This window comes from Triticum urartu, chromosome 6A, assembly GCF_056163025.1.
Source record: "Triticum urartu cultivar PI428250 chromosome 6A, HENAU_Tu73, whole genome shotgun sequence".
Lineage (NCBI taxonomy): Eukaryota > Viridiplantae > Streptophyta > Magnoliopsida > Poales > Poaceae > Triticum > Triticum urartu.
Genome location: NC_141878.1, coordinates 563,395,067 through 563,467,155, shown reverse-complemented (window position 1 = coordinate 563,467,155; position 72,089 = coordinate 563,395,067). Strand labels below are relative to the sequence as shown.

Genomic DNA, 72,089 nt, shown 5'->3' with positions numbered 1-72,089 from the left:
ACTTCAAGAAAAAATCTCAAGGTTTGGTCGGTTTCGAGAAGGAACTTCTCACACCAAAGCAAAGTGAGGCAGCGAGAGGAGGGGAAGCAACATATGTAGGGGAAGAAGAGAAATGAGGGAAAGGTTTAATCAATGTTGTTGCAAAGGTCTTTCCTGATGATCGTCTGGCCACGAGGAGTAAAGTTAGCTCAACTATATATCATCATGTTAGCCTGAAATGTAGTCATAAGTCAGTGGTAGCAGTTAAATTAGTTAAGTTGTGGCATTAGTTAAGTTTGTTAAGTTGTGGCATCAATTGTCTAGGTATCAGTCAGTTGGTTAGGTTCGTTCAACATTAGTGGCTTTAGTTCAGGCTAGTGTTTATATTTCAGGTTAAGTTGTTGCGTCAGTGAGTTGTGTCACCCTTTTCAACGAAATGAAGCATTGCACCGAACTAAGTGTGAACATTGGACAATTAAATAACACTGCAAATGTTTTCACATAATCTTGATCACATAAACTAATCTGCATATCCAAAAGTACGTACCCATAAGTTACATTCGGATGTTAAATTGAATCAGACCAAACTCATAAGCTAATTTGCATACCGAGAAGCTAAACTGAATCACACCAACCTGATGCTAAACTGAATCATACCCAAAGGCTAATTTGCATATCACAAGCTAATACTTAGAAGCTACATTCTCACTATCTTGACCACACCAAACTCATACAAAACCTGTTATCATCAAAGCGACAACACCATATATAACTGCAGAACAACAGACCACAAGGACTAAACTGATTTCCCTTCTCTCCATTGACTTCTTATGTTTTTTCTTGTGGTTCGTGATCATGGGTTCTCTCTTCCTTCATCCTTATAGTTGCAGCATCCTTCTCAAACATAGAGTTCGGCAACAAACAAAGTTCTTCAACAAGTTTGCCAATCACGGTCCTAGCCCTCTCCTGCCACTCTTGGTCCACCCATTCGAGATAACCACATGCCTCATACCCCCACACAAATATAGCACACATTTCATAATTTTGCAACAAAACAGTTCATGACAAAGTAATGTACACATTTGCATCTCAATTATTGTTTGTTTTACTCACCAAAGGGGGGCCGATAAGAAATCTACGACCAAAACCATAGCCTTCATAACAAACTCTACAGACTCGATTCATATAGTGGGAACATGAGACGCTCTTACCCACGTCAATGAACCACATCGAACTTAGACCGAGGTACACTCAAGTCAAACTGAGGGAGGGTTTCTGTCCCCTACATATCCAAAATGCTACATTTCATCATTTTTGCCTCACCATTGAACTACTACACCAAATCCATGACAAATGGGTCATAAGATGACAAGTGCACACACCTTATAGGAATCACCATCCATGTAGCGCACCTTGCCGGTGATCTCTGTCCACTGCTCTTCGTCCTTCGCCTTGTCGGCGCCGGCGAGGCCACACCCGACGAGCGGAGGAGGCTGTCTTGACAACGACGCCGCCCCTTCACGACAGTCTCTGGCAAGCTCGTTGCCCGCCGCCGTGGAGCCCTTCATGTCTTCGATGACGATGAGGGCAGTGGCGCCTCCACTCAATGAGGGCTAGGGATTTAGAAATTGGGGAATCTGGCGTCGCGAGCTACGAATTTGTAGTTTTACGTCTTGCTGCCTGGGAACCTTACGTAATTTTTTCATACCATTGGGGGTGGCAAATACCACCTGTCGGAGTGTGGCAAATGTCGCGTTGTGAACATTTTGTATGAAAATGAATCCTCATTAGAGTTGAGGGGCTACTGTTCTGGGGGTTTGAAGTTCTTGTATGAATATGTTCAATCACCACAAGTTTATATGTACTAAAACATGTATCAATAATTATTATAATTAGGGAAATGCTCGGCCTGAGTCGGCGGATTGCACGCGGATGTCCGTCGCCTCATCCGTGCTACGTGTGACCTGCGTGGACTCGTCTAGCATTATCTCTTGCGCTTTTGCAACTGAGCCCTTCTTGCAGTTTAGCACCACAACAACTCGTACATTGCAGGATTCGGATCGCGGCGCGGCCGAGGTACCCCACAACCGCTTCTGCTCTTCCTCTCGCTCCACTCGCCGCGCTGCCTCATCTAACCGCGTCATCCCTGTGAGGTCACCGGTGCCAGCCTGAAGCTCCATGCAAGGGATCGGGTTCGCCCGTCGCGGGACTCCGCCGCCGCCCTCGAGCTGTGCACAGCCTCCACTGCCGGATCTACTCATCCCCATCCCTTCTCCGTACCTCGCCGTTCCTCCCGCGTCGCCGGCGTGCCGCCGCCGTGGACCAGTTCACCGCCTCTCACTCCTTGAGCCTCTACATCACCTACATCTAGGAGACGCCACCTCCCCGTGGGTTGCCTCCTCGCCCAGGGAAAAAAAATCTGCAACATCACCTTTGTTACAAAATTATTTCCGCAACAAGACTGTTGTTACAAACAAAAAATCCACAACAAGTCCTCCATTGCAAAAACAAAATCTTGTTGCAAAAAAATCTGCAACAAGATATTTGATGCAATGGAGACGTCAATCGTCTGCACAATCGGCCAGATTTGACTGCTCATAACCGAATCAATATTTTTTTAAAAATCAGCCGGCGGACACGTAGCATGCTTTTTATAATTAACTGTTTTGTATTCTAAAGAAAAAACAGTTTAGTTTCAAAAGAAAATCTTGGGGGCCGTGTTTCCTTTTGATGACGCGAAGAGGTTGAGGGTCCGGCCTCACGTTGTTGCTACCTTGGCTTTAGGGTACAGCTTAACGCCCCCTGCCGTGCCATCAACCAGAGTCTGTCCGGCGAATTCGCCCACCACGCCGTGTCGTGCCGGGCCTCTACAGCTAGTAGTAGATGCGACCCAAGCCACCGCGGGTCTCACTGTTGGCAACCGACGCCGTTCCTCCCGGCCGGCCCGTGCCTATCCCATCAGAGTCCATCACCGCACCTGCACCGCAGGCTTGCAGCTAGCTAGTGGAACGAACGACCCACCTGCACTGCAGTCGCGCCGCATGGCTGCTGCCTATGCCTTGCCAACAAATGATGGGATCCGAGGAGACGGATCACTTTCATGTGCCCACTTTAGTTTACGTACGTACCCGTCGTCGCATCGACTCTCGACTGGCTTTGCCGTTGGTTCGCTGCATTTGCCCGGCGCTGCGCCACCCTACCCTACCCATGTGCGGCAGTGGCCAGTATGGCTACCCCGACCCATGTGCCAAAGTTAGAGCCGCCGAGGCGCCGACGAGGTGACCCGATCACGCGCCGTCGAGCGTGATGGTGCTGTATGGTATGGATACAGACCAGCTTGCTGACATCTGTAGAATTTCAGGTCTATAGACTAGATCTGGTTGTGGTTTTGGTGCTGCAGACCGTCGCTGGATTATATTCTACAATTCCAAGTTTGCGGTAAAAGCATCCACCCAACGGTTCAAGTTTGTTCTTATCTAAAGCAGAGCACCCCGCATACACGTAAAAACCCTGAAAAAGGAGCAAATCCGGTGCGTGTGCAGAGATTTTAAAGGAGGTAATAGCACTAGGGGTCTTAGCTCTTGTGCTAGATATGATGGTTTAGTCCTAGAACTTGCAAAGTGAACTAGTTGGTCCTAGAACTTGCACCACGTGCAAGCTTACTCCACAACCAATCAGACTCAGCCAAATGGAGCTAGCTGGCCCGAGCCAGTCAGCGCCGGACAATTGCAGATACCCGCCCCGCCGTTTGTTGAAATCAACCTGCAGTTACTCCACGGCGGGCTTCCTCAACCTCAACTGGGACAGCTCCATGGATGTGGGGTCCACCCGACGGTGGCCTCCTCGTCGGCATCCAACTCCACCACGGCCACCTAGGGGCTCGCGCTCCACGAGATCTCGCCGTGGCCGCAGCCGCCGCACTACAGCGCCGGCACGCCGCTCGGCTCGCTCACCAAGCTCAACATGTCCATGATGGGCCAATACCGCCACCATCCTGGAGAACCGCGTAGTTTGGCCTCCCGGACAACGTCCCCGTCGGCACGCTCAAGGAGCTAGAGCTCGAGAGCGCCCGGGACGACTCATGGGTTTCTGATTTGGCGTCTTCCGGCTCCGGGATGGCGCTCAAGGGGGGCTCTGACGGCAATACGAGGAAGCGGAAGGCCGCTGGCGGCAAGGGGAAGAGCAAGGACGCTTCCGTGTATACCACCTCCACCAAGGATCTCCTCACCAAGATACGCAAGCAGAATTTTGCTTGGTTACGCGTGCGTGGCCCACGAGAGCGAGCATGAAAGGTTGATCTCGTCTTGACGAGCATCATTGTCATCGTGTAAGACTAGCCACAATGGATAATAACATACACTAATAACATACACATATACCTAGACTATGTTACTATCTTCATAGTGGGTAATAACTTAATGATGGTAACATGCAAAGATTCATTTATTAGGTTATACACTCATATTGCATTGGGACATGTGATGTTACAGTAACTACCTAAGTTACTACAACTATCTCTCTCCTCATTAACTCATTGCCACATAAGCAAATTTGCTGAGTTGGATTAACTATCTCTCTCCTCATTAAGAGGACTCGACATCGAAGGGCTTTAAGTTCTAGGACTGACCAGTGCACTTTTGTAAATGTAAAATTAAATCATCACATGTTCTAGGACCTCTGGTGTTATTACCCCATTTTAAAACTTGCATCAACCCCGGCCGGTTGGCGAGCTACCTGATCATCAAGCCGCGGGCTCCAAACCTGCCGCCAATTCGCCGCAGCGAGCTGGAAAGGTGTACGTCAGCCGTGCGACGAAAGCGAATGCCCCGGGATAAACCGCCAGATCGAGCTACCGATAATAATCCAACTAGTCACGTACTCCACCAACAAGAGCCGGAGACGATCATGCATGCAGATATGTTGGTGATCTTCTAATCTCATCATTCATTATCTTTTGAGAGTCCGACTCATCCGTACCCATAGGCCGTAGCATATGATCACTCTCAGATCCAGCGTTCAGTGAAGACAAAAAGGAAGATTAGGAGGACTACGGCCTACGGCCTGCCCAGTGGCTACGGCCTACGGCCTACGGCACCAACGTTTATCAAGTCACAACTTTTCCTCGCGACCAAATCTTTGTCCCGCCACGCTCCGCCGTATCGCGGTCGCGGAAAGCTCCACCGAGATAGCGAAACTTGGCATGTCGATCACAGAAAGTTCTACTACTTGTACTGACTTCTCCTTTAAGCAAATATGGTAGCTTCCTCGATCAATCTTCACTGTTACTGCTCGTGTGATTCCTCTGCATTGTTCTGGAAAGACTGCAACCTCTCGTGTCCACAGGCCACAGCTTCACGCGCAAGCATGCAGTGCAGAGGCATCCGGTCGACAGCGAGCGACCAGTGCGACGCAACAGTATGCAGCATCTTACGTGCGTCGAACGATTGCAGTGAACGATTCTGCTACTCCGATCGACCGATGAGGTCGGCCGTACCAACCACCTGCATGCACTCGCAACCGCCGAGCGAGCGAGCCGTGGAAGGGCCGCTTTCTCTCGAGGCATGCAGAAACGTCCACGGCGACGACATAGGGCCAACGGCGGGCGGCCATGTAGCGGACGGTGACATGCGGACATGCGCGGCCGAGCGGCAACCAATATCGACGACCGTTACCCACACATGTCCCGGCACGCAGCGGTTGCGGTCGCCGTCGGCCGATCGGTGGATGAAAGGCAAGGGGATGAAGACTTGACCGTGCGTGGGTGCGTCCGTGTGGAGGAGGTTCGAGGAAGAAATATAGTATGTATGGTCGTTGTCACCGGGATAAGAGCATCTACCGCTGGACGCTCCAAAGCCATCTCAAACGTCCGAACAAACCATCAGATCACCAACCAATCATAAAATTTTGATCCACACAGGTTTTTTAAACGGGTCTTAAATATTCGGGTTGACCAACACCCCCATATCCAATCCAAATATGAGATAGATATGGGTGCGTCCAGGCGCGTACGTCACGTCGGATCCGACAGCCTGACCTCACTATAAATTGCATCAAATTCACCAAACTCTTCCTTCTTTTTTCTGAGCCCCCCAAACTTTCCCGCGCCCGACCCCTTGTTGTCTGCCACCATTACTCCCCATCATCCCACCGGTCCCGACCCGCCACCGTAGATGTTGTCCAGCCCGTCCCCAACTGCCGCGACGGAGACGCAGTCCGCCTCGTTCGTCGGCGCCCCTTCCTCGGCTCCGTCGTGCAAGGCGGGGAATGTTGCCTGGAAGATGCGGCACGCTCAGACATGGATTTCATTTTGGCATTTCCGATTTGTTGAATTATGATTTGCTTTGCTTTGTTCCAACTGTTGAAATTCAGACAATTTGTATCGTATGATCTACATGCATGGATTGCATGGATTTGAGGATCGGCATTTGAGGTATGTGGATGTGCGGCGCAAGAGATCCTTGTCGTTGTTACCGTCCACCCACCCAAAAAGTAAAACGTTTTGTGCACCCCCACCCCTGCGCCATCCTCACCTCGTGTTGCGTCATCGCCGACGTTGCTGCCTCCGGCGACTACCGGCACCTCATTGTCTCTGCCGCTCTTCGGCCCCTTTCTGAGCCAGTCACCGGCCGTTCGTATCGCCAGAATCGAGCTCCATTGCCGCCTCCGCCGCATCAATCCCATCGCTGGAAGGACGAACCTGATCTTCTTCCTCCTAGTCACTCCGTCCACTTCCGGTCATCTCGAAGCCCAACCGATCACTAGCAGATGCTCAATGTCGCCGGCCATCTGACCCTTCAAGTGTTCGATGGTTTGCCTAGATGAGCATTTTTGTTTGCTTTTTTCATCCCGTTTTTTCTTTCGCAATTGGAATTGAACTGACTCATTTCTAATCAAGATGAAGAGGTTGAGAGAGATGATCTTCCAGGACTCTTCGTTGTTGGAAGAGGAAGAAGACGATGATGACTCCGAAATGGCCATTGGCATGATCTTCAATGAAGATTTTTGGTGACTGATTATGAGAGATTATTTCAACCTCGGTTCGAGTTGAGTTTTAGTAATTCGATTTGTAAATTTTGAATTTGTATATCCATGAATTGTGTGAATGCTAATTATTATGTTTGGATCTAATATGTGTGCAAATATGGAGTTGAAATTTTGTTTGTACACTAAGACTAGAACAAATTAACAATTTTTTTAGGGAGTTAAGTATTAGGGACCGGTTATAAACGACACTTTTTTCGACGAGCAAATGTATTTGTCTAAAGGATACTCGGCCGTATCCTCCTCTAAATTATAAAGGATCAGTTGGAGATCTCTGAAGTAAATCATATAACAAAGAATTGCAATTAAATGTCTCATATGCTTGGTGATATCGACTTTTGCAACACAAGATATTTGTAAAGGCTTTCAATAAAGTAACTGCATTCAGATGGAGTAGCGACACCACCATTCGTACACCTACACGGACTTCGAATCATCATCCAAAAGGGTGGGAAGCCATGAGCTTTTAATACACTTGGGCCGAGGACGATTGCTTGGAGGTATATGTTGTCAAACCTAAAGTTTTTCACAAAATCCGCAAAGAAGGCCTCGTTTCAAAATCACAATTGATCATCCCAACAAAAGTGAGATAAAGCACTAACATGACGCAGGACGAAACCGACCCCGGGGTCCTCATCCCGGCCCATTAGGCCTGGGCCGGGACACCGTCAATCATTATTTCTGATCTGCACCCAACGATTGTTCTTCTGCAAGTAGTCGCGAGTTCATTTTCGCCTGGAAAAGAAGCAAATAATTCGGTGCGTCTGACTTAAATATTTTTTCCCTCGTCGAGTGTCGTCCTAGATCATCAAAACGGCCCCTCCATGCTGTCACCGGTTCCCCACGGTTAGCTGGAAAGCAAGTCGTACCCCAGTCGTGCGACGAAAGACACGGCCCCGGAACAGATTACAATATCTAGCTACTAGACTCCAATTCATCACAGTTACTCTAACAAAGAGCTAGCTAGCGATGGCCGTATTGGTACGTGATCTTTATCGTACTCCACCTCATTTTTGGGACTCCAACCCTACCCCGTGGCTCCAGCGTTCAGTACAGAAAAGAATGGACGGGGGGCCGCGGTCCTGGATATCAACGCGGCATGCAGTGGACGCACTGAACGGTAGTACGTAGTACTTACACGGAGAACGAGTGAACGACCACGGCATCTACCAGACAAATCAGCTTTCCACGCGCCCAGAACTTTGCCATGGCACACTGAAGAGAGTTGTACTGGTGGACTGCGACACACTTGAGTTGTAGTCCCTCGATCGATCTTCGCTGTTGCTGCTTTGTGTGTTTCCTCTGCGTTATACTTCCTTCGTCTTTAGATATAAGTCTGTGTAAAAATTTCACTATGAACCACATACAAATATATAGATGCATTTAAAAAATAAATTCATTCATTCTGCTTTGTATGTAGTCCATGGTACAATCTCTACAAAGACTTGTAAGTATTCTTCCCGGAACCTCTCGTGTCCACATGCAGCCTCACGCGCAAGCATGCACCGTAGAGGCATCCATATGATCCACCCGGCCGATGGCGAGCGGCCGATGCATGTCGGCTGCTGCAGTGAACAATCCTGCTACGCACGTACCAGCTGCATGCACTTGCAACCGCCAACCAAACGCCGAGCCGTGGAAGTGGCACGCGGCAACAGGGCCATGTGGCGGACGCCGGACGGGGACATCCACAGCCGAGCTGAGAGGCAATGTCGACGACCGATCGATACATGGCCCGGCACGTACATACGTGGTAGCGGTTGGCTTCCATCTAGGCTCTAGCGGTCGCGCGAGTCGGGTCGCCGTCGATCACGCCGGAGGGGAAAGGTATATATAGTACTACAAGGCGAGAGGCGACGACGACTTACCGAGCCTGCGTGTGGATGAAACTCGACGAAGAAAATAGCGTAGCGTATATGCCTACTTCGGGAGTAAGAATATAAGATCGCTGTCGCGTGGATGATCGGGACGACATTTTCGTCCCTCGCCCTCGTACGTACATGGTCGACATATGCAATTCTTGAGTGCTTGATTTTGTAATAAGCATCGCCAGCGTTGAAACGAGTGACGACGCACATCATCTCCCGGGAGACATTGGCGAGTCGGAAGCTCCTAAATATATACCTATTTTTTTGCGATGGACCTACATATGTACTCTACATGAGTATATTCATAGCCAAAAGAAATTCCCTAAAGTATTCTGATTAAAAAATGGAAAAAGGTTTGAGTGATTAGCAAAATGTGGTGCACCGTACTCACCATGCATGTATGGCTGAGAAAATAATCTATGTATAAGCATATAGTCATGTGAAACATGATTCTAAGCATGCTTTACATGTGTGTGCGTGTGTGTGTGTGTGGAGGGGGGGAGGGGGGGGGGGGATATGGACTATGAAGTACCGCTGGCGCCACACAACACCGTACACCACGATAGATCGTACACGCGTACAATGGTGTGGCGAGAGCAACTAGTTGAGGAGCGCTCCTTCGGAAGCCTCCCAACGATCACTAGGGGTGGGCTGAGAGTGAAACACTTGGCGCGCTCTCAACCGCCGCCACGTGTCATGCGCTGAGCGCTTCCTCCTGATATTATTTTTATTTTATTTTTCGCATGCGTTTTCCACTTTTTAGCTGGTTATTTTCCGGGTTTTGGTTTTTCTTAGGTTTTGACAAAAACAAAATCTTTTTTTTGTAAAAAACGTGTTTTTTTCTTCCATGAGAGGCACAGATTTGCTTTTACGAGATGTACGGTTTTACTTTCGCAAGAGGCACGGCCGTGCCTCTCGGAAAAAATAAAAAACGTCTTTTTTTTCTTCTGTGAGAGACACGGTTTTGCTTCTATGAGAGGCACGGCCGTCTCTTTCATAAACGGAGAAAAATACGTTTTCTCTTTTTTTCAATGAGAGGCACGGTTTTCCTTTCACGAGAGGCATGGTTTTGTTTCCGCGAGAGCCACAACCGTGCCTCTCGGAAACGAAAAAAAAATGTTTTCATTTTTTCTTCTTCCGTGAGAGACACGGTTTTGCTTCCGTGAGAGCCACGACTGTGCCTCTCGGAAACGAAAAAAAATGTTTTCATTTTTTCTTCTTTCGTGAGAGACACGGTTTTGCTTCCGCGAGTGGCACGGGCGTGCCTCTGGGAAACGAAAAAAGGTGCTTCTTTTTTTTCTTCTTCCGTGAGAGGCACGGTTTTGCTTCCGCGAATGGTACGGGTGTGCCTCTGGGAAACGAAAAAATAGACGTGCTTTCTCTTTTTTCTTCCACGAGAGACACGCCGTGCCTCTCGGAAATAAGAAAAAAACGCTTTTTTTTGGCGAGATGCATGGTTGTGCCTCTCGAAAACAACTTTCGAAAAACGGGAAAAAAAACGTGCTCCTAGTTCGGTTTTTTCATGAAAAAAATCATCAAATCCTATCAACATGTGATCTAGTTTTGAAGATCTCGACGCGAGGAATCCAATGGTGATAACGGTTTGAGATCTGGATGCACATTTTAAATGATAAAAGTTTTGTATAAACGGAACTACGACAAAAGGGAAAATTCCCAGTTTGCGACAAATAACGCACGCCACTTATCACAACCTGAGAAGATGTGAGTGATCTTTGAAAGAAGTAGTACACTCCTCGATTATTTATTTCGGTCAATCGGCATCCCTCATCTGCACCCAACGATTCTTCTTATGCTAGCAGCCACGAGTTCATTTTCGCCTTGGAAATAAGCAAATAATGAGAAAATTGCTTCTATACCATCGACAACCTCTGCAATGGCTTATTTGCCATCCAACAAAGCTTCAGTGCTTATATACCAAACACAAACAAAATCTATTGCCTATATACCACTAGCAGTTAGTCTAGTGTTAACTCAATCCGTTAAGTGCCCAAAATGACCATCTTGCCCTCAATGGCAAATAAGCAAACAACTGTAGAACATGTCCAGAAAAAAATTTGACAACATTCCTCCTCTATTTTCAGCATTCCAGCAAAATTATAGTGATTATCTAACAATTCCAGGATATAAAAAAATCCAGCAACAGAGTAATATACTCAAGAAAATTCACATCATTTAGAAGACATTCATGAAACACCATATTAATTCTCACACAATCAGTACCAAGTTTGCATCGTCCAGAACCAAAATACCACAACCAAAATATGTTGTTCACACAAGCAAGTCTCTAAATAAAATAGCATACACATGAAGAGCTGCGATACAGAAATAATACGCAAGATTTTAGAGCATTTCACAGTTTCAACTTTTTTTTGCTTCGACTGGCCATTGCTTGGTTGTTAGGCGCAGCTCTCTTCTTGCTTCGAGTTCCCATTGCAGGGCTGTCAGGCGCAGCGGATATCACCTTTGATCTACATCAAAAAAGTTGATTACGTACAATGGTACACTCACAGAATATAAGTAAATTTGGTGCAGTTTTCATACCTTCTAGATTTAGAGGTAGTCTTCGATGATGTCGACTTGGCAACATCGCCTTCAATTGCATCACTTGGACATGAAAGTAGATCTAGTGCAGTTTCATTTTCACTTGGACACAGAAGTAGAGGTAGTGTACCATCAGTTGCTTGATCTGTTGTTGTACAAATAGCTTTTGTAATGGGTTTCTTCTTTCTTTTGTCCCTACATGAGTTTCACATATTATAGCTTAATTAAGACAAGAGTAAGGTGGAACAGAAATCTCATATTGAAATAGAAAGTACCTTTTCTGCTTTGCTACTTCTGCATAGGCTTCTAGTGCTTCAGGAGCAGCATCTTTGCAGCTTTGCCATCTATGTCCATAAGCTTTGCAAATTGGACATTGGTGCTGGCCTTTCTTTCCCTTTCCCTTGCTATTTTCAGCACCACTTTTGTGCCTCTGTACCTTTGGCCTCCCAGGGGCCCTCCTAAGGATTGGGGGGTTCAAGAAGAATTCTTTGTTCACACTTGGCCATTGAGACATGTCGGTTAGGCCAGGAAGAATAGGAGCATAAGCTGCAGCAAACTTGGCAACGCTGTAACAATCATCAACGAAGTCTTCTATTGTGACCCCCCTAATTCCAGTAATAAAGCTAATTGCATGTTTGCAAGGCTTCCCGGAGACTTGAAATGCCCTGCATGTGCATGTCCTGTTTGCTAGATCAGTGACGTGGCGCTTGCCACCTAGCGCAACACTCTCACTCACTTCTGCAACCATGTCATCTATTCTCTCATATTCAATGTCCAGCCCCCTGCTTATGTCATTCAACTCCTTCATGACACTTGGAAGTATACGCCGACCTTGAAATTTTCTAGCTACCCTTCTCCTCTTCTCAAACTTAACCGTAATCTTTCTCCTTATCTTGTCCATGAGCTGAAACAACATTAAACCTTTGTGCTTGCGGATCCAGTTGTTGAAACACTCGGCCAAATTATTTGTAACATAATCCACTTTTGAGGAGGTTGAATATTTGCTCCTTGACCATAGCCTGGTGTGGTACTTGTTTAAGTATGCTATTGCAGCAGCCTTTTTCTCCTCTATGGCTGCCATGTGATAGTCAAACCCTCGAGGAGTCCATGAATAAGCAGCTGGCCACAAATGATCATCAAAAACTTTACCATGGAATTTTTTCTTGAAGTTCACAACCAAGTGTCGCATGCATTCTCTATGTTCAGCATACCCAAATACCTGTTCGATTGCAGTGTCAATCCCTTTTCCTGCATCTAAACATATAGCTAGACCGGGGGGAGAGCCAATAGCATCACGAAGCTTCTCCATAAACCACACCCAACTTTTAGTAGTTTCCGAGTCGATAACTCCATAGACTACAGGGTACAACCAATTGTGCCCGTCAATAGCACAAGCAGTAGCTAATTGGCCTCTATACTTGCCTGTCAAATGAGTGCTATCTATCGCCAAGTAAGGTCTGCAGCCAGCCAAGAACCCATCGCACAAAGGCTTCAGCCCAACAAACATTCGTATGAAATATTTTTTCTGGTCATACTCCATGTGGTCAATCACAACTATACTTCTAGGAGACCTCTTTTCAACCTCAGCTTTCCAAGCATATAGCTTGTCAAAAGAATCATCCCAATTACCAAACAACTTAGCCATTGCTAGCCCTTTGCCACGGAATACTTTTGTATATTGGACCTTGATCTTGTACTTGTCATGTAGCCTCCTGCGTAATTCCATCGGCCGAACACTAGGATCCTCTTTTACCCAGTCCATGACTTTCTCACATACCCATGCCTTTGAAGCATTTTTCTGCTTCTTTTTCTTCTTTGTGCTAGAACATGTGTGCTCCTGCACATGAACTTTGACCTGCATTAAATAAACAATGGGAAAAACTAGTGTCATTCAACTGCATTTAATAACAAAACATCATTGAACAAAATTATGCAACTAAAATACCTCCATAGTTTCTCGGTCATCCAACCTCCCAACATGAATTCTCCATTTACAGCCCGTCTTGTTCGCCCGGCGACAATAAGCCCTGAATCGAGTAGGTTCACTTTTTTCAACCTTAAATTCGAACTCTTTCTCCACAGCGTATGTAGCAATTGCCAACCTAAGCTCTTCAATGTTGGGGTACTTTGCGCCAACATGCATTGGCGGGTTTTCTTTGTCATAGGCAATTTCTGGAATAGCATCCGATCTAGCATCTTCCGCAACCCATTCCTCATCATCGCTGCTATCCTCAACATAATCAGTATTTGGTATATCTTTTTCTCCGACCTCATCATCACTATCGGAACCAACACTGCTAATTGAGTATTGGTCCTCCTCATCTACACCAACATGTTCATATTCTTCATGGGGATTGTTAAGATATGTATCTGTTAGGCATACACTAGCTTCATCCATGACATTACTTGGTTGACTAGGTAGTGCTATAGATGGTGTCTGGTTCGAAGGAGTACATGGAACATCAACATTATCACTTCTCTCAGAATAGTTGATGATCAAATGGCCACCCCTATTCTTCTCAAAACAGTCAAACATTTTCATGCATTCTTCATCATTTGACACAGAGATATTTTTGCCACTAATGGAATCAATATACTCAAGAATTATATTATCCTCTGAGCATAAAGCAAAAGAAGAAGTTCCAGCAATACAAGCCAGCAAATCCTTCATACTTGTCCTAGTACCCTCAATAATCTGCCAACTAAAAGTTGAATCTCCATTGATTTTTGATTCACTGCCACAAACCTTGACCTCTATTGTGTAAGTACAAGACTGGATCATCCTGTGGATGATGCAAACCATGTCAATTGTGTATTCTCCTACCAAAAACTACATAAAAAGAGAGAGAGCCCGAGAAATTACCTAGCACAAATAGCAGAGAGAGAGGTTGAGCCGCATTCGTCTGCCATGCCTTCCTCCTCGTCGGGCATGGAAATCTGGGGCGGAGGGACTGCTGCGAGTGCGCCCACAGAAGAGTTGATCTTGGGAAGAGCATCGGCCGTAGGCGCCACTGCCCTACTCTCCACCTCGCCGGAACCCCCAATCCTAGGGTTCTGGGCGACATGGCCCCTGGGAGAGGTTGCCGCTGCTAGCCCGTTTGCGGAGGCCATCGAAGACGCGGTAGACGAGAGGGATAGAGGCGCGGCGGCGGCGGGACCATGCGGCAGGGGCTGGGGAAGCGCCGGCGGCGGTTCCGCCATTAAGCGTCGCCTGGATAGGGTCGAAGATGCGGTGGGCGAGTAGCCTTGAGGCGCAACGGCGTCGAGATTCTGCGGCAACAGCAGGGGTTGAGGGAGCGGCGGCAGGGGCGATGGTGGCGCCGGCGGCGGTTCCGCCATTGCCGCTGCGCTTGCGTGCGTGGGGATGGGGAGGGTCAGGTGTGCGTGCGTTGAGTCGTGGTCTTGGAGAGTCAGGTGCGGGGGCGAGTTGTCTTTTTTTTTTAATCTGCAGCGAGGGTAAAATTGGATTTTGCAAGAAAACTGACAAGAAAACAGAGACTTGGTAACGGGAGACTAACGGCGATGGCAAATAAGCAATAGATTTTGTTTGTGTTTGGTATATAAGCACTGAAGCTTTGTTGGATGGCAAATAAGCCATTGCAGAGGTTGTCGATGGTATAGAAGCAATTTTCTCGCAAATAATTTAGTGCGTCTGCAGAAACTTAAGGCCTCTTTTGGTTCATAGGATAGAAATAGTATAGGAATAGGAAAATCATAGATAGTGAAATGTCATGCATCTTAAATTCTATAGATAAAGAGATGTTATTTGATGCATAGGATAGGAATTTTTTCATTGAGTCTAGGCCAAGTTTTTTTTCTCTTTGAAATGCAAAGGATTGATTCTTATCTACATAGAAATAGAAATCCATTCCTGCAAACCAAAAGGCTTCAAAGGAATTTTTCTTACAAAGTTCCTATCCTTTGCAATTCATACAATATTCATATAAACCAAAGGAGGCCTAAACTAAACATGTTTTCCTTCGTCGAGTGTCCTCCTCGATCGTCAAGGCGGCCCCTCCATACTGTCACCAGTTCGCCACGGGCCCACGGCTAAAGCTGGAAAGCAAGTCGTACATTAGCAGGGTCGTGCGACGAAAGCCACGGCCCCATAATAACAGACTAGAATATTCCCAGTAACTAAAAAGAAAAATTAAGTTGTAAAACATGTATTAAATTCTACTTTGATAGTTGTAATTTGAGTTTGTGGCTTTGTATATAAAAATGAAGGGAGCATTTAGCTACCAGACTCCAATTCATCACACAATTATTAACAAGTGCACTGCCGATGATCGTATTGGCACGTGATCCTCATCGTACTCGACCTCCTTTTTTGGACTCCATCCCTACCCCAGTGGCATGATTAGCCCCGGTTCCAGCGTTCACTACAGACACACGAAGGACGAGTGGCCGCGGCCCTGGATAACAGCTCGGCATGCAGTGGACGCACTACTGTAGAACGGTACGTAGACGAAGAACGAGCACGACATACGGGCCACGGCCATTAAGAGACAAATCAATTTTCCACGAGCCCAGAACTTCGTCCTGGCACGCTCAAGAGAGTTGTTCACCGTTGCTGCTTGTGCGTTTCCACTGTCTTCTTCAGTAACCTCTCGTGTCCGCAGCTCCACGCGGGAGCATGCACTGCCAAGAGAGGCATCCCCGATCCATCCGGCCGACGGCGAGTGGCCGATGCGACGCAAGAGGCCACCGCAGCGTGCTGTTACGTGCGCCCAACGGCTACAGCGAACGACCCAGCTACGTATTCCGGTCAGGATGGGTCCATGAGGTCGGCCGTAGCAGCTGCATGCATGCGCTTGCAACCGCCAAGCAAACGCCGAGCCGTGGAAATGGCGCTTTCTCGCGGAGGCAGGCGGAGACGGCCACGGCATGCAACAGGGCCATGTGGCCGCCGACGGGGACACGCACAGCACAGAGCCAAACAATGTCGACGGCGGACCTGTGCCGGTACATGGCTCGGCACGTAGGAGCAGGCAGCGGTTGGCTGCCTCCGTGCGGTCGCGCGCATCGGGTCGCCGTCGATCGTTTCGGAGGGGAAAAGTATATACCGTGCGTGTCGGCGTGTGGATGAAATTGGACGACGAAAATAGCGTAGCATATATGCCTACTCCGGGAGTACAAGATCGATATCGTTGTCGCGTGGATGATATTTTGATTCGGAAAACTACCGGGCCGGCCGACAATTTTCCTCAATTTGCAAGTGGCGCCGGCGTTGACATAAATGACAGCACACATGCTCTCGTGGACCACATTGGTGATTCGGAAGCTCCTAAATATATACGGGTATATTCGTCGTCAAAAACAATTTGCAAAAGGTTTTTGTTAAAAAAATGCAAAGGGTCACTAATTAGAAAAAAATGTAAAAGGTTTTTTTATTGCAATAATATGCATGGTGATGTAATATTTTGGGTGACGGTAGCTTCTATTTTCTTTTGTTTGGCCGTTATAAAGGTGCACGCCGCAGCGGCTGGCTAGTGAGATTTTTTTCGTTCTAGCCTTTTTATTTGTATGTTGCGCTCGGATGCTAGTATGTTTTTGTTTTGTTATCTCTTCATAGTGGAGTCCGGTCCATTTTTTGGATTAGATGAAAAGAAAAATTAGAAAATTCGTTTTTTTAAACAATGAGCACAGAGCACTCCTGACGAATTTCATTATTAAAGACTCCACCCCAAACACATGGAAACAGATTATGTTGTTCTTAAACAACGGGCACTCCCGGCAGTTTTGAATAAAGACACCAACCTATAACTTTACAACGCAAGGAAACGAAAGCAAAAACAAAACTATACGCCCGATCCCGCATTACTATAATAACACGGCTCATGTTTGCACGAACACATGATGAAACCACAATGCCAACATAAAAAAATGCATCGCAACAAGACCACATACCAAAACGCAACATAAACGAAAAGGCGATCCCCACTATCATTTGAGTCATTCTTGTGCCCAAAAGCTTCACGGATGACCGTCTTGATCAACATCACCCCTTCTTGAAGTCTCCTTCGTCCTTGCCCCTTTTGTAGGATCGCCCATGAGTTAACAAAATGGCGCAAAATAGAAGATTGCAGATGCAGGATCAGCAAGGAGTTTATGGCCAAAGCATGCCAAATAGTGCAACAAAACAGCTGCAACCCCACTAGTGAGTAAATTTCTTTGTTATTCCATCTTCCAAACATGTCTTCACCATCAATTGAAGCCGTTCGAATATCCAGAGCACACAACACCATTTGCCATATGAATTTCGCAAGCGAGCAATCAAATATGACATGATTCATTGTGGTGCAGCTGCAGCGAGTTTCTAAGGGGAGCTCCCATTGGACGTATTAAGCGCCAAATTGCCATTGATTCACACAGGAGCGAGTGAACCAGGCCAGCCCATTATGCCACATGTGTTGTTTCCCATTTTCTTTGGTACACACAGGGAACACTGTAGCACCTAAACATCGCACCTTCCCTAAAAAAATGAAATATCGTACCAAACCAAGAATGCTATAGTGACCCGAAAGCACTGTAGCATAATGGTTTTACGGTTAGTTATATTTGCAAAATCTGAAGTTCTAAATAGTTTTTGAAAACATGAATATTTTGAAAATGTGATTTTTTAAAACTTGTTTTTAGTCAATTTTTTTTATAAAAGCAAATACATTTCCAAATTATTGATTTTGTGAATTTTTTTAAATTTGCAAACATTTTGTGAAAATGAGAACATTTTTCAAAACACACGATCATTTTTTGATTTTTTTTTAACTTGAAGATTTATTAAAATTTTCAAACAATCATTTTCAAACAGGAACACTTTTTGAAAAGGAGAGCATTTTCTGAATATTTTGTACAAATATTGAAAAATCGGACATTTTTAAATTGTTCTAAAAATTCAAAAAATGCAAAAATTTGAAGGAAAACCCCACTAAAAAACAAAAGGAAACCAAACAGAACCTTCTAGTGGGTTTACCATACCGGTAAATCAAGAACGGGCAACAAGCGAACAATCCAGAAGGTTCGCAAAACAGGATTGGTAGAGGCTATCTGGGCCGGCCACCTTGCTCACGTCCTAGACCGCACAGAAGCTAGAGCCCGTTTGATTGAGCTTTTTGGAGTGCCGGGCCTTCCTAGCGTGGCTCGGGCATGGTTTTTTGGAGCAACTAGTCAACAAGCCTCCTTCGATAGTCTTGCAACGATCAGCGCCATTTGACGCGCTCTTAGCCATTCGTCACGTGTCGCGCTCTGGACACTTCCTTCGGATTTGTTTATTTTATTTTTTCACACGCATTTTCGGCTTTTTAAATTGTTTTTTTTGGGGTTTTTTGACGTTTTGGTTTTCCTCCGGTCTTTTTTAGCTTTTCGATAAAAAAATTTGATTTTTTTTCGAAAAAATGTGTTTTCTTTTATTTTCCTTTCGCGAAAGTCACGGTTTTTCTTTCGCGAGAGGCACGGTTGTGCTTTAGCGAGAGTCACAGCCGTGCCTTTTGGAAACGAAAAAATACGCGTTTTCTATTTTTTTTCTTTCGCGAGAGTCACGGTTTTGCTTCCATGAGGGGCACGGTTGTGCTTTTGCGAGAGTCACGGCCATGCCTCTCGGACAAGGGAAAAACAAAACGCGTTTTTTCTTTTTTTTCTTTTGTGAGAGTCACGGTTTTGCTTTCGCGAGAGGCACGGTTGTGCTTTCGCGAAAGTCACGACCGTGCCTCTAGGAAAGGGAAAAACAAAACATGTTTTCTGTTTTTTTCATGAGAGTCATGGTTTTACTTCCGCGAGAGACAGGGTTGTGCTTTCGCGAAAATCGCGGCCGTGCCTCTAGAAAAGGGAAAAAAAATACATGTTTTCTGTTTTTTTCTTTCGCGAGAGTTACGGTTTTGCTTTCGCGAGAGTCACGGTCGTGCCTCTCGGAAACGAAAAAAAACGCATTTTTTGTTTTTTTCCTTTCACGAGAGTCACGGTTTTGCTTTCACGAGAGGCACGGTTGTGATTTCGCGAGAGGCACGGGCATGCCTCTTTCGGAAAGGGAAAAAAACCGTGCTCCTGGTTCGGTTTTTTCGTCCGGTTTTTTTCATGAAAAAAAGTTCGTCAAAACCTATCAACATGGTATCTAGTTTTGAAGATCTCAACGCAAGGAATTCAATGATGAAAACGGTTCAAGATTTGGACGCATGGTTTAAGAGATAAAATGTTTTGAATAAATGAATCTACGGAAAAAGAAAAAACTCCACGGTTGCGACAAGTGGCGCGCTGCATGTGCGCCACTTGTCGCGACCTGAAAAAGTAGAGTGTTCTTTGCAACAAGTATTTCTTAATTAATGATTTCGTGTTTTTTCTCTGTTATTTTAGTGGGTGGCTCGAGCATGCTGGAATGTGCGATCCAACAACAGCGAATCGCCACATGTGTGGCTCAAGAAGTTCTTTTTTTATTTTTTAAACGTGGAAGCTCATAGTTTAGCTGAGTTTTCATCTTCTTTAGCTGAGGGTCGTCGCATGTGGCTGGGAACTCCCCATGACTCGGTAATCATCTTCTATATCTAAATAGCTAGCCTTTACTCTGTCATGAATAGTTCTCGAATAGTTTTCTGTAGACTATTCACATCTGAGTTTCTCTTTTTTATTTCTTGATGTATGTTTCGAATTTTGATTTGATTTTTAGGGGTTATTTTAATATGTGCTGTGAACATGCATGATTTTTTTTTTCAGATTTTTTCGCAATGTTTAAATTTGAATTTAGGCCACATGTCACCGTGCATGTCACCGTAGCGCATGTCACATGATCCCAGTCCCACTACTACTCCCTTCGTCCGGGTTTATTAGGCGTAAAGACAACTTCTCTTAGACCAAAACACATAGTAACTTGCTCACATTAATTCTTCCATTCCACTCCCAATGCACTCTCTCACATGCATGCAGCCAATGAAAAAGCACACATGAAGTGTATTAACTTTTCATCCATGGCACCAACAACAATAACTTTCAATACAATCAATGAAATGGATTATTTACAGCCTTCCGATCAAAATCGTGTGGCATCGAGAAGTCATGCATGTGCTCATAAGTTACTCTTTTGCATTAATCTAAATCATGCCACCACATTAGTCATGCATGTCCTTTTTTTTCCAACGCATGCATGTAGTGACTTACATTTTTGTATCAATCTATCAACTAAAACAACCCCACTTCATCAATCATGTCTTCTTCTTTTTTAAGGGGGGGGGGGATTTCTTTTCTCTTTTTTTATACACCATTTTGTCACACACTTATTTTATGTTTTATCATTTTCATTATGTAAAACTCTTTACATTTTTTCCATTGGTTTTATTTGATTTTAAGCACCTATTTATGCATTGGTTTTAACACAAATCCTGCGGCAACGCACGGGGCATCGTCTAGTTCCTGTAAACCGAACGCCTGCTTAATAAAACATGGTTTTACCCCTAAAAAACAACGACAGCGGAATCAATTTTTCAGATGGAGCTGTAATCGCTGACTCTCCGTATCATTGTAATCGTCTTCTTCATATTTTTTCCCTCCTCCCTCTTGTTCGAGTAGTCAGCAACATCACAACCCATGATGCCTGCATGCCTGTGGACTTCCGTGCGGCTGCTGCTGCCTGCTACTCCCTCCTTTCCGATTTATAAGGCTCAATTCAAAAATCTCACCAACCAAGATAGATGGTGAGTGGTGGAATATTTTTTGTAGTTTGCAAAAGCACCCAATTAATGCTCTTGTTTTTCTCAAAAAATTATGTTTACGAATGCATTAATTGCAATGCATGCATGCATAAAGTGCATGCATTGGTCAGTTTTCTCTTAATACTTGCATACAATAATTTAATGCACCTTGAAGTCTGAACATGTGATGGGGAACAACCAAATTGAGGCCTCCTTTGGTTTAGAGGAATTTCATAGGAATTCTAGAGGATAGGATTTTTATAGGATTTTTTTCCTTTAAAGCCCTTTGGTTCATAGGAATGAATTCGTATTCCTATATAGGCCTCATTCGGTTTGGAGGATTTTCATAGGAAAAACATAGGAATAAGGATTCCAGAGGAAAATTTCCTATGTATGCATTCGGTTTGTAGGAAATGCATGCAGGAATTTCGTAGGAATACTACTCATTTCCTGTGTTTTTGGAGGAAACTACACATCCACTCAAAACTCATTTTACGCGTAGGAACGAGGCAAGTCAATTCCTTAGGATGGCAAGTGCCATCCTATCATATTCCTATACTACTCCTAATTCCTACGTTTTGATTTCCTCCAAACCGAATGAGCCCATAGGATTGGTTCCTATCCTCCACATTTCATAGGAAAATAAAAAAGAGCCTAGACTCAATTAAAAAATTCCTTTGATGTCAATCAAATGACATCTTATTTCCTATTCCTACTCATAGGATTTGAGATACATGTCATCTCATTTCCTATAAGATTCCTATTCCTATGATAATCCTATCCTATGAACCAAAAGAGGCCTGAGCCTTATAAAATAGAAAAAACTAAAATTTTAAGATAAGCCCTATAAACCGAAAAGGAGGGAGTATACATGATCCATCTGTGGTCACGTTCAGCTCGCTAGCTGGATGCTCGATCCCCTGTCCGCCATAAATGCACCCGTGTGCCCGTGTCGACCGGACTCTCCTCCTGGTCATGGCCAGTCAATGCAAAATTTGGACATGCCATCACACCAACTGTTGACCTAACAAAATCTAGCAATCAACACGGTCTAACCAACAAGTGCAGGACGGCCCAACCGTTCTGCGCGTCGGTACTGCGATTGGTTGCTAATTAAACAGGAATCAAGCTAGTTGTACAGTCCATGTGCATGCTCGTCTACCTTTTTTATACTCCTTGTAGCTAAACCTTAGAGTTGACTGTCAACTCAAAGCTCCTAACCATGTGGACAACCCTCACATGCCCGTACGTGACTCCATGTAAACAGCAACTAACACAGCGAACACTTCCGTATGTACGTTATGAAAAGGAAATAAAACTGTAAACTAATATAAGATTGTTTAGATTGCAGTGATAAACTCTCTTATACTCCCTTCGTCCGAAAAAGCTTGTCTCTCAAATAGATGTATCTAACACCAAATTGGTGTTAGATACGTTGGGACAAATTTTTTCAGACGAAAGGAGTATTAGTTTACAGAGGGAGTATAGAATAGTAACTCCCCAAACCATGTCGCTGTGACTAGTGAAAGCAAGAGTTGCATGTTCCAGGGTCAACTTGCCGGCCAACTGAAAATCAGGAGACTGGCGCATGTTACAATTGCTGTTTTGTCCATGTAGACACAACGGCTCCTTGTCCCCTCGTGGATATATTTCTTTAGATAACAGAACAAATATTTTTTTTACGGGTAGAAATTTGTATTACTCAAAGCATTGAGTCCTTACAATCCATCGCTGCCAACTCCAAAGCATATGGAGGTCCCGAACCAAGCCAAGTCATGGTTCTACCCTCGCTACGAGCAAAATATGCTAAACTATCACTAACTTTATTTTAACTACGATTAACATGAGTAATACAAAAATCACGAAGGGACAAAAGATATCTAATCTCCTTGATGATGGACGAGTAGACCGATCTATCAATATCTAGCTTGAATCAATTTTACTGCCATTAGGGAGTCCATCTTAACCTGCACAGGCAAGTCGCTTCTCTGGATAGAAAATGATAAACCTTCCATGCATGCACATAGCTCAGCTTCGAGTGCGTCCCGATAATGAAACAATTGCCTACAGGAAGAGAAGATGATGGCACCCCTCTCATCCCTTAACACCATACCTGCACCAGCCGAGCCATCCTCAGCAAAGGAACCGTCAGTGTTTAACTTGACAAATCCAACGCTAGGAGCAACCCACTTGGGGTCTGCATGTTTTCAATTTTTTGTGATTGAATTATTTCTCAGGTCTAATAAAAAAAGATGTTGGGCTTGTGTGTACAGTACGATGTTGACTACGAGAAGAGATTCTTCATGTTTTCATTTTTTATGATTGAATTATTTCTCAGGTCTAATAAAAAAAAAACAATCTGAACCAACACACATGTGCATGCCTCTTCCTTTTTCGTCAAGATCTCCTCAAACCTATCCGTCAGCTTGGCCGCCGCACCTTCTCGCTTCGCCATCTCTTCCTCTCACTCTTGCCACACAGATTTCTTCTAACCTTCTTCGACGGTTCTTGATATGGGTCGGTAGGGTCACCGGTTTCATCCTCGTTGACTTGGGCGGCGGTCTTGCGAATGAAAAGGTTCCACTTCGAATGCCCATTCAACTTCTACTAACAATGCATGACGGTGAAGGAGTTTTTCTCCAACTTTTTTGTACAACACAAAAGCACGAGTAGGCTACAAAAGTGAAACAATGCAATTCCGTCTAGTGAGCAACAAAACAATACATATTCAGTTAGCGACCAACAAAACTAAAGCATATCGCGCTAGTGATCAACAAAACTAAAGAATATTTGACTAGTGGTCAACCAAACTAGAGCATATCCGGCTATTAATCAACAAAACTAGAGAATATTCGGCTACTGATGAACTAAACTAGAGTATATCCGGCTACTGATGAACTAAACTAAAGCATATCCGGCTAGTGATCAACTTACTAGCTCGGTGATTTGTGCACCGTTAGGCCACCGTGCGATGAGATGCTTCAAGTGCCCGCAATATTTGGAGACGGCCTCTTGGATGGTGTACCATCAATGGTTGAGGGACTTCCGCTCATGATTGTGGATCAACGTGTCGGAGTAGGGCGCGGAATGCTTGTGCTCATGGAACAATATGTGAATGTTTCCTCCAAAAGGTTGTGCCCATTTGCTCCATGCCATGGATAGGATCGAGGTTAGTGGCCAACCATGCGTCGCACAACAGCTCGTGCTCCCGCATGTTGAAACTTTCTCCTCTACCCTTCTTCTTCGGATCGTCGACTGTATCATCCGGATCATCATCGTCGCCGTCCTCCCCCCTCCGGACTGGGTGGGATCCGAGTCTTCCACCTGCCCATCCCCGTAGCCCCCTCCTCCCTCGCCCCAGTCGTGGATGATATAGAGCATCTCTATGTCTGTGTCGTACGCCGGCTCCCCCGCTCTCGGCGTTGCAGCAAACAGCGCGCTGCTACGTCTTGAGCTTGCGTTGGTTTTCCCCGAAGAGGAAGGGATGATGCAGCAGAGTAGCATAAGTATTTCCCTCAGTTTTTGAGAACCAAGGTATCAATCCAGTAGGAGGCCACGCTCAAGTCCCTCGTACCTGCACAAAGCGATAGCTACTCGCAACCAACGCGATTAGGGGTTGTCAATCCCTTCACGGTCACTTACGAGAGTGAGATCTGATAGATATAATATTTTCGGTATAAAGATGCAAAGTAAAAAGTAGAGGCAAAGTAAAAAGCAAAGCAAGATTAAAGTGATGGAGATTGATATGATGAGAATAGACCCGGGGGCCATAGGTTTCACTAGTGGCTTCTCTCAAGAGCATAAGTATTCTACGGTGGGTGAACAAATTACTGTTGAGCAATTGACAGAATTGAGCATAGTTATGAGAATATCTAGGCATGATCATGTATATAGGCATCACGTCCGTGACAAGTAGACCGAAACGATTCTGCATCTACTACTATTACTCCACTCATCGACCGCTATCCAGCATGCATCTAGAGTATTAAGTTAAAAACAGAGTAACACTTTAAGCAAGATGACATGATGTAGAGAGATAAATTCATGCAATATGAAATAAACCCCATCTTGTTATCCTCGATGGCAATGATACAATACGTGCCTTGCTGTCCCTTCTGTCACTGGGTAAGGACACCGCAAGATCGAACCCAAAGCTAAGCACTTCTCCCATGGCAAGAACTACCAATCTAGTTGGCCAAACCAAACGGATAATTCGAAGAGACTTGCAAAGATAATCAATCATACATAAAAGAATTCATAAAAGATTCAAATATTATTCATAGATAGACTTGATCATAAACCCACAATTCATCGGTCTCAACAAACACACCGTGAAAAGAAGATTACATCGAATAGATCTCCACAAGAGAGGGGGAGACTTTGTATTGCGATTCAAAGAGAGAGAAGAAGCCATCTAGCTACTAACTATGGACCCGAAGGTCTGAGGTAAACTACTCACACTTCATCGGAGAGGCTAGGATGATGTAGAAGCCCTCCGTGATGACGGTCCTCTTCTGGCGGAGCTCTGGAACAGGCCCCAAGATGGGATCTCGTGGATACAGAAAGTTGCGGCGGTGGAATTAGATTTTTGGCTCCTGTTCTGATCGTTTGGTGATACGTGTGTATATATAGGAGGAAGAAGTACGCCGGAGGAGCAACGAGGGGCCCACGAGGCAGGGGGCGCGCCCCCCACCCTCGTGACCGCCTCTTTTGTTCCTTGGAGCAGGGTCCAAGTCTCCTGGATCACGTTCGGTGAGAAAATCACGTTCCCAAATATTTTATTCCGTTTGGACTCCGTTTGATATTCTGTTTCTTCAAAACACTGAAATAGGCAAAAAACAGCAATTCTGGGCTGGGCCTCCGGTTAATAGGTTAGTCCCAAAAATAATATAAAAGTGGAAAATAAAGCCCAATATAGTCCAAAACAATAGATAATATAGCATGGAGCAATCAAAAATTATAGATACGTTGGAGACGTATCACGCGCATGCACCCATCTATTCTCCGCCCGCCATCCTCGTTCAAGCAAGCGACGACGAAGGATACTCGAAGAAGAGCGGCGCCGCGTTAACATCGACGATGTAAGGAACCGTATCGGCCGGGTTTGCGAGCTGCTTGGCGGCGTAGTAGTACAGAGGCTTGTAAGGCTCCGGCCATGGCGCCGTCAGTACTGTGGGCACGCCCGTCTGGCGGCATACGCCACGGCCTGGCCGACCGTCCCATCCGCCATGACCATCGCCACCACCAGGCCCACCGGCGGCCAGACGCTTCCTCATATTCTCCTTTTCGGCCTTCGCTTTGACGCATCAATTCTGTCGCGTCTCCGAGCTGATATTCCGGGCGAGCGTGATGCTCGGATCCTCCAGCACCTCCATCTCTGACAGGTTCTCCGACGGTTCCATGCAGCAGGTGTGGAGGGAAGGAGAGGGTGGGATAAAAGAGCGGAAATTGGAGAGAGAGCGGCGGGAAGTGGAGGAAGATAATGGGGGATTTTTGCGCGGAAACAGTGCGAGATGCTACAAAAGCGCGGGCTCGGCCCTCCTTTTGGGTGGGCCCAGGGGCAGGGGGCGGAGAGCGACGTTCCGTGTGTCCAGACTCCCGCAAAACCTTCCCATGTTTTGTCTCCGATTTGCGGGAGAAATCGCGTCCGGACCGCTCTGCGGACCGATACAAGTCGACGTTGCATGATTTCCGCGGTCCGGACATTCTGATCTTGATGGTTGCGGGAGGTTTAGAGCAAGTACAATAATGGGCTATAAGCCCACTTACATGACATTTTTTCTTATGTGGAGGAGAGAGACAAGTAAGGGAGTGGGCTCTCATGCAAAAGCCAGGCTCTATGCGTGCTCCTAGGTAAAAACATTTAATGAGAAGAAAGTGAAGAAAGTTGTGGGCTTATAGCCAGCCTTACAGCTAACTCTGTTGTATGAGTACTTAATATTGCTAACTCTTGATGATATGGCATGTCTATATAGCCAGCAGTTGGTTAGAGCATCTGCAATAGTTTGTATATTCAATCGTTGGTATAATTGTCCACGTCAGCAGCCAACAGCACATCATACATGCTCTTCAATGGGGCGTATATTAAGTGTATATTAAATAACTAGGCAGGTCCACTAAATGTTGAAGAAATGAACAGATTTGCCTCAGAGCTTGTGCCTGTAGTGTTGGTTTAGATTCATACGTTTTCATTCTCTCTCTTCTTTTATTATGTGCCATGTCATCAAAATAGTCTAGGTGGCAATTTAACCAACGATGATTATACGACTGTTGGAGATGCCCTTATATTATTAACAATGCTCTTATGGGTTGGTGTTGGAGATGCCTAGTGTTCAGTTCGATAGCTGGATGCTCGATCCCCTAACCGCCATAAATGCACCCGTGTGCCCGTGTCGACCGGACTCTCCTCCTGGTCATGGCCAGTCAATGCAAGATTTGGACATGCCATCACACCAACTGCTGACCTAACAAAACTAGTAGTATGCCCGTGGGTTCCCACGGGCTTCTGAAATATATTGCTGAAGGTATATAAAATAATCCATGTAAAATATCACAGGAAGAAACAATATAGCATGGACACAATTGCATAATAATTGAAGTCTACTTCACTTGTAATGTAAAATGATAACAAAAATGCAAATTGACGATGTATACACATAAATCGATGATCCAACTAAAAATATATTACAAATTATTCAAATCTACTTGATGCGCTTAAGAAATTCTCGCACAATATCAAGAAAGTTTTTTTTCTTCATTCGCACGATGCTTGAGCAAGTATAATGAAAACTGTTTTCTCAACTCATACCCATCATGCAAAAACAATAGTAAAACACCCATGCGTTGCTACGGGTTGCTACGGACAATAATGCATATAAACGAATCAGAGAAACAATTAAAGTCGTATTCATGCCTAAGCTTATTTTTTTTCCTCATACGTCCGAATGTGTTCGAACATCAAACAGGCTACTACAACCGTCTTGATAGTGTTACGGCATATCTCTCTCAAGGTAGTTTTGGTGATTAATGACAACATGTTTGCAGACTAATCTTGTGCTTTGAATTATTCACAGATTCTCCCCTGGCACGAGACGCCTTCTTCCCCTCGGAGTGTATTTCAAGACGATGTAGCTCTTTCGTTTCTTTCTCGGTGGGCTAGTTGCGTAGAGGGCACCGTACTATCAAGAGGGGGTCCGCTGGGATTTTGCATGGGTGGAATCATCACGTACACATCAGCTTCTCACCCTCCGAGCATTTCCTTTCCATTGAAGAGATCTCTCCTCTCTCTTCTTTGTCCTGTCTGGGTCAAAGCGGTAGTACCGCACACCCAGCGGTAGTACCGCTGAGAAGCCACAAGCGGCAGTACCGCTCCGCAGCGGTAGTACCGCCCGTGGCTCCACAGCAGTAGTACCACTGGGGGCCTGGCACCTCCGCCTTGTCCTCAGCTTCTTTGAGAGATTTCTTCTCTCTCGCGCGCGTCCCTGCGGTACTACGGCCGAAGGGTCACAAGCGGCAATACCGCTCCGCAGCGGTACTACCGCCTTTGACCCCACTGCCGTAGTACCGCTGGGCAGTCTGGTTCCTACCACCTCGATTCAAGAGGTCTTTTTCTCGTGTCGGGTTTTGCGACACTAGTCAAGGTTGTAGTGGCGGTAGTACCGTTCCAGGAGCGGTAGTACCGCCCTACCACCACGGTAGTACCGCATTTGGGTCCGTTCCCTACTTGTCTCCCCAGCGCGGCAGTACCGCTGGCTGGCGCGGCAGTACCGTTGTCCTGGCGGTAGTACCGCCCCCTCTCAGCGGTAGTACCGCCCTGTGCGGGGCTGGTTGGTGGGGGGCAACGGGATTGTTGCTCCCACTATAAAAGGGAGTCCCCTTCTTCATTCTCACCTACCTCTTCCTCCCCCAAACTCCATTTATTGCTCAAGCTCCATTAAATACTCCAAGCTTCATTTTCGCCCGATCTATCTCTCTAGCCAATCAAACTTGTTGATTTGCTCGGGAGTGGTTGAGAAGGCTCCGATCTACACTTCCACCAAGGGATTTTCGATTCCCCCACTCATCCCTAGCGGATCTTGTTACTCTTGGGTGTTTGAGCACCCTAGACGGTTGAGGTCACCTCGGAGCCATATTCCATTATAGTGAAGCTTCATGGTCTTGTTGGGAGCCTCCGATTAAGTTGTGGAGATTGCCCCAACCTTGTTTGTAAAGGTTCGGTCGCCGCCTTCAAGGGCACCAATAGTGGAATCACGGCATCTCGCATTGTGTGAGGGTGTGAGGAGAATACGGTGGCCCTAGTGGCTTCTTGGGGAGCATTGTGCCTCCACACCGCTCCAACGAAGACGTACGTCCCCTCAAAAGGAAGGAACTTCGGTAACACAACCTCGTCTTCACCGGATCCACTCTTGGTTATCTCTTACCTTTACTTGTGCAAGCTCTTTAGTGTTTCTACCCTTGCTTGCTTGTATGCTTGTTGTTATTGCATCATATAGGTTGCTCACCTAGTTGCACATCTAGACAACCTACTTTGATGCAAAGTTTAATTTGATAAAGAAAAGCTAAAAATTGGTAGTTGCCTATTCACCCCCCTCTAGTCAACCATATCGATCCTTTCAATTGGTATCAGAGCCTCGTCTCTTTATTAAGGACTTTACCGTCCAAAGAGTATGGTTGATACCGTAGACGGTGTGGAGGAACACTCCGGTGTGAATCCGATCTCGTCTACGGGAGATGGGGGAACTTCGGTCTCTCGTGAGGAGTTCAATGTAGCCTTGGAGACATTGAAAACCTCCATGACGACCGAAGTTGAAAGCATGTTTACTAAATTTCTTGAGGGGCTTAAACTATCCACCGCACCGTTTAAAGTGGGTGATTCCGCCAACAAGGTGTCGGATGCTATCCCCGACAAGGGGGAAGCTAGTAGTGAAAAGGCTCCTTCTTCTAGTGGCAAGAATGGCACCGGCATCTTTGCCCATGTGGAACCACCACTTGTTTATGGTGGACCGGTTCCTTCCACTCATTTGAATCATGCCGGTCCTCCCCCTAAGATTGTGAAAAATGAGGATTTTGATTCTTGGGTTTACCGCTTTAAACGTCATTTAAATCATGTGAACACTAACCTTTGGAGAATCATTGAAGAAGGTTTCTATCCACATGATCCAAGCAACTTCACTCCTCGAGAAGCCGCGGACAATCAATTCAATGAGAATGCTCTCTTCATCATTCAAGATGCAATTCCACCCGAAGACCTACCTCATCTTCGTCCCTTCGCCTTGGCCAAAGATGCATGGCATTGTGTCGTGTCTCTCTACCGGGGAAGCGCAAGCATTCAACGCTCCAACTATGAAGTGGTACAAGATGAGGCCGATGAGTTTGCAATGAAAGAAGATGAAGAACCTCGTGAGCTTTATCGGAGATTAACCAAACTCGCAGTCTCACTACGAGATCACGGGAGCAAGGACACGGATGACAATTGGATCAAGCGCAAATTCCTCAAGGCAATGATGCCCTACCACAAGGCCATGTCCTCCGTCATTCGTCAAAGACCGGACTTCCACACTTTGACCTCAAGCAAAGTGTTGGATGAGTTCGTGGCCATGAACATTTTGGACAAGACCGCCGACAATGCGGTGCTCCGTTCTCAACGGGCAAAGAAGCCTAACCTTGCATTGAAGGCGAAGCTCACCGTGGAAGAAGAAGAAGAGGAAGAAGAGGAGAGCAACCCTGAAGATACAAAGGATGCATATCATGAACACATGGCACTTGCTTCAAGGCAATTTTGGAGCAAGAAAAACTCGAGGCCCAACTTTAGCAAAAACAACTCGAGTGGCACAAGGGGCAAGCAACGTGTAAGGACTTGCTACAATTGCGGCAACGTGAGTCATTTCGTTGCCGAATGCCCGTATGAGAAGAGGGAAGACAATGGTGGCAAACTCATCCGAAAGGACAAGGCCAAGTCGTTCCCCAACAAGAACAACTTCACCAAGAAGACTCCTTCCAAGGCTTTGGTTGTGCAAGAAGAGTACAATGAGGATGATAACGATGATGAAGATGATGAGTCGGTTGCCATGGCCTCCGTTGCCATTGCAACAATGTCACGGGTGTCTCTCTTCGACTCACCCAACGAGAGCATCCCCGCCAAGTGCCTCATGGCTAAAGCCACCAACAAGGTAACCTCCAACATCAAAACTACCATCATTAATCATCCTTCCCCAATGGATAGCATTAATGAACTTGAGGGAGCTAATGTGGAGGCTAACGAGTTTGAGGCCTTTATGGGCAAACTCAAGGGAAAATCCAAGAAGCACTTTGTTGCTCTCTTGGAACAACTTGGTGAGGCCAATGACATGATCGAGGCTCACGAAGCCACCATCTCTAAGATGGAAGGGCATAGTCGTGACTATGCTGATGAGATTTCGGATCTTTCCAATGCTCTTGAGGAAGAGCGTGGTCTTCATTTGGCTCTTGAGGAGTCACACAACGTTGATCATGCTAAGTTAAAGAAAGATTATGATCATGCCCTCATTGTTTCTTGTGTGCTAAATTCCGAGAAGGCCAAACTCGGGGTTGATCTTGCTAGACTCAAAGAGGAGTTTGATATACTTGACAAGGCCCACAAGGCCTTGAAGGGTATTCAAGCTAGTCTCAAGGAGTCTCATGATCAAGTCCAAGTGAAGCTAACTAAGGAGAAAGCAACTTTTTCTCATATGGTTTTAATTGATAATGCAAATGCTACTAACCCGTGTTGTGAGCATATACATCTTGTTGAGGAAAATGCTAAATTGAAGGAGCAACTTGAGAGAGGTCTTGCGACTTGCATACAAGGCAAGAAGAACCTCAACGATCTCTTGATCAACCAAAAGGGAGGTGTGGCCAAGGAAGGGGTTGGGTACGTGCCCGACTCCAAGAACAAGAAGAAGAATGACAAGACCAAACGACCTCCACCCCTCATGCAAACTTTTGTGAGGGAGGGAGAGAGTGCCCCCGAGGAGAAGAAGAAGAACAATGTCAAGAAGGGCAATGTCATCCCTCCCAACAAAGCCGGCGATTTTAATCCTTCTTATGTGTTATGTCATGCTAGTGATGGGCATGTTTATGCCAAATTTGTTGGTTCTCTTCATGAGTACATTGAATGGTCTATTTGGGTTCCTAAGACCCTTGTTACTAACATCAAAGGACCCATTACAAAATGGGTACCTAAAACCAAGCATTGATCTCTTGTAGGTGTTTGCTTCCGGTGGTCGATCATGGTTGCTCGATAGCGGAGCTACAAATCATATGACCGGAAGCAAGGACTTGGTGGTGGATGTGCACAAAGTTCCACCTATGCCCACCAATGTCGAGTGGGGTGACGCCTCATCCTCTAAGGTATTGGGACTTGGCAAGGTGGTCATCTCTCATGATCTCACGATCGAGAAGGTCATGCTTGTTGAGTCCCTTGCATACAGTTTACTTTCCGTTCGTCAACTTGCAATCATGGGCTTTGCCACTTTCTTTGATATCGATACCGTGGCCCTCTTGTGGAGCAAGACTCTTAAAGTAGCTTTTGTTGGGCATGTCGAGAACGGTCTATATGTTATTAACTTTTCGGAGCGACCCACTAAGACCGCGACATGCCTAATGGCTAAAGTTGATGTGGGATGGCTTTGGCATCGCTGTTTAGCCCATGTAAATATGAGATATTTGCAAAGTCTCCTCAAGGGGGACCATGTCCGTGGACTAACGAATGTTAGTTTTGTTAAAGATCATGCTTGCAGTGCCTGTATCAAAGGAAAGCTACATGAGAAGGCTCACCCTCGCACGACTATCATTTATTCAAAGAGGCCCTTGGAGCTCCTTCACATGGATCTTTTTGGGCCCCCATCCTTCGATAGTATTGGAGGTAGGAAGTATTGCTTGGTGATTGTAGATGACTACTCAAGGTACACGTGGGTGTATTTCTTCAAGAGGAAGAGCGAGACCCAACAAACCGTCATTGACTTTGCAAATGAAGCACAACGTCAACACAATGCAAAGATCTTGACAATAAGAAGTGACAACGGCACCGAGTTCAAGAACTACACCTTGGATGAATTTCTTAGTGATGACGGAATCAAGCATCAATATTCCGCACCATACACCCCTCAACAAAACGGTGTTGCGGAGAGGAAGAACCGGACATTGATGGATTCGGCAAGGACCATGATGGCGGAGTTCAAGTCTCCATACAACTTTTGGGCCGAAGCCATCAACACCGCGTGTCATGCATCCAATCGGCTCTACCTCCACAAGGGCTTGAACAAGACTCCATATGAGATACTCACCGGTAACAAGCCCAACCTCAAGTACTTCCGGGTATTCGGGTGTAAGTGTTTCATTCTCAAGAAAGGTGTTCGGTTGTCTAAATTTGAGGCTAGAGCTTACGAGGGCATATTCGTTGGTTATGCTACAAACTCTCATGCTTACCGTGTCCTCAATAAATCCACGGGACTTATTGAGGAGACGTGTAACGTGGAGTTTGATGAGAATAACGGCTCCCAAGTGGAGCAAAGTGGCACTTGTGATGTAGGTGATGAGATTCCTCCTCAAGCCATAAGAAGAATGGGTGTTGGTTTCATCCTACCCATTGAGGAACCCCTTGTGGCCGAAGGAGAAAGACAATGCTCCACTCAAGTGGAGCCATCACCAACCCAAGGCCCACACGCTTCTGAAGAACAAAGTGAAGGCCCTCAACCTCATGAACAAGACCAAGGGCAAGATCATACTCAAGACGGTGTTGACACACCAAGTGATGCCCAAGGTCAAGTTCTCTCCCCCAAGCAAGTTCAAGATCAAGAACAAGCTCATGACGGAGCTCAATATGATCAAGTAACCGCTCCTCAACTCACCACCGAGGAGGAATTAGAGCGTCGTGCTGCCAAGGATGCTTCCAAGCTCTCCACCAAGGATCATCTCATGATGAATGTGCTTGGAAACTTAAGAAAGGGGGTAAGCACTCGTAGACAATTAGCAAATTATTGTGAGCATCATGCATTTGTCTCTTGTGTGGAACCCCACAAGGTCTATGAGGCGCTAGAAGATCCGGATTGGCTCAATGCCATGCACGAAGAACTCAACAACTTCGAGCGCAACAAAGTGTGGAGATTGGTGCCAAGGCCAACGGGGAACCACAATGTCATTGGAACCAAGTGGATATTCAAGAACAAGCAAGATGCCCATGGGACTATCATTCGCAACAAGGCTCGTTTGGTAGCACAAGGCTACTCCCAAGTCGAGGGTATCGACTACGGTGAAACCTTTGCTCCCATTGCTCGTCTTGAATCCATTCGCATGTTGATTGCATATGCTTCTCATCATAACTTTAAGTTACAACAAATGGATGTGAAGAGTGCTTTTCTTAATGGTCCCATTAATGAATTGGTTACGTCAAGCAACCCCCTGGGTTCGAGGATCCCTACTTTCCCGATCATGTGTATCAACTCTATAAGGCACTCTATGGCCTTAGACAAGCCCCACGTGCATGGTATGACCACCTTACCGAGTTGTTACAAGACTGTGGTTTTGAAGTTGGGCTAATCGACCCCACTCTTTTTAATAAGAAGGTCAAAGGGGAGTTGTTTGTGTGCCAATTATATGTTGATGATATTATCTTTTGTTCTCCTAACAAAGCTTTCAATGAGGAATTTGCCGCTCTCATGACCTCAAAGTTCGAGATGTCCTCCATGGGAGAGTTGAAGTTCTTTCTAGGGTTCGAAGTGAAGCAAAGAAGAGAAGGAAACTTCATCAATCAATCCAAATACACTCAAGACATGCTCAAGAGATTCAAGCTAAGTGACGTCAAGCCGGCCTCCACTCCAATGCCCACCAAGTGCCAACTTGACTTAGATCCCAATGGTAAAGTGGTGGATCAAAAGGTATATCGTTCCATGATTGGATCCTTGCTTTACCTTTGTGCATCTAGACGGGACATCATGTTGAGTGTGGGAATTTGTGCACGGTTTCAAGCCGCACCTAAGGAAAGTCACTTTGTGGCGGTCAAACGAATCTTTCGATATTTGGCTCATACCCCAAACTTTGGCTTATGGTACCCAAGAGGATCAAACTTCAAGCTTGTAGGGTACTCGGATTCCGATTGGGCAGGAGACAAAGTGGATAGGAAGTCCACTTCCGGAGGGTGCCAATTCCTTGGTTGCTCTTTGGTAAGTTGGTCTTTCAAAAAGCAAAGTTGTGTGTCTCTCTCGTCCACTAAGGCGGAGTATGTTGCCGCCGGTAGTTGTTGTGCACAAATTCTATGGATGAGGCAAACTTTAAAGGATTACGGTGTCACTTGTGACAAAGTGCCTCTTTGGTGTGACAATGAAAGTGCCATCAAGATTTCTCTCAACCCAGTGCAACACTTCAAGACGAAGAATATTGAGATTCGGTATCACTTCATCCGGGATCATATTAGGCGAGGAGAGATTGAGCTCAACTATGTCAACACTCATGACAACATTGCAGATATTTTCACGAAGCCCTTGGATGAAGCAAGATTTCGCGAGTTAAGGCATGAGCTAAATATCATTGATTCGAGCAATGTGGCTTGAACCCGTGCACACCCTACCACGCTCAATTTGTTGTCTAGTTTAGGTGTAGGCATGGACATAGGGGGAGTATTGTTCTCTCAATGAACTCTCCCTCCCCCCATTATGCATAAATTGATCAAGTCTTTCACTTTAGCCATTGTTGATGGCACTTGTGCTTAAAAGACGAGTTTTGGTCATGGGCCCAAGGTTAAAATCTTCGCGGTGCCATACCTTTTGACTCAAACATAGGTGGCCTCGACCACCGCCCTCTTTTGAAGAGGTGTGTCTTGGTCGTTTGCTGGTGTGTTTTTTCTCTTGCCGTTTTTGTTGTTTCGTCGAGCTAAAGCCGTGTCTGTTTAGTTGCCGTGGCGTGCTGGGCGGTACTACCACTGGTGGTGCGCGGTACTACCGCTGAGGGACGGGACCAGGGGGTTAAGTCGGGGCAGGGGGAGGTTTCTTCTCCCCCATACCCATTCACTTAGCCCCTCTTTTCTCTTCCTCTCTCCAGCCTCCTCTCGCCGTGGGAGGGCGCCGTCGGATCTCCATCTCCGGGGCGTCCCTCTCCATTTCCTTTGGTGGAGTCGATCCCCACCTCGTCCTCTTGCCATGGATGCCGGTATTGCCCCCGTTCTTTCTTTCGTTTTGTCTCTTTTTTAGTTCTTGTTTCTTAGGGGAAATGGTGGTTGCATATCTAGATTTTTGGCTAAATCTAGGCTTGAGTTGGTTGGAGAAGGCAACTAGACTATCTCGATTAGAGTTTGGTAGGATTATTTTTGAATTTGGTAGGCCGGTAGTGCCGGATCTGACTGCGGTAGTAAGAACCCGCTGTTTCACCGCCTCGTGCTATATGAAACCGCTGTTTCTCCGCCTCAAGCAGTACTACCGCTCCTCTTGGAGCGGTACTACCGCTTGACCTAGAGCGGTACTACCGCTCCCGTTGGGGCGGTACTACCGCGGGCAGGTCACGGTACTACCGCTGAATGCCAATTTCCATCATTTTCCTGCCTTACCTTAATCTTTTTGTTGAGTTTGTTGGCTTATGCTCATTCTTTCTGATTGTTTCGCGTGTTCTTGTGTTTGGCTGCAGGTGATGACCGTTTCGAGCAGCAAGGTCGCCGTATCAACCCCGGGCGTGCCACATCAAAACTCTACCGCACCTCAGAGCCAGCCGGTGGTTCCTCGAGCACCCAACCGCCTCCAGCAAGTGCATCTGCAAGTGTTCCTCCACCTCCTCAGCAATCGAAGCGAGCCGCCAACAAGCCAAAAGGGAAGACTGTGGCTGAGATGACCAACAAGGAGTTTTGGGAGAAGCGTCGCCGCAACCCCTATGCGGTGGACCAAGAACCCACTTTGGTCAACCGCCCGTTCTGGAACCGTTTTCAGTTTGCCATCTACTTTGATGTGATCAAGGCCAAGAAGAATCTTTTTGTTGATGTTCGCTCCATTGACACTGATGCTATGGAGAAGGACCCGGAGTACTTTGGCAAAGCTCTTCAGATGTGCACTCAGCTGAACATTCTCAGGATCATGCAATTCAACAAGGATTTCGATGCGGATTTGGTGGCTCAATTCTATGCCACCGTCCATCTTGGGACATATGTCGACAGGACTCTGACATGGATGACCAATGGCAAGCTGCTGTCTGTCAAGTGGAAGGCTTTCATGGAGTTACTTGATGTGGTGGATAACGGGCTTGAGACTCCTGTCGGTTTCCGTCCTCACCATAATGCTACATTCACCCACAAGCAAGCCCTTTGGCCCTACTGCACTATGAAGGTTCACCCAGTAACTGAGAAGAAGACCTATGAGCTGTCTCCGTATCTGGACATTCTTCATCGCATATTCCGTGAGACTCTCTTCCCTCGGATCGGGAATCTGGATATGGTCCACTCTTACCTCGTGGACATGCTCCTTTTCTGTCAGCATGAGAAGGAAGCAAGCACTGGAGAGAGCCTGGATATATCTCATGTCATGTGGTCTGAACTTCTATCTGCCGTGTCTGAGCGCAAGTGTCCTATCTATGGTCCATTCATCATGAGGCTCATTGAGAGGGCCTGGGCACATACTTATCCCAGAGTGCTGCTAGAGACTGGAGACTTGGTTTCTCATGAGATCAAGCATCTGAGGAAGAAGGACAACTGGACAGCGCCTCACACAGGGGGTCCATCTGCTACTGCTGCCACAGGGGGCCCGTCTGCTGCTGCTGCTGCCATGGGGACCGAGGGTGAGGCTGCTACTGATCCTCATGAGGAGGACTTTAGCCCCTCTAGTGCAGAACCGTCGTGGGCACAGAAGCTTAAGCGCAAGATGAAGAAGCTTTTCTGCATGGAGTCCCATGATCAGTACATGACTCATGTGGCGGAGAAGCATGCCAGGACGCGCCACAAGGAGCTCATGCGTCAGATGGGAGCAACAGTTGTCAGTGGGTCTGAGGGTCAGATCACTGAAGAGGAGGACTGGATTCATCAGAATTGCCACTGGACCGACTCCGATGTCGAGCAGTTTTCGACCCACGATGAAGATGCAGAGATGTGATGTTCGAGATCTTCCTCCTCCCATCACCTGGAGTCGTAGTGCCACTCTATGCCCTTTTTGGTGTCTCGCTGCCAAAGGGGGAGAGAGTGTGGGGATTTGCTTCTTGTGTCGTGCTTTGAGTCGTCTTGTGTTTTCTTGTGTGTTCCTTCTTTGGTTTGGTGTGAGACCTAAGTTCTAGTCATATGGTGTAAGACATATGCTCCCTATCGCTACCTTATTACTTATGTCATTTCAGAGTACTGTAGTTTATTGTGAGATGCATGCTTGTCCTGTTTATTCACTTTTCTCATATATCTTGAGCTTAGTATTGTTGGACTATAAAATATAGGAGGAGTGTTGATCCGAATGTGTGTGTCGTGCTTTCTCTAGGTGCACACATTCTGGGGAGCCCGTCTATATTTTGTAGTTCTTAGTTTTCTTCGTTTCATTTCTTTTCCTTGCGCAAATCCCTAGTTGTCATCAATCCACCAAAAAGGGGGAGATTGTTACGACATATCTCTCTCAAGGTAGTTTTGGTGATTAATGACAATATGTTTGCGGACTAATCTTGTGCTTTGAATTATTCACAGATTCTCCCCTGGCACGAGACGCCTTCTTCCCCTCGGAGTGTATTTCAAGACGGTGTAGCTCTTTCGTTTCTTTCTCGGTGGACTAGTTGCGTAGAGGGCACCGTACTATCAAGAGGGGGTCCGCTGGGATTTTGCATGGGTGGAATCATCACGTACATATCAGCTTCTCACCCTCTGAGCATTTCCTTTCCATTGAAGAGATCTCTCCTCTCTCTTCTTTGTCCTGTCTGGGTCAAAGCGATAGTACCGCGCACCCAGCGGTAGTACCGCTGAGAAGCCACAAGCGGCAGTACCGCTCCGCAGCAGTAGTACCGCCCGTGGCTCCACAGCAGTAGTACCGCTGGGGGCCTGGCACCTCCACCTTGTCCTCAGCTTCTTTGAGAGATTTCTTCTCTCTCTCTCGCGTCCCAGCGGTAGTACCGCACTGCCTGCGGTACTACGGCCGAAGGGTCACAAGCGGCAGTACCGCTCCGCAGCGGTACTACCGCCCTTGACCCCATTGCTGTAGTACCGCTGGGCAGTCTGGTTCCTACCGCCTCGATTCGAGAGGTCTTTTTCTCGTGTCGGGTTTTGCGGCACTAGTCACGGTTGTAGTGGCGGTAGTACCGTCCTAGGAGCGGTAGTACCGCCCTACCACCACGGTAGTACCGCATTTGGGTCCGTTCCCTACTTGTCTCCACAGCACGGCAGTACCGCTGGCTGGCGCGGCAGTACCGTTGTCCTGGCGGTAGTACCGTCCCCTCTCAGCGGTAGTACCGCCCTGTGCGGGGCTGGTTGGTGGGGGGCAACGGGATTGTTGCCCCCACTATAAAAGGGAGTCCCCTTCTTCATTCTCACCTACCTCTTCCTCCCCCAAGCTTCATTTATTGCTCAAGCTCCATTAAATACTCCAAACTTCATTTTCGCCCGATCTATCTCTCTAGCCAATCAAACTTGTTGATTTGCTCGGGAGTGGTTGAGAAGGCTCCGATTTACACTTCCACCAAAGGATTTTCGATTCCCCCACTCATCCCTAGCGGATCTTGTTACTCTTGGGTGTTTGAGCACCCTAGACGGTTGATGTCACCTCGGAGCCATATTCTATTGTGGTGAAGCTTCGTGGTCTTGTTGGGAGCCTCCGATTAAGTTGTGGAGATTGCCCCAACCTTGTTTGTAAAGGTTCGGTCGCCGCCTTCAAGGGCACCAATAGTGGAATCACGACATCTCGCATTGTGTGAGGGCGTGAGGAGAATACGGTGGCCCTAGTGGCTTCTTGGGGAGCATTGTGCCTCCACACCGCTCCAACGGAGACGTACTTCCCCTCAGAAGGAAGGAACTTCGGTAACACATCCCCGTCTTCACCGGATCCACTCTTGGTTATCTCTTACCTTTACTTGTGCAAGCTCTTTAGTGTTTCTACCCTTGCTTGCTTGTATGCTTGTTGTTATTGCATCATATAGGTTGCTCACCTAGTTGCACATCTAGACAACCTACTTTGATGCAAAGTTTAATTTGGTAAAGAAAAGCTAAAAATTGGTAGTTGCCTATTCACCCCCCCTCTAGTCAACCATATCGATCCTTTCAGATAGTCCGGGTGCCCCAAATCAGGCCCATATATAAGAAAGAAATGTTGCTATCCAGACTATTCGTGATGTTATTTCCAACATGTGAAACCAACGCAAAACCCCACCACCACGACACACCCTCTCCTTTTCTCATCGGACCCTTCCCTTTCTGCTCTGTTTCCCGCCGTACTGGGTGACGTCCGCCTCACTTTCACCATGACACCCTCTCTCCTTCACACCATACTTCCTCATAGACCGTTAAGGAGGAGTCCCCCGTAATGCCTGCCCCGCTCTCCGCCATGATCCCCTCCCCCGTGTCCGTGTGTTTTCACCACTGCCATGGAGGAGGTATTGCGCCACCTGTGGCGCCCCAAAAGCCAAGAATGCAAATTTGTAAGTAAACATACCAAACCCAACCTCCGCCCCGCTCACTCTTATCACAAAATCCATCAAATTGTATTTTAAGTGAGCCGGTGATCAACATCGCCGTGGCCGGCCAGCAGCAAGGGATAAGGGCGGCAACCACCTTCCCATCTTAGTGCTAGTACCTCCTGGTTCTATACTGGACCCACCCTTCATCCCGAGCTCTACAACGACAGCTCCACACTCATGTGTTCTCATGGAAAAGAAAGCTATGCATAAAAATGTTCGTCCAAAGCATGAAAAATATCAATGAAAAATGTCAATGGTTCTCTCCTCTTCCCTCCTCGCGCGCACATGCCCGATTCAATCAGATATTAGTGAATAAACCAAATAGATAATTAAATGACATGTCTGAAGCACACACACACAACACACAACACACACTATATATACATGGTAATACTATTCATCACCCAGGGTGGAGTATAAGTTATTCTTCGCCCGAGGTAATATTACAATCGGTTCATAAATAAATTTCATTTTGTTTACAGAGGGAGTACATTAGTAGTCTTTTTAGAGATACATGAGTATTTATTCCTAGTAATAGCAATTAGCAATTTAGCATAGTACAACCATAATTTTGGAGCCGTCTATCATTTTGATAATAGGTAGTTGATATAAATGCAATTATGATGACTGTGTTAAGAATTTGCACAAAGCAACCCTTTTACAAACTGAACAAAATAACAAGTCAATCCCATTCACACTGCAACTGATTCATGCATTAAGGAATGGCACACAAAGTAAATAGGAATCCAAACTAACAACAAGGGACGACAACATGGATGCTATCTTATTCCTTTCCAGGTGGATAACAACCATATCCGTCGGGATGCATGAAATAGTCCTATTCTTTACAACTTTATAAAAAGCTAAATTTAATCCCAAAATAATTATGAAGAGAGGCTAGTAAGTAAAACTAAGTCATGACTAAACTATTGAAGGGAGAAAATGATTGTTTTTTTCAAAGATAAATAACCCAATATAATAACCAGTGGCATTGTGCAAGCATCGACAGCAATACAAATAGCAGTAGCCTCTCAATCCTTTGCTATCTCTCTAGAGCTCTCTACTACTCTCTTTTATTCCTCTCCCAAGACCACACACGGCAGCAACAACACGCTCAATCTCTCTTCTTCCTCCCAAAATCAGCAGCCACTCTCTTCTTCCTCTCAAATCGAACATCAATAGCCCAGGCACCACCGACCACCACACGTATCACCTTCCGCAACCGCCTGGTCGTAACTGCTGCTGCTAGCGGGCGTGTGTAGGAGGAAATCAGGCTGCCCCAGCTATAAGTTGAATTGCCCGTTTATTACTGAACCAGAAAATTACATATTTTATATTTGATCAGCAACCTGCTTGGATCATCAAGAAAATAGCTTAGCTTGCCCAGAAGACATGTAAATTGCTAGACGTGTTCAAACTATTATCTACATGAATCTAGACGTGTTGTTGAGGAATATATGAAAATGATACATAGTAAAAGTCATAATTCTGTCCCAATTATCAACTTTCTGTACTTCACATACAAATTTAATTGATAAGAAATAAACTAATCAAGGAAGCCAATTTTTTTTACCGAAAAGTCTGTTGGTTAATGTTCTCTTCATCCACCATGACCTACTCTGTTTTCCTGCAAAATCCACAACAACAAAACTAATTTTTGTTTCTATGATGCATGACATTGAATAGATAGCACAAATGGTCAACCGAATAGTCATCTCACGATCCAAGTGGCCAAGCCCTTCTTCCATCTCCTCCCGCCCGGTTAATCACATGCAAGATCTTTATATATAGTTAGAAGCAGATACATTGCTAGAACTCTTTAATCAATATAACGTTACTATGTATTTCTTTTCTCTTTATCCCTTCTTCCCTCTCCTCCCGCCCGGTTAATCTTCTCTAATTATTTGTTTTCAGTTTTCTTGTCAAGCTTCTAGAAAAAAAATCACTCGTGCGACTGCTTCGGTCATTGTTTTAGAGTGGCAAAGAAAATTGAAAGATGAGACGATACCTTGATAATAATATGTGCAGATCCACTTGTGCGACTGCTTGGGTCATTGTTCAAATACATTCCCCAAATGGGCTTGCTGTTCATGGATCACAATTCAACACTTGCATTACACTTGAAATGGATTTAATGAGTCAAGAATTGTTTAATCACAAAGCATGGCCGACAGTTCGAGTAGTCTAAGGTGATGATATACGAAATTAATAATAATATAGAGCAATTATAATGCCTTGGGTATATATTCCAAACTATCCCGCAAATCTAGGTTGATCCTTAATGGCACTTATACACAATAGTAAGTGATTTTACTATAGAAATTATAAAAAAAATGATTTGACTACAGTGATTTGTTAAAAATATGCTATTATGAGGATCAGATGTGCTCAAACAAGTGTTTTCACCATTCCAATTCCCATTGAACTGATCCTTGATTCTTTTTTTAAGGTAATGTTGAGTAGGAGAGTCTACTGTATATTTCATCAAGTAGCTGATCCTTGAATCTGGTGCATACCTATAAGAAAGAACACATATTTATGTATATTCCATCAAGTATATGTCAGAAATATTAACAAGCGAAGTTGAATGTAAACCTGTGCAGTTTGACCTCAAGTCCCACCATCCTAGAAACAGATGGATCATCATCCTTGTGTATGGAGTGCTTTTCATCCTTGCTCTAGAAACAAATTTGTAAGTATGATTTTATTCCAGCATACTGCCCCTTGATATGTTTTGCTTATGTAGAACTGCTTTAAAAAATACTCATACATATTTCGTTCTTTATGTGCTGAAGTAAAAGTAGCTGCTATCCATATAAACACAAGTGATTCTGTTCATCTAAAACACATCAGGAAATGTAAACAAAAGACATATTGGTGAAATTTAGATCTTAGACTGAATATCTGAAACAAACAACAGGAGCAAGTCTCAGTCCAAAAATACTGCCTACAGCTAACATGTTACAGAACATAAAACTAACACATACACCTTATCAAGTGGCCACCTAGTCACAGTAGCTCATGTGTTTTTTAAGCTCATTCCCGGAGAAACAAGACATCCACTTTAATAGTAAACTCACACTGTTTATTTTTTCGAAACATGAGCGCTGCTCATATGAAGTAGGATGCATGTACGACATTAATTCAATGTTCAGTTAGTCGAAGGAGAGAGAATGTCAGTGTAAATACACATAGAATCCTATCGGTTCTCAATGTTCCGGAGAAAATGATGTTGGCAGGTTGCTTTCAACATCATTATACCGATGATGTTCTATATAAGACCTCAACCATCGAGCGAGATTAGAAACCATTGACATTTGGATTTTTATTTATAAAAATTCTTTGAGACCCCCCACATTCCAATTCCCATGAATCATTCAAGTAACCTCTGACCCATAAAATTCGAAATGTTGAGATTAAAAATAAAAACAGTAGAGCAAGCCATTAGATTGCAAAACTTAATAACGAAACATCATACAAATTACGACACCTACAGGATGGAGTAGAAGCTCACCTGGAGCTTAGGTGTTTTGCCCGCCATCTACACTCTGAATAAAATGGATGGCGATGAGCAAGGGGAGGGTCGAGAGGGCAAGCGGAGGAGCACGCGCAAGGGATCAGACCTGCTGCAAATTCCTGCACAAAAGGCGACCCTCTACTTAGTTTCTATAGATTCAGGCTCTACAGAAAGTCAATACACAAACCAACTGAGACCATTAGTTTCAAGCTTACTCGAAATAAGAAAATGATACGTGAATAATATCACTTATAATATATCCAGATTAGTCAAATCCACCGATTGATAAAAAATGGAATATGTTTCAGTTAACGATATCGATAGAAAATTTTCTGTGTGTGCTCAGTAGGCAAAGGATACGCAACATACATGTCCTCTGAAGCTAATGTGAAATCATCTTGAGTAATAGGCAACCACACCATAACAGGATTAATAATTTTTGAAGCAAGCTAACAAAATCTGTGAATAAGTATTACTGTTCAGACGAAGACAAAGAAGAGAAGTAATTATTATTCAAATTTTAGTGTCATTTTGAGAAAATGACCAGACAATAGCATGATTTTAAAAAGTATTTGTGTGCATTTTAGTGTGCATGAACTACTTTGGTTTTCCATTGGAATTTTTTTATGCTTTAGAGCTGCCCCACCTTATTTATTTTTCGTCCTCCGCCATCCAGTGCATATTATCGAAGTATTGTCTCTTCCACAACTCAAAATAATTACAAAGATTTTCATACAAAGTTTTCAACCTTATCAAATTCTGAACCAGCAACAGATTGACACTTACCTACTATTTTTTATATTATGAAAACACGAAGGTAGTCTTGCCCACACACATTTGGGATTTTATCGGTGGATGCAATCAATGTACAAGTCTTCTATTTCTTGGATCAGGCCCAATCTACATTTTTATCGGTGAAGCTTGTATTTGTTTCTTTTTCGAGAAATGTATGTGCATAAATTGATATAAAAATTATCAAACTTTAAGATGTGGGAATTATATATATTTCCGGTTATGTTCAACTTTTTTGAAAAAATTATTTTGTCTCGTTGCAATGCATGGGCATTGAGCTAGTGAAAAACAAAATAGCCATACACATTCCTGCAATTTTTTAAATTAATAATATAAAGAATATAGTGATAAAAAAAAATAAATGTTTCTATTATGAATTCATTACCCGTCTATACTCGTTGGAATGCCAAACGGAAGTAAAAGTTGTCATTTAGATATATTGGAATTCCAACCAGACAGCTTTATTTCGAGTGCTTCTTTGAAATCCCTTGCAAAACTTTGCATGTCTTCAAACATTCATCATCTACTCCCTCCTAAAAGTTATAGGGAGTTAACTTTTAGGGTTAGGGCTGGTTGCAATAACCTTTAACTCCTCAAAATTTGAGTTGAACTTGGAGTGTCTTTTGAGGACTTAAAATTTAGGGAAGCACTATAGATGCCCTTACTTCTCAGATTACATTTCCAAATTTAATCAATAAACATTATGTACAATCTCAGCAGATAGCGAATGAGTAATCTATTGTCAGGTCTCATGTAATCTCTCTCACACTATCTGCATCAAAGAAAGGATGAACACAAAAGAAATTGAACTAAGCACAATTGGTAATGCAACAAAATAACTATATCCTATTATTTGAGGGAGATTTTCCTCGGTATTTCCAAAATCAAACGCCACCTATACTACTGAAAAAACTAAAGAATGTAAAATTATGTCCTCTAGCAGCAGAAGAGGGTTTTGCAGGGAAGAAACATAAGATATATATCTTAAGCTTGTACCCTAGATATGAGGTTGTTCCATGTCCTTCTTCCTTAGCCTATCGGCAATGGTGAAGGTCAGCTCGAGCGACTGTGACGCATTCAGCCTGGGGTCGCAGTGTGTGTGGTAGCAGGAAATGAGATCATTTCAGGTCATTGTGTTGGATTCACCAATGCACTCTGTAACGTTCTGCCATGTCATTTCCAGGTGAACCCTTCCAGGGTAGCTCCCTCTCACTCATGGACATCAAACAAAGCCTCAGCCTGCACAACCATAAGAAACAGTGAAAATTCAGAACCATGCAATGCCAAAGTTGACAAGTCTAAACAATGCTATTGGATGTCTAAATGGCATGTGGTTCCGTAACAACTGACGTGAAAAATCAGATATAGGTAGGTTGTTCTGTGTCGAATTATGCAAAAAGTTATCATGCTTATCCGGATTGCATCGAATGGTCCTGTCTTGAACCTGCAAGATGTGCTGATGGTGTTCCGGTGCATGGGATCGCTGACCCAGGTGACAATCAGCCCTGCTTAACGCACGGCTCTGATCATATGGGGAAGCTTGTCATGCATCTTCTCAGCCCCCATCCTCGTGATTAGTGCCAGCCTCTCGGGCTTGTTGTGGGGATTCAAAATCTCACACGGTTTCACAAGCTCCGATGATCAAGCTTATCACTCACCTGTATAGCATAAACGAAGTCATTAGATTTGTCAATTGATTTTTTTCCGTCTAAAACAGTCATAAGATTGTGACTAACAAGATTTTTAAAACACCCAAACTAATGCTCTTCATGGTTGTTGAAACACATCATTTTTCATGTCCTTAACAATATATGACAAAGATGATTATCAACAGATAAATATTATACATAAGCGTGTAGGCCACAAAACTAAAAGATCTATACATGACTTGTGAAACACTGACTAATGGCCGCCATATTTTTATTGGTTTCATTATCACCCAAACAGATAGGTTGTAAGAACATGTGACAATATAAGCCGTATTTACTGCACTTCTATAGTTGTGTCATCTATCAACCATAAAGAAAAAAAGCAACAGGCGAGGGAGTCGACCATTCCTTAGTGAACCCCTCCCGCCCATGCATGTTGTCACCAAATGAAAAGCATTTTCCCCTTCGCTAGTTACAACCACCGTGTGATTTCTTCCAACAGCTGCTGGAATTATGTTGTATCTGCAGAACTGACAACTTCTAATTAGCATTTGGAAACATGTCGAGAAAACATGTAATGTTGTTGGACTATTAAGTTCAAGTATGTTGGATGCTATATGTTCATGGATTTAGCAATACCATACACACATGTTTACACAATTAAAATGAAGGGCAGTGCATACGATTCTCTTAGTTTCATAGTTTAGAAACAACAGCTGGAGGTTACGCAAGAGTGTCCCCATGCCCCAGCTGCCCCTTCTGCTAGAAATAACAGTGGTAAGTAAGAAACGTAACAAAAATTAAGCACAGACTCGTATGTATACCTGCAAGTCTGCAGCCAAAAGCCTTGACACACAAGAACAACAATAATAGCGAACCTGCTCGAGTCTGGGCATATACACTTGACTTCACATGCAAATCTATTCACTATATTTTTTTACCCATAAATCGCTCTTCATCATCTTCTTATTTCTCCAACAGCTATGTCTGCATGACCAATCCAAGTTCACCACCTCTGTTAATGACAGATCCAACTCACAATCCCCCTTCCACTTCCACCAACACACTTAAAATTTTGAACACTTACCAGTGCACTTGTCTTCCACAACTCATTAAAGTGGAACCTTAATATTTACATGGTGTAATGCAACTTCTCGAACTTCATCCTGGCTCATTAACTCCACCACAGAAGCGCAAACACAATGTTATGACCGGCCAGGTCTATGGCCGCCGCAGGCCCAACAGGCAGGCTTAGGCCCGCAAGTTATCTTAGTTTTATTCAGATTAGGCAAGTTATCTCAGGATTAATTCTTCTACAAGTTATCTAGGATATAAATATAGATTGTAAGACTCTTTTGGAGGAAGCAATAAAGACTATTATTATCTTTTGTTGCCTGGCTCCTAGAGGAGCCGGAAACCCTAGCCGCCGCCGCCCTCAACCCTAGCCGCGACGGCGCCCTGCCGCCGGCGCACCCGCTCCTCGCCGCGCCCACTTCCTCCTTGCCCCTACAACCTACGCAGTAGAGCCGGTAGGAACCCTAGTCCTACCAATTTGGTATTCAGAGACCACGTTGCGATCATGTCGATGCCGCCATCACCGCCGCCGCTGCCCGTCGGTACCACCGCCGCTGCCCGTCGGCACCACCGCGCCCATGACGACGGCGCCAAGCATCACCGCGCCGACCGCATCCGCCGGGACCTCGCTGGCGTGTCCCGTCTCCTCCTCAGCACCACCTGCACCGGCGTCTCCGGGCGCATCTCCACCATCGCCGCTGGCCGCCTTGTCTCCGGAGCAACTCGCCGCCACGCTACATCACCTCGTCACCGCCGTCCACGGGCTTCAGCTCCACCAGCAATATGGGGCCGGGGCCTATGCTCAACCGCCATCGGCCCCGATCGCCGCCCCTGGTCTTCTCCTACAGCAGCAGCCGCAGTACGGGGGCGGGGCGAGCCCCTTCGCGCCACCACCAGGACCGTACCAGGGCGCGGCCGCGTACGGCGGGCCCCCGTTCGGGCCGATCCAGGTGGGATTGGCATCCGGGCCAGCACCGGCAGCGGCACCCCTCTGGCCTTTGCCGCCGGCCACCTCGGCCGCCTCCTGGCTGCAGCAGCCGCCGCCCACCGTCTGGCCGGTTCAGCAGACGCCGTTCCCCGCATGGCCGGCCCAGCAGCCGCCGCCGACGGCGTCCCAGGGCCTGCGTCCACCGCCGTTCTCCGCGCCCTCATCAGCCGGGACCACCTCGGGCGCGGCCTCAACTACCGGGTTACCGATCCATCAGGTCCGGTTTCCCCCGTCCCCGTCCCCCCTGCCAGCATGGGCGGCGGGGTCTTTGCCTTCACCGGTCTACACCACGACCCCGGTTGAGCCAACTCCGTTTCCGCAGTCCGGCGGGCCATCCGGCCCCGCCGGCCAGTACCCGGACTACTCCGATCAGGCACCTCCGGCTTCACTCTTCCGAGCCCCCGCGCCTGCTCAGCACGGCGGGCCGCAGCAGACACCGCCGCGGTTCGCCAAACTCGACTTCGCCACCTACGAGGGCACGGAGGACCCCCTCAACTGGCTCAACCAGTGCGAACAGTTCTTTCGAGGGTAGCGGACGCTCGCTTCAGATCGTACCTGGCTCGCGTCCTATCATCTTCGAGGCGCAGCACAGACCTGGTACTACGCCCTCGAGCAGGACGAGGGCGGCATTGCCACCGGGGGAGCGCTTCCGGGAGCTCTGTCTTCTCCGTTTTGGGCCTCCTATCCGCGGGAGCCGACTGGCGGCCCTCGGCCGTTTACCATTCACATCTACGGTGCAGGACTACGCCGATCGCTTCCAGGCCCTGGCATGCCACGCGTCGGGCGTCTCCGCGACCCAGCGCGCCGAGCTCTTTGTGGGCGGTCTGCCGGACCATATCCGCATGGACGTCGAGCTCCGGGATCCCCCCGATCTCCAGATGGCCATGTACTACGCCCGGGCCTTCGAGCAGCGGGCCCAGGCACTGCAGCCGCCACTCGGACGGAGTGGCCGCCAGCCCAGTCGGCCAGCACCGACTTCCTCAGCCCCGGGTCGGCCTCTCCCATCCGCGACGGCCACATCCCTGGCTGCCACACGGCCCTTCCGCCGGCTGTCAGCGGCCGAGCAGCAGGAGCGTCGCCGTCAGGGTCTTTGCTTCAACTGCGATGAGCCCTATACGCCGACCCATGTCTGCCCCCGCCTCTTTTATTTAGAGACGGTCGACTACACCGAGGAGAACGACTCGCCCGACCCGTTACATCCGCCTGCGGCGCCCGAGGACGCGGCCGCGGATTCCGCAGCGACGGCGTGCGTCATCTCCCTTCACGCCCTGGCCGGCATCCGGGGCGAGCAGACCATGCTGCTGCCGGTGACGATCCATGGCGAGCGCCTGGTGGCCCTGCTAGATACGGGCTCCACACACAACTTTCTGCCCGAATCGACCATGCGTCGGCTAGCCCTCCCGACGACGGGCGGGGAGCGCCTGCAGATCACAGTGGCGAACGGTGATCGCCTCCGGTGCCATGGGCTAGCCCGCAACGTTCCCATCTCCATCGGCGGCGAACACTTTTCCATTACTTGTGCAGGGATCGATCTCGGCTGCTTCGACTTCATCCTCGGGGTGGACTTTCTCCGGACCCTCGGCCCCATCCTATGGGATTTCGACGCACTCATGATGACATTCTGGCGGCAGGGCCGCCGCATCCGGTGGGAGGGCCTTGGGGGCGCCGCGGCTGCCGTGCCACATCTCCAGCTGGCTGCCGCGTCCTCGGAGGCTGAGCACCCCCTGCTGGATTCTCTTCTGGAGCAGCACAGCGACCTCTTCGACGCTCCGCGGGGTCTTCCGCCTGCCCGGGTGTACGACCATCATATTCACCTCGTACCAGGCTCCACTCCGGTGGCGGTACGGCCCTACCGCTACCCCCAGCTGCAGAAGGATGAGTTGGAGCGCCAGTGTGCCCTGATGCTCGCCGCAGGCATCATCCGGATCTCCACGTCACCCTTCACGGCGCCGGTGCTTCTCGTCCGTAAGTCCGACGGTACATGGCGCTTCTGCATCGACTACCGCGCCCTCAACGCACTCACGCTCAAGGACAAGTTCCCTATACCGGTGGTCGACGAGCTCTTGGATGAGCTCCATGGGGCACGCTTCTTCACCAAGCTCGATCTTCGGTCGGGCTATCATCAGGTGCGCATGCATCCGGACGACATCGCCAAGACGGCGTTTCGCACCCACCATGGCCACTTCGAGTTCTTGGTGATGCCTTTCGGCCTCGCCAACGCCCCGGTGACTTTCCAAGCCCTGATGAACGACGTCCTTCGACCCTACTTACGGCAGTTTGTGCTTGTTTTCTTTGATGACATTCTTATCTACAGCGCCACCTGGGCCGAACATCTCCAGCACGTCGCCATCGTCTTCAACGAGCTTCGGGCGCACCACCTCCACCTTAAGCGCTCAAAGTGCTCGTTCGGGACACCTACCGTCGCCTACCTCGGCCATGTCATCTCGGCCGACGGAGTGGCTATGGACGCCGATAAGGTGGCGGCCGTCTCGGCCTGGCCGACGCCTCACTCACCGCGGGCTCTCCGCGGGTTCCTCGGACTCGCTGGCTACTACCGGAAATTTATCCGGGAGTTCGGACTCATCGCGGCGCCCCTCACGCGGTTGCTTCGCCGCGACGCCTTCGCCTGGGACGCTGAGGCGACGACGGCATTCGAGGCCCTCAAGGGGGCCCTCACGATGGGCCCCGTCCTCCAGATGCCCGACTTCGACCGTCCGTTCGTGGTGGACTGTGACGCCTCGGGCGCCGGGTTCGGCGCCGTACTTCATCAGGGCGATGGGCCCCTCGCCTTCTTCAGCCGGCCTTTCGCTCCGCGCCATCTTAAGTTGGCCGCTTACGAGCGGGAGCTCATTGGCCTCGTCCAGGCCGTGCGTCATTGGCGGCCATACTTGTGGGGGCGGACCTTCCACATTCGCACGGACCACTACAGCCTGAAATTCTTGCTGGATCAACGGCTGTCGACCGTACCGCAGCACCAGTGGATCAGCAAGCTCTTCGGCTTCGACTTCTCCGTCGAGTATCGGCCGGGCCGTCTTAACACCGTGGCCGACGCGCTATCCCGCCGCGATTCTGACCTCGCGCCAACCGCCGACGCGTCCGCCGGGACGGCCGTGTGCATCCGCTCCGGGCCATCGTTCGGTCTCTTCACCGACATTCGACGCGCCACTGCGACGGCCGATGACGCCGCACTTCTTCAGCAGCAGCTCGCGGTTGGCGACTTGGAGGAGCCCTGGCGCTTCTCTGACGGACTGCTCCTGCATGGACGTCGGATCTTTGTTCCGGCGCATGATGATCTCCGTCACCAGGTGTTGCAGCTCGCTCACTCGGCGGGCCATGAGGGTGTGCAGAAAACCCTCCATCGTCTTCGCGCCGACTTCTACATCCCTGGCGATCGTGCCCTGGTCCGCGACTGGGTTCGGTCTTGTCAGACTTGCCAGCGCAACAAGACAGAGACCCTGAGACCGGCGGGGCTCCTTCAGCCCTTGGAGGTGCCATCTCAGGTTTGGGCGGATATCTCCTTGGACTTCATCGAGGGCCTTCCCAAGGTAGGGGGCAAGTCAGTCATCCTCACGGTGGTCGATCGCTTCTCTAAGTACGCCCACTTCATCGCGTTGGGCCATCCGTACACAGCGGCATCCGTGGCCCGGGCTTTCTTCGACGGCATAGTCCGTCTACACGGGTTCCCGACGTCGATCGTCAGTGATCGGGACCCAGTCTTCACGGGCCATGTCTGGCGCGACCTCTTCAGGATGGCGGGTGTCCAGCTACGCCTGAGTACGGCGTTCCATCCTCAGACGGAGGGTCAGTCTGAGTGGTTAACAAGGTCATTGCCATGTATTTGCGTTGTGTGACAGGTGATCGACCTCGCGCTTGGGTGGACTGGCTATCTTGGGCGGAGTACTGCTACAACACTTCTTATCACTCTGCCCTGCGCGCGACGCCATTTGAGGTGGTCTATGGTCGACCACCCCCGCCTATACTTCCGGTCGACCTGGAGACGGCTCGGACAGCAGTAGCGGGTGACCTTATCTGCACCCGTGATGAGATGCTGGCTGAGGTCCATCAGCGTCTCCTTCAGGCCCAGCAGACGGCCAAGCACTACTACGACGATCATCATCGCGAGGCGGAGTTCGCAGTGGGTGACTGGGTGTGGCTGCGTCTTCTCCACCGCTCTACGCAGTCACTGGACCCGCGCGCAAAGCGCAAGCTTGGCCCTCGCTACGCCGGCCCTTCCCTGTCGTGGAGCGCATTGGGAAGGTGGCCTATCGTCTTCAGCTTCCAGCCCGCGCCCGCATCCACGACGTGTTCCATGTGGGGCTGCTCAAACCTTTCCGTGGCGAGCCACCGGCGGCTCCTCCGACGCTTCCTCCAACCGCCGATGGTCGCATTCTTCCAGAGCCAGCAAAGGTGTTGCAGGCTCAGCTCCGTCGTGGCGTCTGGTTCATCCTAATTCAGTGGGCGGGCCTTCCGGAGGAGGAGGCGACTTGGGAGCAGCGTGAGGATTTCCTTCAACACTATCCAGACTTTCAGCTCGAGGACGAGCTGTTTGCGCAGGTGGGGAGAGATGTTATGACCGGCCAGGTCTATGGCCGCCGCAGGCCCAACAGGCAGGCTTAGGCCCGCAAGTTATCTTAGTTTTATTCAGATTAGGCAAGTTATCTCAGGATTGATTCTTCTACAAGTTATCTAGGATATAAATATAGATTGTAAGACTCTTGTGGAGGAAGCAATAAAGACTATTATTATCTTTTGTTGCCCGGCTCCTAGAGGAGCCGGAAACCCTAGCCGCCGCAGCCTAGCCGCCGCCGCCCTCAACCCTAGCCGCGACGGCGCCCTGCCGCCGGCGCGCCCGCTCCTCGCCGCGCCCACTTCCTCCTTGCCCCTACAACCTACGCAGTAGAGCCGGTAGGAACCCTAGTCCTACCACACAAAATAATGATTATACTGTGTAGAACAAAGAACAAAAATGACTTCACATGCTAAATAATGATTCTGACAAGGCCATACTGTTTTGAGAAGCTGATCAATACTCGTAAGATCTGCAGTAGGTACAGATGTTGCAGAAGTTGATGTACTTTCTGAAGCTTCCCCAAAGATATCACTGTCATTCACCAGGGCAATCAACATAGCCTATTGAACACATTCAAATGTCATGTTCAGTATTGATAAATTGAGAATTATTTATTTACAACTCGTGCAAGGTACTTTGTTCAGTTTTCTTCATATTGATAAGGAGAGGAGCATATAGTGTTATTTAAATATTTCAGTCTTAGAGCTAGTCTCACAAAAGTTATGGACTTTTTACACCATGAGACAGATACTTATTTAGAAGCTATGCAACACGATGATTGGATATGCGCCATAACTCACCTCACCACAAAGTTCTTCAAAGAAACTCTTTACATCTAATTGAGTAACCTGCAGAGAAAACATGTAAATTGTAATTAAACATATGATTTGATTGCGGTGTCTTGAAATAAAAAAAATGTAAGATGAGAAAATGAGCAAGTGAAAGACAATACGATGTCAAAGTAGAACATGAGTGTGTACCTTCTTATCCATATTTTACAATAAACCGTTTATAAGACCATTTCTTTCTAATCCTCCATCTACGGGCCAGGAAGAATAGGATATTGTTGTTAGTATTGTGGATAAGTAGAATAGAGCTGGCAGAAGGTGAAACATCAAACAACCTACCACCGGAAGAATTTCTGGATTCACAGGTAAGATAGTTGTCTTTGAAGGCAAGACTCTAACAGGGTAGAACCCAAGCATTGTGCTACCAAGGTTAAGTGCAGCTCTAGCACCCGCTATATTAAATGTGCCATGTATCAAACCATCAATTAACTGCTGAAAACGTAAATGTAGCATCTGAAGATATAATAATACCTTCTGCACCGAACTCAATAAATGCAAACGTATCAGCAAATCTTTCCTCTGTCACCTAACATATTGTCAAAATTATTAGAGCTAACATGCACCCAAGAATATAGCTATGCACACTAAGACAATCGTCAATCACCCACGGTATGGTCCGGTTCAGAGACATAAACGGTTCGTAAAATGCTGTCTGGCCTCCTAATTCACGTAAAAAACGGATCTTAGTGCACAGGAAATAAATCTTCACCTGAGATTGAAGAAAGAAAATATGATGAGCTCACCTTAGACCTGACCTTGCCTTGAAGAGAGACGTATAAAGTTAAGTACTGTGAGTTCGATCTTGAGTGACAATTTTTTTGCCAAGGTGTATTAGGATAACAAAAATTGCGCAGGGAATTAACATGCGATTTTGGCTTAGGCCTTTAAGAACAGTGTATAAACATAGCTAATAAACTGAAGTAGCACATAGGATCAATGAAATTGGTGGAGGTGAATATCCATGCCCGGTGGGTAGCATGATGTAGAGAAGTGGAAGAAGAATGTCCGTCTCCCGTATAGGTTTTAATTATCCATGTATTCTGCAGAAAACAGTGAACATGCATGAGCTTCAAGACCATGGTTCGTACCTACTAAAGATCGATTCGAAGCAGAGGAAGAGGAAGCAAGTGCAGTATTGAAAGAACCTGAACGAACAACAAATGTTTTGGCAGCCATCGTTAGGATAGTAGGAATGCGCAGTGACGGAGCAAATCATACACAACAACAATTTAGACAGGCACGCACACACAATATCAAATAAGACATGCACGCGCCTTGGAATAGAGCAATGCGCTGCATACCTGGGTGGCCGCACGGAGGTGGAGGGGGCTGTCGCCGTCGTACCGCTGATGGACAGATTTGCTCCCGGTTGCGCTTCTCCATGGGCTCGCTGTCTCAGTCTCCCTTCTCTCTTCATCTCGTCCTCCCCTCCCCTTCTCAGCCCAAGGACGACGACGGGGACGGCTCTTGGTTGCGCTTCTCCATGGGCTCGCCGTCTCCCTCTCCCTCCTCTCTTCATCTCGACCGCCCCTCCCCATCTCAGCCCAAGGACAACGACGCAGACGGCCATCTCCGTGGCCGACCAGCTCCGGCCGGCGCTCAACCTAGCACGACACAACGAGAAATCGGTGGCGGCGATGAGAACCTGCGGAGGGGGCTGTGGTGCGGGGTGCGGGCGTGGGCGGCAGCTGCAGGTGGAGGTTGCCACGGGCCAACAAATAGATCTATCACGCAGGTGATCGGGCCCCGCATGAGATCCCACGGCGGATTGTCAGTGAGGTCGGCGGCGGCGGCGGCGAGGAACCTGAAAGAGGGCGGACGCACGAGTTCCGATTGCGATTGTCCGTCAGGTCGTCCGCGGCGGCGGCGGTGGTGGCTACGAAGCTGTCAGGGCGCAACGGATCAGGATCGCGCGAGGGGTTCGGGAGTACGTGATCGCACAAGGGGAGGGGATCGTGATCGCACGAGTGTTTTTTTTCTGCGTGCGGGTTTTTTTTGTTGCGTGCGGGTGAGGTGGGGGTGTGGGAGATCGATAAGAGGTGGGAGGAAGGACGAAAAAAAAGGACGAAAATGATGGGGCGAAAATAAAATCTGAAACGCAGCCTACCAACTGAGACATTAAAAGTAGAGATCTAACAAATCACCAACAAGTGCAGGACGGCCCAAACCGTTCAGCACGGTGATACTCGATGGCTAGGGAGTACGATTGATTGCTAATTGAATACTAGGAATCAAGCTAGTTGTGCAGTACTCCATGTGCATGCACGTCTATTGACTGTCAACTCAAAGCTCCTAAGCATGTGTACACTTCCGTATGTATACGTCATGAAAAGGAGATAAAATCTTGTTAGTATAGAATAGTAATTCCCCAAACCATGTTGCTGTGACTAGTGAAATCAAGAGTTGCATGTTCCAGGGTCAACTTGCTGGCTAACTGAAAATCAGGAGACTGGCGCATGTTATACTTGCTGTTTTCTCCATGTAGACACAACGGCTCCTTGTCCCCTCGTGTGGATATATTTATTTGGATAACAGAACAAATATATGATAGACTACGCGAAGAGGTTCTTCATGTTTTCATTATTTATGAATGAATTATTTGTCCGGTCTAATAGAAAAAAGCAATCTGAACCTACGCGCATGCATGTGCACCCACTGTTCTCAATCATACAAAGCAATAGGTATAGTGAACTGTTTCATCAAACTATTATTGGCTCTCCTCACTTGGAGGTAGAAAGCATCATAAAATGTCTAAAGCAAAATTTCTCTAAATTCGGCTATTCATGTGTTTATCGATGAAGTGATAATACGCCATTAGACTTGTCATGAGAAGTTCTCCCATGGCTGCTGGTGGTTTACCCGCTGAGGAGGAGTAGCAAATTGCGGACAACCGCAACTTTAAGTTGTCCCTTTTCTATATCCACATACCTGGGATGTCAATCTGCGACACTAAGATTCTGATCCGAGACTTTGACCCGCTAGTAGAGCGGGTCAAGGCAAAGGCAGAGACGTGGCACAAGAGGTTCACATCCAAGGGCAGCAAGACACTGCTCATTAACTCTTGCCTCTCTAGCCTACTCATATATATGATGGGGCTATATATCCTTCGGGAGGGAGTGCATAGGTGATAGAGAGGGTACCCTCTTTTGGCTCAACCCGTGGCTTGGTAAAGAACTCATTGGGTGCTGAATTCCCGACCCTTTTATTTGCTCGGATCCAATGCTTTTGGTAGCCTCGAAGACGGCCCATAATGGAAATTGGAAAGTTCCATTTTGATGAAAATCTAGTCCCGACAAAACCTTAGCATGTACCGAGTTGCGGAAGGCCCTCCCGTATTCATTGTCGGTGTTTTCAAACATCATGTCATGGCACCTGGCCTCCTCATGGTTTTTTTGTGTCGGGTTGGCCTACTGTGCGCTCTACCATGCACCGATCCTTTCTTGGACCACCCACCTCTGAAATGCTCTAGCTACCTTTGAAGATAAAACTCCACTTGCAGTGGCGGAGCTTGACAAGAATCTATAGGGGGGCCAAAAAAATGAACCAAGTTCAACAAACCATAACTTGTAGCCTCCATGAAAATTTATACTTATATTACCCATATTGATCGCAAAATACATGTATGATTAGCAATATTTATGCTCATAACAGAACTAAGCACACCAAAGTATACAAGTTGCCGCTCGGCCTTCAAACTTGAAAGATGTTCTATGAGACAACTAACACCTACAAAAGGGGTGGTACTACAAATCACCTTTCCTATCCCTGATGCTCTTGAGTTCCGTCAAAATATCCCCAATTAGGTCAAATGAATAGGCTTGCTAATTGCTAAATTACTAGTCAAACTCATACAAGATATACCAAAATTTAGTGTTGCCCCCAATTTATCGTACAAGCAACATTGCAAAAGGGGATCCAGTAGTTTAGGATTTAATTGAGCTGGGTAGATGGCACTTGGAAAATCAAGTAGACCAAATTCGCATGGGGGACGGCCTGCGACGAGGGGTGGCGTGCCGGCCGGCGACGACCACCGGCCAATTGGGAAGAGCCAAAGATGACCGTGTCAGGTGTGCCCTTGTTCCTCCCTCACGACCTCTTTGGTGCACGCAGATCAAAGGCGATCTTCTACTCGGCATGGGCGTCATGGCAGTGTGGCTGCTTGGTTCATGGATGGAGCAGGCCAGCAGGCGACGGAGGAAAGCAGCCGTGGCCGAGCGGTGAGCGTGGTTGGGGAAAAGAGGGTGAAGCAGCCAAGCTCCAAGCAGGTTCGGGCACAGGCGTCTCAAATGGGCTTGTGGCCTTGTACGTAGAATGGGCATGTGCCTTCCAAAAGCTACAGTTGTCTCAAATGGGCATGTGCCATCCAAAAGCTACACTTATCAAAAGCTACAGGGCAGCGCCATTACATACCTAGTAAAAAAAAAATTAAAGTTGGGTTGGGGGGGGGGGGGGGGGGGGGCACATAGCTCCGCCGTTGTCTGCTTGCCGTGGCGAAGCGGCATGGTTCAGGTGATGGTCTTTATCCTCTTTTCACGGTTTCCGAATTTAGGACCCATATATTTTTCCAAAATGGCATAATATTACTATAATATAGTACCCCTAACATTTGCAAAAAAAAAAATAGTAACTCCCAAAAACATGTCGTTGTGACTCCTGAAATCAAGAATTGCATGCTCAAGGTCAACTTGGTAGCTATCTGAAAGTCAGGAGATTGGCGCATATTGCAATTGCTGTTTTGTCCATGTGGACACAATCGACAGCTCTTTGTCCCCTCTTGGATATTTTTTTTTTCAGATAACAGAACAAACATATGATTGAAAAAGATCTTCATGTTTCCATTTTTTATGAATGAAATATTATTCAGGTCTAATCAAAAGTATTGTGAGCCTACGCGCATGTGCACCCACACTGTTCTCAATCATACAGAGCAATAGTTATAGTGAACTGTTTCCTCGAGCTATTGTTGACTCTACTCGATAGGAAATAGGAAACATCTTAGAATGAAAGTAAAATTTCTCTAAATCTGTCTATTCATCTTCTATAAATCAAAATAAATTTTCTCTAAATTTATCTATTAATGTTTTATCCATGCATAATTACCTACTGTTAGCCGAGACGTAGACTTTGTAGGGCTGAGCATCCCTATCTCTGTTATGCTCATGCGCTGGCAACCACACCATCTTGTGTACGTAGTTCTGAAGTTGTTTCATTCTCCACCTACAAATGAAATGATACGCAATCCTGCATATTCATGATTTTTTTTTACTTGGTATAGCTTTCGGTTTCCCTAAAACTAAGTTGGCTAAGATTTTTCTTATATCCAAGTCGACGCCCTAGCCATTAGATGCAAGTCTCCACATTGAGATTTGCTCAAGAATGGGGAGAATCAAGATTATCAGACGATTAGTACCATCGACTTGAACATTTGCAAAATCTTGGCCGACTCTATCCATTGGACAAACTCCACATTTTCACGGAGAATTTCAATTTCACCGGAGTGCATGCATGCAACAGGTCCTTTAACTTCTTCTTTTTTTACCAATATATGCTCATAATGAAAATGATTATTGATGTGCGCGTATATGACATGCATTGTTGAACAGACCGATTATGGTAACTCTAGAGAGAAGGGAGCATAATATAGCTATATACATAATATTTTACATGACAATTTGGCATACTAAAAATATTACATATCCATTATCGCTGACCCTCTCACTGCATGCTGTGAGTTGCTGTCGAACGAAGGTAGAGAAGCATTATCTCCACGAACTCCGCACACGCAAAGAGACTCCCTTGCTATTGTTTCGGAGCTTGAAGAGCCCTCACCAGAAGTTGCATTACATCAACTTGAGCCTTGAGACACACGGCATAGTCCAAGGCTTCGCCCAGCAGCGTGCACTCATCGTCCACGGCTTGCACTCCCGGGACGATCCCTTTCAAGACCTGCGTCCTCTTCCTCAGCATGGCCCTCGCGACGACGCCAGCCGAGCCCCTCGGCCTCGCCGCCGTGCCGGCCTTCCTCGGCTTAGGCCGGTGGCACCTCCTCAAGATCCTCTTGCTCGTCGACGGCCGACGTTGCGTCTCCAGCGCCTGGCTCCAACGCGTCGCGTCGGAGCCCCTGGCCGAGACGAGGGCGGCGTCGGCGGCGCGCCTGATGGCGCGCTTCCTCTCGAGGAAGCCCATCTCCCTAGACGCGACGCCACGCTCCCGGAGACCTAGGAGCAGGCTCTTGAGCAGCGCCCGCTTGAACTGCATCGAGCCTTGCATGATAAGGGAGGGACCTAGGCAGACGACACCAAGGTAGCTACAACCAACAAACCGCCGGCGATGATGATGAGGGAGCAAGAAACCTTATCGCGAACTTGGCGTGAACTGTAGTGCGCCGTGCGTGTGGTGCTTTTGTCATGCGGAGTACAAGCTCGATTGTGTGTAGTATGCATCAGTGTACGCACGCACACACATATATATGGACGCTAATGAGCTGTCCTTGGAGGAGATATATTTGCTGCGTGTGAGTTGGGGAGAGAGGGAGAGGAGATATGCATGATCGTGTGTTCATGTGTGTGTGTGCATGTGTGTGCAGTGCGATGGGGCTTTGATTGGTTGGTGAGGGGACAGTGCACGTGCATGCACATGGCCACATGATAGAGGCAAAGGGTCCAAAGGCCCCACGTCGTCCACATTCGGCGCACGTACGTGAGAGCAGCGACCACTCGGCGACGTGTTACGACCTCCGTACGTGGTGCACTTGCGGGCTGATGTATACGCCACACATGATCGCTGTGTCCTGTGTGTTAGTGTGCACTGTGTACTGTGCGAGATACATGCATGCATGCATGTGTCCATGGGAATCTCAGAGACTCAGAGTGGACCGGTGCTCGCTGGGCCGTACATACGTGGCACATGGTTTACTTGCTCAATTTGCACATGCAGTTCCCATATGTACGCCAATACATACATACAACAATACAAACCAAATGATGATACGACTATTTATTGCAGAACAACAAGTGGTACGTACGTATCTTTGTCCGTCGTCCAGACGCCTACCACGGCGCCGTTGAGTGGCAAGACGAGAGTGTGTTCGTATACGGCCATGAACCCATGATTGCTGTGCGAGATACGTGCATGCATGCGTCCACCGGAATCTCGGCGTCGGCCGGCCGGTGGCCCGGCGCTCGCCCACGCTCGGTCTCGTGGTCTTGCCGTCTTGGCATAACCTGCACAGTTGTTCACTTGATTGATCGTCCGTAGATACATCCATATGCATGCGCCAATTCTTGGTACTACCCGTTATACAGGCGAATCTACAGGCAGACCATGCATGTAGTAGTATATCTCTGTCCGCAGTTATAGGCTTAATTTGCACATGGGTTACCCAAACGGACGTCCGTTTTATCCGGATTTTCTGTTTGGGTAGGGCATGTAATGAGGTCGTGTCCGGATAGTTTCTGGGATGCGGTGACCGTGCGTCCAATGCGCGGACGCATCTGACCGCATCCTGTACATGTGTAATTTTCTTTGCAAACTCATAACTTCTTTTTCATTATTGATATTTGATATATGGGAATACATCATCAAATTTTGATTGGAAAAGTAAGACCAAAGAAAACAAGAACCACAAGAATACATTTTAGAAGATATCAAACTTTCATAACTGCTCTTGTAAGTTGGATTAGTGCCTTCTCAATGCATTCATTGTTGATCTGTGAAGGAAGATCGATCTTGCATGCTTCTTTCTTCTTTGAGTGTAAAGAAATAGACGTTGCTTCCTCACATCTAGTCTCATGTCTAGCCTCTACTCTAGCAACAAGTGCACTAGTCTCATGTGTATTTAGACAATGGGTGCATAGGCACTAGTCTCCTAGCTAAAAGTGCACGGATATCTATTAAATTGTGCTCTATCAATATATCGATGTACTCTTCTTCCCGATACCAAAACTTGCATCCATTCTACACAATAATTTTTTTAAGTTAGCACAACTAGTCAAATCCGAGAGCACAACTGAAGCTAAAGTAGCACATACCCCATCGTTTAAGCACTTGATGAACACTCATCCGAAATGTTCCGATGTCGTAGACACGTGGCGCACGACCTTCTTTGGGCCGATGTCGTAGACACGCGGCGCACGACCTTCTTTGGGCAGTCGTCGCACTTAATGAGTGACAACGGTGCGCCGACGAGTTTTTGGGCTAGCACTGAGCCCGACCGACCATCATTCGTGTATCTGCCGACAGACCATCGAAGGTGTAGATCCGAGCGGCTAGAGGAGGAGCCACTACTTGCATGCGGCCTTGCGGCCTTGCCGGGGCCTTTCAGCCCGGTGCCCGGCCAGTCCATGGCGCGGAGCGGCCTCCCACAGCCGGGCGAGCTCAAGACCGATTGGATCCGTTCCTAATCTGGTCGCGGGGTGCGCAAATCAGGTGGCCGTAGTTGGGTAGATCGGGGGCGTCGAGGGGAAGGGGGCTGGGCGAACGCGCGTCCGAGCTGCACAACTGCAATGGCAGCGGCGGCGGCTAGGGGCAAGAGTGGAAAAGAGTGGAGGGGTGCGGCTGGAGGGGGAGGGGTGGATATAAAAAGGGGTCCTTATGCCACCGATGGGCGGGCCAGGGGAGGACACGCGCACACGGCCCGTTCGTCCGCGCAATGTCCGTTTCACCCCAAAAGCGGCCCCAAATTTATTGCAGAACAACAAGTGGCAAAAGTTGAAAAAAACGTTCGAGGGATGGCTCGCCTCTCCCCCCTTCCCCCTTCCCCTCGTGGCGACACCTGCTTCTGGCTCCGCCCCGGCGGCGTCCATGCCCCTTGCGACCCCTCCCCCTCCCTCACCTCCGCGGACTCCTCCGGGCTCCGCTCCGGCGTCGCGTGCCGCTCCCCCTGCTCCCTGATCTCCCCTTCTCGCTCTGGCCGCATCGCCCCTCTCCGGGCCAATAAGTTCTGGGCGCTTGATTCCGATGGCTCCGGGTGGATTCTGAGGCTCCTTCTCCTCCTCCCCGCCCTGTCCCGGTGTGCTGTTCCCCTGTGGCTGCGGCGGCGGGTCGCCGGTGTAAGTTCGCGCCCGGGGGGCGGGGGCAGCCCGTCGGGCCTGCCGTGGATGTGGATGGGTGGCGCCGCGTTTCGCGTGGTCGCCGGCATGTGTCGTGCTGGTCCCCTGTTGCGGTTCCGTTGGTGTCCGTTGGGGTGGATGGGGCTGCGCCGCCATCGGCGGGTCCCCTTGCTTGCTCGCCCTCCGATGCGGTCTCCGTCGCTCCGGCGGCGTCGGCGCTGGTGCCAACCCTAGATCTGGGATCGGGGGCGGCGCTGGTTCCCCCGCCTATGGTGCGGGCCGTGCTGGGTACTGCTTGGCCGGATGGGCCTGTCTCAGTGTTGGCCTTGGCGTCCTTGTCTGATTCCCCCCTTTCCTTCTCTGGTTTCTGGGCCGCGGGTGGCCCAGGTCCAGCCCACCCCTCCAGTGAGGCCTTCTATCGAGTCGGGCATGGCTCGGTCAGGGTACTTATGGGTGCGGAGGGGTGCGGTTCCCCCATTTCTAGGGTTTCCCGCCTCCTCCTCAGATCTGTCTCGACACCGTCTACCCATTCGGCGCTTCGCCAGATCTACTCCTCCCTCTCCCCTCTCCCTCTCCTTTGCGGCGGTGGCTGCGATGGATCGCTCCCGTGCGTCCTCCAGTGAGGCGGTTTCCGGGAAGAAGCGGGGGCGTGATGGCTCCGGCGAGGCGGCCGCGGATCTGGAGTACGAGGCGGCTCTTCGTGCGAAGCTTCAGGCCTCTCTCGCCACGGAGGTGGGGTCGGCAGCGGCGTCGGCTAGCGTGTCTCCCCACGCCTATGGGTCGGGCCCGTCGGTGCCTCTCCCCCCGTATCTGGTGCTCCTATGGTTGCGGTCGATCCCTGGGAGTTGGCGGCGGCGGCCAGTCGGGCGGGCTCGTCGGGGCCAACCCAGGCGTCTCCTCCGCTTGGTGCTGCTCCCCGGGGCGGCGCTCTGTTGCGGGCTCCGGTGGCGGCTGGGGGTGGTCCGTCCCGCTTCTTCCCCCGAGGCGCGTCGGGGGCCCCGGTCCGCCGCCCTGTTGGTCCTGCTGCCGGGCGGTGTTGGGTTTCGTAGTAATTTCAAAAAATTTCCTACGCACACGCAAGATCATGTGATGCATAGCAACGAGATGGGAGAGTGTTGTCTACGTACCCACGCAGACCGACTGCGGAAGCGTTGACGCAACGTAGAGGAAGTAGTCGTACGTCTTCACGATCCAACCGATCAAGCACCGAAACTACGGCACCTCCGAGTTCGAGCACACGTTCATCTCGATGACGATCCCTGGACTCCGATCCAGCAAAGTGTCGGGGAAGAGTTCCGTCAGCACGACGGCGTGGTGACGATCTTGATGCACTACGGCAGTAGGGCTTCGCCTAAACTCCGCTACAGTATTATCGAGGATTATGGTGGCTGGGGGCACCGCACACGGCTAAGGAATAGATCACGTGGATCAACTTGTGTGTTCTAGGGTGCCTCTACCTCAGTATATAAAGGACCAAAGGGGGGAGGCTGGCCGGCCACAAGGGGTGCGCCAGGAGAGTCCTACTCCCTCTGGGAGTAGGATTCCCCCCCCCCCCAATCCTAGTTGGAATAGGATTCGCGGAGGGGGAAAAGAGAGAGAGGGGGCCGGCCACCTCTCCTAGTCCTAATAGGACTAGGGGAAGGGGGAGGCGCACAGCCCATGTAGGGCTGCCTCTTCTCTTTTCCACTAAGGCCCATCATGGCCCATTTAGCTCCCGGGGGGTTCCGGTAACCTTTCCAGTACTCCGGTAAAATCCCAATTTCACCCGGAACACTTCCGATATCCAAACATAGGCTTCCAATATATCAATCTTTACGTCTCGACCATTTCGAGACTCCTCGTCATGTCCGTGATCACATCCGGGACTCCGAACAACCTTCGGTACATCAAAATGCATAAACTCATAATATAACTGTCATCGTAACCTTAAGCGTGCGGACCCTACGGGTTCGAGAACAATGTAGACATGACCGAGACACGTCTCCGGTCAATAACCAATAGCGGGACCTGGATGCCCATATTGGCTCCTACATATTCTACGAAGATCTTTATCAGTCAGACCGCATAACAACATACATTGTTCCCTTTGTCATCGGTATGTTACTTGCCCGAGATTCGATCGTCGGTATCCAATACCTAGTTCAATCTCGTTACCGGCAAGTCTCTTTACTCGTTCCGTAATACATCATCTCACGACTAACATATTAGTTGTAATGCTTGCAAGGCTTATGTGATGTGCATTACCGAGAGGGCCTAGAGATACCTCTCCGACAATCGGAGTGACAAAACCTAATCTCGAAATACGCCAACCCAACATGTACCATTGGAGACACCTGTAGTACTCCTTTATAACCACCTAGTTACGTTGTGACGTTTGGTAGTACCCAAAGTGTTCCTCCGGTAAACGGGAGTTGCATAATCTCATAGTTATAGGAACATGTATAAGTCATGAAGAAAGCAATAGCAACATACTAAACGATCGGGTGCTAAGCTAATGGAATGGGTCATGTCAATCAGATCATTCTCTTAATGATGTGATCTCGTTAATCAAATAACAACTCATTGTTCATGGTTAGGAAACATAACCATCTTTGATTAACGAGCTAGTCAAGTAGAGGCATACTAGTGACACTATGTTTGTCTATGTATTCACACATGTATTATGTTTCCGGTTAATACAATTCTAGCATGAATAATAAACATTTATCATGATATAAGGAAATAAATAATAACTTTATTATTGCCTCTAGGGCATATTTCCTTCAGTCTCCCACTTGCACTAGAGTCAATAATCTAGATTACACTGTAATGATTCTAACACCCATGGAGCTTTGGTGCTGATCATGTTTTGCTCGTGGAAGAGGCTTAGTCAACGGGTCTGCAATATTCAGATCCGTATGTATCTTGCAAATCTCTATGTCTCCCACCTGGACTAGATCCCGGATGGAATTGAAGCGTCTTTTGATGTGCTTGGTTCTCTTGTGAAATCTGGATTCCTTTGCCAAGGCAATTGCACCAGTATTGTCACAAAAGATTTTCATTGGACCCGATGCACTAGGTATGACACCTAGATCGGATATGAACTCCTTCATCCAGACTCCTTCGTTCGCTGCTTCCGAAGCAGCTATGTACTCCGCTTCACATGTAGATCCCGCTACGACGCTTTGTTTAGAACTGCACCAACTGACAGCTCCACCGTTTAATGTAAACACGTATCCGGATTGCGATTTAGAATCGTCCGGATCAGTGTCAAAGCTTGCATCAACGTAATCTTTTACGATGAGCTCTTTGTCACCTCCATATACGAGAAGCATATCCTTAGTCCTTTTCAGGTATTTCAGGATGTTCTTGACCGCTATCCAGTGATCCACTCCTGGATTACTTTGGTACCTCCCTGCTAGACTTATAGCAAGGCACACATCAGGTCTGGTACACAGCATTGCATACATGATAGATCCTATCGCTGATGCATAGGGAACATCTTTCATATTCTCTCTATCTTCTGCAGTGGTCGGGCATTGAGTCCTACTCAATTTCACACCTTGTAACACAGACAAGAATCCTTTCTTTACTTGATCCATTTTGAACTTCTTCAAAATTTTGTCAAGGTATGTTGTTTGTGAAAGTCCAATTAAGCGTCTTGATCTATCTCTATAGATCTTTATGCCTAATATGTAAGCAGCTTCACCGAGGTCTTTCATTGAAAAACTTTTATTCAAGTATCCCTTTATGCTATCCAGAAATTCTATATCATTTCCAATTAGTAATATGTCATCCACATATAATATCAGAAATGCTACAGAGCTCCCACTCACTTTCTTGTAAATACATGCTTCTCCGAAAGTCTGTATAAAACCAAATGCTTTGATCACACTATCAAAGCGTTTATTCCAACTCCGAGAGGCTTGCACCAGTCCATAAATGGATCGCTGGAGCTTGCACACTTTGTTAGCTCCTTTTGGATCGACAAAACCTTCTGGTTGCATCATATACAACTCTTCTTCCAGAAATCCATTCAGGAATGCAGTTTTGACATCCATTTGCCAAATTTCATAATCATAAAATGCGGCAATCGCTAACATGATTCGGACGGACTTAAGCATCTCTACGGGTGAGAAGGTCTCATCGTAGTCAATCCCTTGAACTTGCCGAAAACCTTTCGCGACAAGTCGAGCTTTGTAGACAGTAATATTTCCGTCAGCGTCAGTCTTCTTCTTGAAGATCCATTTATTCTCAATTGCTTGCCGATCATCGGGCAAGTCAACCAAAGTCCATACTTTGTTCTCATACATGGATCCCATCTTAGATTTCATGGCTTCAAGCCATTTTGCGGAATCTGGGCTCACCATCGCTTCTTCATAGTTCGTAGGTTCATCATGATCTAGTAGCATGACTTCCAGAACAGGATTACCGTACCACTCTGGTGCGGATCTCACTCTGGTTGATCTACGAGGTTCAGTAGTATCTTGATCTGAAGTTTCATGATCATTATCATTAGCTTCCTCACTAACTGGTGTAGGTGTCACCGAAACAGTTTCCTGTGATGTACTACTTTCCAATAAGGGAGCAGGTACAGTTACCTCGTCAAGTTCTACTTTCCTCCCACTCACTTCTTTCGAGAGAAACTCCTTCTCTAGAAAGTTTCCGAATTTAGCAACAAAAGTCTTGCCTTCGGATCTGTGATAGAAGGTGTATCCAATAGTTTCCTTTGGATATCCTATGAAGACACATTTCTCCGATTTGGGTTCGAGCTTATCAGGTTGAAGCTTTTTCACATAAGCATCGCAGCCCCAAACTTTCAGAAACGACAACTTTGGTTTCTTGCCAAACCACAGTTCATAAGGCATCGTCTCAACGGATTTTGATGGTGCCCTATTTAACGTGAATGCGGCCGTCTCTAGAGCGTATCCCCAAAACGATAGCGGCAAATCAGTAAGAGACATCATAGATCGCACCATATCTAGTAAAGTACGATTATGACGTTCGGACACACCATTACGCTGAGGTGTTCCGGGTGGCGTGAGTTGCGAAACTATTCCACAATTTTTCAAATGTACACCAAACTCGTAACTCAAATATTCTCCTCCACGATCAGATCGTAGAAACTTTATTTTCTTGTTACGATGATTTTCAACTTCACTCTGAAATTCTTTGAACTTTTCAAATGTTTCAGACTTATGTTTCATTAAGTAGATATACCCATATCTGCTTAAATCATCTGTGAAGGTGAGAAAATAACGATATCCGTCACGAGCCTCAATATTCATCGGACCACATACATCTGTATGTATGATCTCCAACAAATCTGTTGCTCTCTCCATAGTACCGGAGAATGGTGTTTTGGTCATCTTGCCCATGAGGCATGGTTCGCAAGTACCAAGTGATTCATAATCAAGTGGTTCCAAAAGTCCATCCGTATGGAGTTTCTTCATGCGCTTTACACCGATATGACCTAAACGGCAGTGCCACAAATAAGTTGCACTCTCATTATCAACTCTGCATCTTTTGGCTTCAATATTATGAATATGTGTGTTACTACTATCGAGGTTCAACAAGAATAGACCACTCTTCAAGGGTGCATGACCATAAAAGATATTACTCATATAAATAGAACAACCATTATTCTCTGATTTAAATGAATAACCGTCTCGCATTAAACAAGATCCAGATATAATGTTCATGCTCAACGCTGGCACCAAATAACAATTATTTAGGTCTAATATTAATCCCGAAGGTAGATGTAGAGGTAGCATGCCGACCGCGATCACATCGACTTTGGAACCATTTCCCACGCGCATCGTCACCTCGTCCTTAGCCAATCTTCGCTTAATCCGCAGCCCCTGTTTCGAGTTGCAAATATTAGCAACAGAACCAATATCAAATACCCAGGTGCTACTGCGAGCATTAGTAAGGTACACATCAATAACATGTATATCACATATACCTTTGTTCACCTTGCCATCCTTCTTATCCGCCAAATACTTGGGGTAGTTCCGCATCCAGTGACCAGTCTGCTTGCAATAGAAGCACTCAGTTTCAGGCTTAGGTCCAGGTTTGGGTTTCTTCTCTTGAGTAGCAACTTGCTTGCTGTTCTTTTTGAAGTTTCCCTTCTTCTTCCCTTTGCCCTTTTTCTTGAAACTAGTGGTCTTGTTGACCATCAACACTTGATGCTCCTTCTTGATTTCTACCTCCGCAGCTTTCAGCATCGCGAAGAGCTCGGGAATAGTCTTGTTCATCCCTTGCATATTATAGTTCATCACGAAGCTCTTGTAGCTTGGTGGCAGTGATTGGAGAATTCTGTCAATGACGCAATCATCTGGAAGATTAACTCCCAATTGAATCAAGTGATTATTATACCCAGACATTTTGAGTATATGCTTACTGACAGAACTATTCTCCTCCATCTTGCAGCTATAGAACTTATTGGAGACTTCATATCTCTCAATCCGGGCATTTGCTTGAAATATTAACTTCAACTCCTGGAACATCTCATATGCTCCATGACGTTCAAAACGTCGTTGAAGTCCCGATTCTAAGCCGTAAAGCATGGCACACTGAACTATCGAGTAGTCATCAGCTTTGCTCTGCCAGACGTTCATAACATCCGGCGTTGCTCCTGCGGCAGGCCTGGCACCCAACGGTGGTTCCAGGACGTAATTCTTCTGTGCAGCAATGAGGATAATCCTCAAGTTACGGACCCAGTCCGTGTAATTGCTACCATCATCTTTCAACTTTGCTTTCTCAAGGAACGCATTAAAGTTCAACAGAACAACAGCACGAGCCATCTATCTACAATCAAACATAAACAAGCAAGATACTAATCAGGTACTAAGTTTCATGATAAATTTAAGTTCAATTAATCAAATTAATTAAAGAACTCCCACTTAGATAGACATCCCTCTAATCCTCTAAGTGATTATGTGATCCAAATCAACTAAACCATAACCGATCATCACGTGAGATGGAGTAGTTTTCAATGGTGAACATCGTTATGTTGATCATATCTACTATATGATTCACGCTCGACCTTTCGGTCTCCGTGTTCCGAGGCCATATCTGTATGTGCTTGGCTCGTCAAGTATAACCTGAGTATTCCGCGTGTGCAATTGTTTTGCACCCGTTGTATCTGAACGTAGAACCTATCACACCCGATCATCACGTGGTGTCTCAGCACGAAGAACTTTTGCAACGGTGCATACTCAGGGAGAACACTTCTTGATAATTTAGTGAGAGATCATCTTATAATGCTACCGTCAATCAAAGCAAGATAAGATGCATAAAAGGATAAACATCACATGCAATCAATATAAGTGATATGATATGGCCATCATCATTTTGTGCTTGTGATCTCCATCTCCGAAGCACCGTCGTGATCACCATCGTCACCGGCGTGACACCTTGATCTCCATCGTAGCATCGTTGTCGTCTCGCCAAGCTTATGCTTCCACGACTATCACTACCGCTTAGTAATAAAGTAAAGCATTACATCGCGATTTCATTGCATACAATAAAGCGACAACCATATGGCTCCTGCCAGTTGCCGACAACTCAGTTACAAAACATGATCATCTCATACAATAAAATTCAGCATCATGTCTTGACCATATCACATCACAACATGCCCTGCAAAAACAAGTTAGACGTCCTCTACTTTGTTGTTGCAAGTTTTACGTGGCTGCTACGGGCTTAAGTAAGAACCAATCTCACCTACGCATCAAAACCACAACGATAGTTTGTCAAATAGACTCCGTTTTAACCTTGGCAAGGACCGGGTGTAGCCATACTTGGTTCAACTAAAGTTGGAGAGACAGTCGCCCGCAAGCCACCTGTGTGCAAAGCACGTCGGGGGAACCGGTCTCGCATAAGCGTACGCGTAAGGTTGGTCCGGGTCGTCTCGTCCAACAATGCCGCCGAACCAAAGTATGACATGCTGGTAGGCAGTATGACTTATATCGCCCACAATTCACTTGTGTTCTACTCGTGCATATAACATCAACATAAATAACCTAGGCTCGGATGCCACTGTTGGGTTTCGTAGTAATTTCAAAAAAATTCCTACGCACACGCAAGATCATGTGATGCATAGCAACGAGATGGGAGAGTGTTGTCTACGTACCCACGCAGACCGACTGCGGAAGCGTTGACGCAACGTAGAGGAAGTAGTCGTACGTCTTCACGATCCAATCGATCAAGCACCGAAACTACGGCACCTCCGAGTTCGAGCACACGTTCAGCTCGATGACGATCCCCGGACTCCGATCCAGCAAAGTGTCGGGGAAGAGTTCCGTCAGCACGACGGCGTGTGACGATCTTGATGCACTACGGCAGCAGGGCTTCGCCTAAACTCCGCTACAGTATTATCGAGGATTATGGTGGCTGGGGGCACCGCACACGGCTAAGGAATAGATCACGTGGATCAACTTGTGTGTTCTAGGGTGCCTCTACCTCAGTATATAAAGGACCAAAGGGGGGGAGGCTGGCCGGCCACAAGGGGTGCGCCAGGAGAGTCCTACTCCCTCTGGGAGTAGGATTCCCCCCCAATCCTAGTTGGAATAGGATTCGCGGAGGGGGAAAAGAGAGAGGGGGGGCCGGCCACCTCTCCTAGTCCTAATAGGACTAGGGGAAGGGGGAGGCGCACAGCCCATGTAGGGCTCCCTCTTCTCTTTTCCACTAAGGCCCATCATGGCCCATTTAGCTCCCGAGGGGTTCCGGTAACCTTCCCGGTACTCCGGTAAAATCCCGATTTCACCCGGAACACTTCCGATATCCAAACATAGGCTTCCAATATATCAATCTTTACGTCTCGACCATTTCGAGACTCCTCGTCATGTCCGTGATCACATCCGGGACTCCG

At 47.2% G+C, this 72,089-nt stretch overlaps 2 protein-coding genes and 1 pseudogene across 2 annotated transcripts; 1 reads left to right on the top strand and 2 right to left on the bottom strand.

Annotated features, from left to right (window-relative positions):
• Positions 1–11,259: 11,259 nt before the first annotated feature.
• Positions 11,260–14,789, bottom strand: LOC125512773 (uncharacterized). The gene is made up of 5 exons (XM_048677856.2): positions 14,314–14,789; positions 13,396–14,233; positions 11,726–13,305; positions 11,451–11,645; positions 11,260–11,377 (listed from the first exon to the last, which is right to left on the bottom strand). Exons 1-5 carry the CDS (start codon positions 14,787–14,789, stop codon positions 11,260–11,262), a joined length of 3,207 nt encoding a protein of 1,068 aa, XP_048533813.2.
• A 33,361-nt stretch (positions 14,790–48,150) lies between these two features.
• On the top strand, positions 48,151–53,217 carry LOC147966355 (uncharacterized; annotated as a pseudogene).
• Positions 53,218–59,737: 6,520 nt separating this feature from the next.
• On the bottom strand, positions 59,738–60,673 carry LOC125512778 (transcription factor IBH1-like 1). The gene has a single exon (XM_048677861.2). The coding sequence runs from the start codon at positions 60,453–60,455 to the stop codon at positions 59,985–59,987; it is 471 nt and encodes a 156-aa protein (XP_048533818.1). The 5' UTR covers positions 60,456–60,673; the 3' UTR covers positions 59,738–59,984.
• Between the last annotated feature and the right edge of the window lie 11,416 nt (positions 60,674–72,089).

What these genes read in the sequence shown, in the direction of transcription:
- LOC125512773 (XM_048677856.2), bottom strand. Translation starts at nt 14,789, where the DNA reads ATGGCGGAACCGCCGCCGGCGCCACCATCGCCCCTGCCGCCGCTCCCT. An exon ending in CTCTCTGCTATTTGTGCTAG is followed by an intron (nt 14,234 to 14,313) that starts GTAATTTCTCGG and finishes CATCATCCACAG; the next exon opens with GATGATCCAGTCTTGTACTT. An exon ending in GAAGTAGCAAAGCAGAAAAG is followed by an intron (nt 11,646 to 11,725) that starts GTACTTTCTATT and finishes AAACTCATGTAG; the next exon opens with GGACAAAAGAAAGAAGAAAC.
- LOC125512778 (XM_048677861.2), bottom strand. Translation starts at nt 60,455, where the DNA reads ATGCAAGGCTCGATGCAGTTCAAGCGGGCGCTGCTCAAGAGCCTGCTC.